The following is a 72,089-nucleotide window of genomic DNA, read 5'->3' on the forward strand; positions in this document are numbered from 1 at the left end:
ATCGCCAACAGCTACCGCGGAGGTTCGGCAAAAATATGAGCTGAGAGAAGAGAGGGCGTTTTCAATCATAGCCATGACGCTTAAGGAGCATGTAAGGTCTATCATTGACGGTATAAATGGAGCTAAGGCAGCTTGGGACACATTGAAAAATCGCTTTGAACCTGTATCCAGAGGAAGAATAGGCATGCTACTAAGAAAATTCTACTAATTGGAGTATTCACCGGCAGAGGGTATGGAAGCTTTTATACGACAACTGATAACTACACGAAGTCTGTTGAAAGACGCGGGTCGCCAAATAACAGATGAAGACCTATCATATAAGTTGATCGCTTCACTCCCAGAATCATATGAGGCACTGGTACAACAGATATATCACTCAACTGATGCAGAATTTGTGCCAGAAGTAATTAAGAAGAAATTACTTGCGGAAGAGGATCGTCAGGCGGAGAAATTGAGACAACAAGAAACGGCAACAGCCTTTTCGACACAATCCAAACGGCATGAGGAGTCTTCAGAGCCTCGCAGGGCGGATAGAGGAAGACAACAAAGATATTTCCAAGGAACATGTCACAATTGTGGGCGGAAAGGACATAAAGCGATGGAGTGTCGATCGGAGAAGAAAACGCGTAAGACACAAAAACCGAGGACTAATGTTGGATATGGAGCATTTTTTGCGTCAACATGTTGTACGACGTTATCAGCAAATGATTGGGTGATAGATTTAGCTGCGACTCATCATTTTTGCAATAGAAGAGATTGGTTTTGCTCGTACACACAATCCGACAACAACGTTATACTTGGTGAAGGGCAGTCGAAAGCTTCTGGATGGGGTGATATATGCCTGCGGATCGTACAAGGAAATAGAACGACGGAACTACTACTTAAGGGTGTTATCCATACACCTAACATGGGGAAGAATCTTATATCGGCAAGATTGATGGATGTAGCTGGTTTTAAAGGTGTAATTGAAAACGGATGTTTCATAGCATATTTTCCTACACGGTCGGTGGCGTTTGAGGCAGCACTCAAATTAAATTTCTACGTCCTTGAAGCTGAAGTTATCCAGAAGGGACGGCTACGTCAGATAGAAGCACATCAGGCTACGAAATCAAAAGATGAAGAGCAGCTAGCGCTTTGGCACAAACGTCTGGGTCATGTGAATGAAGCCGATTTAAAGTATATGGGACAACATGGAATGCTACAAGGGATGTCGGAATTTAAAGGATCACTTGAAGTATGTACACCATGACGACTGAGTAAAAGTACTGCTCAACCTCACCCAAAGATTAAGGAGATTCAAAGCAAGAAGCTCTTAGAGTTAATCCATTCGGATGTATGGGGACCGGCTCCCGCTATCTCTATTGGAGGAGCGCGATATTACGTATCTTTTGTCGACGACTACAGTCGCTATATTCGAATTTTCCCTATGGAAACGAAAAATGAAGTCCTTCATTGTTTCATGACATACAAGAATCAAGTCGAAAATATCATCGGTCAACGCATCAAAAGAATTAGGACAGATAATGGTGGAGAATATTGTTCCAGAGCCTTTGACGAATATTGCAGCAACGCTGGAATAAAACACGAGACAACTAATGTCTACTCACCATCTATGAACGGCGTGGCCGAGCGCATTAATCGTACCTTGATTGATATGACAAGAACCATCCTCTAGGAAGCTCAACTACCAATCTCGTTGTGGGCTGAAGTATTACGTACAGCAACATATCTGAAGAATCGTTTAAAACACTCTCAGCTAGCCAATAAGGTTCCTGCCGAACTCTGGACGGGTAGAATACCAAGCGCAAGACACTTAAGAACAATCGGATGTTTGGCATTTGTTCATGTACACAAGCAACAAAGAAGGCATAAGCTACAAAGAAGAGCGAAACAAGGTGTTCTTATTGGATATGCAGGAAGGACGAGAGGTTATAGAGTCTGGTACCCGGATAGGAAAACAATACAAGAGTCAAAGCACGTAACGTTCGATGAGGGACGAATGGGTATGCATGAGTTGGAAAAAACAAAAAAGGAGAAAGGAACAATAATACTTCAATGGGATAATCCAGTAGTCGAAGAGGCCACTGTAAATGAAGAACCTGAACCTGAGAACAATGGACATCAACAAATACAAGAGAAACAAGAACAGAGGCACGATGATATAATCACAGCTGAAGGAAAACAGAAGGAGGAAGATGTGCCAAGAGAAGTCAAGCCACGGAAACTACGTACTAGAAACGATGCTAAGCGTTATATGAAGGAAAATAACCTGCAGATGGACTTGTCCTTATTTGATTTTTCGCGGCACAATGTCCAGGAATCACAAGTACAACAACCACCTAACCTCGAACCCACGGAAAATGAAGACAACGACGAATATTATGAAGCTCAGTCTGCTGAAATAATTCTACCTAAGAACTATGAGGAAGCAATGAAGTCGCCGGAGCATACATACTGGAAGGCGGCAATGGACGAAGAAGTAAAGACCTTAACAGAACGAAAAGTATTCGAGTGCGTCGCCAAGCCTACAACAAAACGCATCACAGGATGTCGTTGGGTCTACGTAATGAAGAAGAATAACGAAGGACAAATCATAAGATATAAAGCGAGATTAGTGGCTCAAGGATTTAATCAATTACAAGGAGAGGATTATGACACAACGTTTTCGCCGGTTGTGAATTTCTCAGTCATACGACTATTCATCGCTATTTTTGTCGTTACTTTTGGCTGGATGCATTGCCACATGGACATAAAGAATGCATATCTTTACGGAAAGCTAGACAAGAACGTTTATATGAAGCAAATTCCTGGTTACGAAGCCGCTGATACATCCACGCATTGTTTAAAACTATTGAAGTCATTGTATGGCTTGCCACAAAGCGGACGATTATGGTTTCAAGAACTGGACAAGACATTTCAAGATCTCGGTTACCGAAAATTAATAGGAACCAACTGTGTATATTTTATACCGATGCAAGTAATTATATTGGTTTACGTTGACGACCTTGTCGTTTTGGCCTGTGATAATAAATATTTACAAGAAGTTTACAAGAATCTAACCAGCGTATATGAATTAAAGCAACTCGGACCGCTGAAACAACTCTTAGGGGTTGAATTTCAAGAAACACCGCAGGGATTGAAACTTCACCAACTCAATTACGTTAAACGGATCGCTGAAAAGTACGACATCGTATGTGAAGCACCCGTCAGTCTACCATTAGTATCAACTGTCAAGTTAACCAGAAAAGATTGTCCGACGGACTAAAATGAGCAAGAACGAATGAAGAAGTACCCTTATCAAGCTGTCATCGGATCTTTATTGTTCCTGGCACAAAGAACCCGACCTGACATTCTGTATGCAGTCGTGACGTTATCACAGTTTAACTCTAATCCCGGATTTCAACATTGGCGTTACTTATGTCAATTAACCCGCTACGTCATTTCGACCAAAGACTATGGACTACATTTCCACCGTGATCATGAATTTAAACTAACCATTTATTCAGACAGTGACTATGCCGCAGATGTAGATACCAGACGTTCAACCTGCGGTTACGTTTGCTATTTTGGATCATCACCTTTTTCATGGCGTTCGTTCAAACAGAAATCAGTAACTCTGTCAACGATGGAGGCGGAATATATGGCCATGGTCGAAGCTATCAAGGAACTTTTATGGTTGATGCCAATAACAAATGAAATCAAAACCGCGTTTAATATAAATTTTAAAACCCCCTTAGTATTATGTGATAATGAATCTGCCATGTGTTATGCTAATAATGCCATAGAAAACCATAGATCTAAGCATATAGATGTCAAATATCATTTTGTTAGGGAGCATTTAGAACAAGGCGCGTTTATACTTAAACATGTAAGCTCTAAAAATAATGTAGCAGATATTTTTACAAAAGCATTATCGAAAGGTCTATTGCAAAATTGTTGTAATTTGTTAAAACTAAATGATTAACTATTTATTAATGTTGTAAAGAAATATAAAATTATGTCAAATAGGGGGAGTATTAGAAAATAGACATATAAAAAAGGATTTGACCTAATTGTGTTAGAGCGCTCCGCTAGGGGGTATGTCAGAGGCTAGTTGTAGTCTAGAGATCGTCTGATTCTTCCTAATCAGTCTAGTGAAACCTTCCGCCGTAATAGTCACGCTTTACTTTTTGTTTTAAATAATAAACTAACTACCGTTTTCAATAGTGGCTATTATTTCACACTCGCGAACTACAATAATTCAACAATAACAGTGTTTTGCTTTTACCCCGGAGGGCGGGACGTCAATGACGGCTTTTTCAAAAACAAATATCCAACCACCTCTTTAGAGTCCTTTTTTAAGCTACTTTTCTGGGCATACTAGTTGCATTGCTTAAGTTAGCAAGATGGTCAAGCCTATCTCGGTCTATAAAATTTCACAACACGAGGAAATCAGGCCAATTCCGTCCTATATCATCTTCATTTGTGATTAAAGGCACGCGCAAATATCACAAACGTAAGTTTATTGTGGCAGTGAGAACCCTAACCACATTATTAGCGAAGCAACAACGCCACCCATCACAAGACGAAGCAAGAGATATATACTAACTAGATATACATCATCATCTAAAAACTTCACCCTAGACTAACGTGCTCCTCGTGAGTACCTTTTAGCCACATCGTATGATGGATATCTAAGATGTAGGCTTTTACATTTACTAGCGACGTCGGAAGAAATAGTTGTTGAGGAAGTTTTCGCGGTTTGGATTGTGATATGGGTTAATAGAAGAAATGGCTAGTAGGGTTAAAAAGTTTGGAAATATAAGCACTGTTAAACGTAGCGCGTCAAGGGGCTGTTCACTTAGATTTTCTGTACGTCTGTGCAAGGTTTGGTTTGAGGGTAATCATTTTATCAATGTTCAACGAAGTGAGGGACTATTCATTAAAATTTTCTGTAAGTTAATATGGGTCTTGACCATTTTGCTCTTATAGCGTGAAGCACATTTTGCCTAGAGCGCTTGTTTTACCCGATAAAGTACAAATACCATTTTAGCTTTCCATGAGCTCATTCTTTTTTAATATGGCAGCGATGCATGAGAGAACAGGGAATAATGGGGAGAAACATGAGACCGCGATTGAATAGCCAAGTTTCATCCTCGAAAGTTTTCAGGTTTTAAAAAGGTTCTTGCTTTTACACCTTCGCTTTGTAAGTGATCTTTGATGTTTTAATACCGAAAGTTAAAGAAGAAACTTTTTTACATTTAAATGCTGTGCTCAATGAAATGGAGGGAAAAAAGAAAAACTTGTAGAAAATCACAAGAAGGAAATTGACGGTATAGTATATGCTTACCGTTTATAGAGGATTTTCTTAAATGTTTTACAAATTATATAGATTTCAAAGCTATTATTGTGAAATTGAAAGAAGACATGACTGAACTGCAAGAAGATTTTGACTTTCTAAGAAACAGCATGAGAAAACGTCCAAAAAATAGGTATAGACAGAAGTAAATAATACTTCTTCCCAACATCGAAACATTTGGAGCAAGGTTACTAAACCGAATCACATACGCAATAAATAGTTCCCTCATCATTAGTCTATTCGCGTTAAACTATTTGGCAAGACTCACTTGTGGATTTTTGTCTCACCCCAAGACAAGGTTAGGGATTTGATTGCTGAGGATTTAGTACCAAACAGTTATAGAGTTATAGAATTCACCTTACGGTGCGATGCCCATCTTGTTTGATGAGCGGGAGAGCAAACAAAAATGGTGAGCCTGGGAAGAATGATATTACATAACAAATGTATTAAGATGATACAGAGTGGCATCCTTCTTCTATTATTCCCTTCTGGTATAGAGTAGTTTCAGTCCTGTACATGGCAATGCCATACCCCTCTATCTCTTATCTCAGTGTCAACCCCCTACTGGGGGCGTACTGCATCCTCTGTTACAACTTTGCCCACAAAGGAGGCTATCCAAAATTACTCTATAGACCTTTTCGACGTAAAACAGGGCTAGCCAACCCTTAGTATTGGGAAAAAAAGATACATTGTCGTCTCTGCGCACTCTCATTATACAAAAAGACTAGAGCGTAGGCGCGAAAATCGAAACGAAAGGCAAAGGTATTACCTCCATGTCTTTTCCTCTTAGTTACATCGAAATGGTCTATTGTGGCAAAATATTTTCCAATTAAAACTGTCAGTAAGTTTCTTGGTCTACATTGGAGTAACGCCGCCGACACGGCGGTTGCTAAATTTTCGGGGGCGGAACCTTACACCATTTACGGAGCTGCAATACTCTTTAAACTATGAAGTCGACGAAAGACGACGATGATCCCCTCCTTTTAAACAAAAAATCGTCTCTGTATCGGTAAACGGTGGCCGGTCATGTGACATCTGCAGCGCTCAAATGGAACCCTATATTATCCGCCACGCGCAGATAGTAGTTTTGATGTCAGATGAAAATGCATTATGATAATGTTTCTACTGTTAATATTTTAGTGTTGGAATTCAGACAGAAAAAAAGAGGAACATCAGGAAAAAGAAGACGACAAAACAGCCAAAGAAATTTATGATTCTTCAGTTGAATTTGATCAGTTTTCCATAACAGCTTTCTGAGACAGTGAAGCCCAGATTGACTTTGAATTTGACAGCCAATAAGAGATTTAAGGTGAGGTGTAATTTATAACCGAAATAAGCTAGGGAGTATGATCTCTGGTAAAAACGAATTTCTTAAACTTGCCTGTTCACTTTCCCTTTTATTTCCACAATATCTACAATAACCTTTACTTGAAGCAAAGCGCGGGTCCAGTGGATCCCTTACAAGGTCACTTTCGTTACGAACTCCAGTTCTGGCTTGTCGAAGGCAGGAGGCATTTGGGGGTGGGATTTATAAATGAACTTATAAATCCCACCCACTACCCTTCGCCAAGCTAAACCCGGAGTTCAGGGGAAAATCAACTTGTAGGGGATCCACTAGACTTGCACTCTACTTTCAACAAAATCAACAAACGATGTGGCTAAAAAGTAATTTGAGCCAACGTTCACCTAGCGCAAATAAAAACCCACATCATTTAAATATTCAATAAGAATACATCCTATTTCGCTGTAGGATTTTTAAGACAGTTAATATGCATTTGGTTTACTTTTAGATAAAAAATGCCGAAAGAAACGTTTAAATTGTTGTCCAGCATGTCTTCACGTCACAGAAGCAGGCTTATTCGTAAAAATTTCATTGAAACTGAGCAAACTTTTAAAGAATATGAATCATTTGAACAAGAAACTACCGTGAATTTTGAAAATAATAATGAAGATAGTCCAATTTGCTTGGAGAGTCAGACCCATAATACTTCAGAAAAAATTCCCGGTATATCATTGCAGGATCCACAAATAAACGCTACACACCACTCAAACGATGTAGCAAAAGACAATTTGGGGGCTTTACTTGATGAACACCATGAAATAGTCTTCGATTGTAACAATATATCTGTAGAAAATGCGTGTTTAGCTAAAAACCAGAATAATGAAGTGTTTAACCAAACAGAGACCGACAGGGACAAACTTGCTAAATGGGCTGTTCAATTTAAAATTAGTAAGAACGCGGTAAATGGTCTATTAAATATACTTCGTAGTCATGACTGTTATTTTGAACTACCTAAGGATTCAAGAACACTTTTACACACACCTAGATTTACTGATGTTCAAAACGTTTCTCCAGGGGCTTATTACCATTTTGGTATAGAAAGTGGAATTCTCCACATCATGTCAACTGTTCAAAATTTTGCTAATGTAACGGTGGATATCTTAGTAAACATTGACGGTCTCCCAATAGCAAAAAGCGCTAACAGTGAATTTTGGCCGATTTTAGGAGCTGTCACAAATTTGAAAAAATCTAAACCTTTTGTGATAGGAATATATTACGGTAAAAGTAAACCTCAGGTTGCTGACGAATATTTGTTTTACTTCATAAATGAATTTTTGGCTCTTAGAGAGAATGGAATGTTTTTAAATAATAAAAAGATTCAGGTTCGCATCCTAGGTTTTGTGTGTGACACTCCGGCTAGGATGTTCATTTGTCAAACAAAAGGGCATAGTGGCTATTTCGGGTGTGACAAATGTATGACGGCTGGGGAATACCTTAACAGACGTATCGCGTTTCCTGAACTTGATGCCACTTTGAGAACCAACGAAAACTTTCGCGGCAGAGTACAGGAGGAGCACCATTTAGGAAACACGATATTGGAAAACATACCCGATCTTGATATGGTGGATGATTTTCCACTGGACTATATGCACCTAATTTTATTAGGCGTTCAGAAAAAAATTATTAAATCTTGGCTATGTGGAAAAAGAGCCATATTCAGGTTAAACAACAGCCAGTTTGAACTACTTTCAAAACGGTTAGTGTATTTATCAAATTATACTTGCTCGGAGTTTGTTCGAAGACCAAGAAGTCTGAAAGATTTTAAACATTTCAAAGCAAGAGAATATCGACAAATCTTATTATATTTAGGACCTATAATTTTAAGAGATATATTGCCTAAAAGATACTATGAACACTTTTTGGCTTTGCATGTTGCTATTCGAATTCTTGCTATTCCCAATCAAGAAGAAACTCTCATTGACTATGCTGACAGACTATTGAAATATTTTGTACAAACGTTTTCAGTTTTATATGGAAAGTATCTTATATCTTATAATGTCCACTGTCTGATTCACATTGTAAGAGATGTAAAAAAATACGGAGATTTAGACTTTTTCAGTGCTTTTCAATTTGAAATTTTTTTACAAAGTTTAAAAAATATGCTCGCCAATTCTGGTTTGCCACTCAAACAAATTATAAACTGAATTGTACAAGAGAGAAGGTTAATATTAATCACTCCAGATCTAACTACCCCTTCTTTCCACTCTGTTCACACTTACGGTCCGTTATTGAATGAATGTGGGGACCCTCAATATAAAAAAATTGTATTCGATAACTTTGTTATCAGTATAGCAAATAACGATATTTGTGCATTAATGAGGGATAATTCCATTATAATAGTGGAGAACATCGCTTCATATAAAAATGGGAAATTCATAATAGGACGAAAATTTTTAAGCGTGGAGAGCCTTTATAAAAAACCTTGCAGTTCTTCAGCTGTTGGAGTATTTAAAGTTGAGCATTTTTCAAGGCTTCAAATGTGGCCAGTTAATGATATACTAAGTAAAATGCAAAAATATCCAATGACAAATCCAAATGAGTATGTTACTATCAAACTTTGCATAAATTTGAGTAGCGCTTCTTATGTGAAGGGATGAACCATTGCTTATCGCTAAATGTATGTTTGGGGTAAGATTTTTTTTAATGTGAAAATATAAGACTAAAATATAACTATATGTAAGATCTTACTAAAACATATGGAACAACCATAACAAAATAATAAAAAAAATTCTCTTTATAAATTTTACTTACATATTTTGCAAAATAATTTAGTAATAATTAACAAGTGAAATACTCTACCACCGAAATAAAATACTCTCACTAAATTCATTATATTGAAATAACAACTTTACTCCAGGCTTACTTTTATAATGTATTTCATAAAAATGGAATTATGTGTTTATAAAATGCAGAGAGCCCTATACTTTAAAGAAGAAACCGGAACATAAATATAAATTTGTGTTTTCAGTTCAAAATGTCGAATGAAGGATTTTACGTCGTTGAATTTGAAAAAAATGGCGTCGCAATAGTCCCGAGAAATTGGGTTGACATTCATAAGCCCGATAGACTTTGCTCATGGCCCAATAAAGATAGCAAAAAACTTGCGAAACAGTGTGCCCAAGCCTTAAGCACGTGGAAAATATACGATGTACATATTCTGTACGATTGTGGTCAGTAATGTTTTGAATAACATGCTTATTCATGTTTTACCACTCTCTTTTGATATAGAATTTCACAGACCTGTGCTAATTAGCTGACAACTAATTGAATTAGAATTATCAATTAGGGAAATATTTATGAACTAATTAATTAGCCAATTAGCAATTAGACATAGAAACTAATTCAATTCAATTAGAAATTAGACATTTATTTATCAAACTAATTAATTAGAATTACTAAATTCTAATTAATTACTTGTCTAATTAAGGTAAAAAAGAAACCATAAGTAAACATAATAGTTTAAAAGTGCCCATGGATTTAGTACTTTGGTAATGCAAAGTTTAATGTTTTAATGCCATTGAAAAACGGGTACGGAAGCCATGAATTATTCTCGAAAAATGAGACAGGTCTCGAGCCTTCCGTCGTGTTAAAATTTGTCTCATTTCTTCATTTTCTTGCCACAGTTCCTATAATGGGCTCCTGAGTAGTAAATACATGCGCACTGCTATTAATTCGAGTAGGAAAAACAGTCGAAATTTCAAAATGGGGCAGTTGCGAACTACGAAATTTACTACTAGTACTAGTATTCTCTCATATTTGAGGAGCTGAAAAATTTAGAGTAGCACTAAGGTTTCCTCATCGATATAATAGGGCTTTTTCATATTCAAATAGATGAATCAAGAGTTAATTCATCGATTTTTTACAACAAATTGGCGTAAAAGATTAATTGAAAATCTAATTGGCTAATTAGTTAATCCTAAATCTAATTAAATTTTAATTAGATAATTACCTTTCCGATTCATACTAATTAATTAGAATTACTTCTCAATTAGCACTAAGGTAATTAAAATTCAATTACAATTTTTAATTAGTAAATGTTGCTAATTAATTAGAAATTCAATTAGCTAACTAATTAATTAGCACAGCTCTGGAATTTCAATTTCAATACATGACAGTGAATTTTTAAATATTTCATTATGATAATGCTTGTACCCTGACCTCAAAATGCGCGTTAAAACAAGAAAAAAATTTACATGTTTTTGTAGCAACTTATGAAATAGCACTTAAAAAGGAGAAAAGTGCAATTCAAGGTTCGGGATCCTCTACAAGTGAGTGTGACAAAGGAAAAGGAATGAGAGCCAAGAAAAGGAATTCAAAGGTGATTTCAAGCGAAAGTAGCGCTGACGATGAAGATGACTTTATCCCAATGCCTGAATTAGTTTTTTCAAAAACGAAAATCATAAAAGGAAGTATGTATTGTGTTTACTGAAGATATTATAAGGGTTGGAAAATAGGTGTACGCGTATGAATAATTTTGGGTGACAAAAAGCATGAAGTGTGTTGGCTGCATTTTCAATGGGAAAAATATATATAGAAGAGGTCAGTTTATGTTGAAAGTCTCAGCCCTTTAAATATAGCATAATGATTTGTATTAAAGCTAATCAAAAGCGAAGAAGACCTTCAGTGTTGTCAGCGGGACCCTTCCAAAGTTCGTCTCAGACTTCAGAAAATCCGGAAAGCTCAAACCAAGAGGATTTGCTAGATTGTAATGCATTTAACTATTAACTATTTAAAGTTAAGAAACAATGGAACAATTTTAAATTTAAGGTTTAGGAAACCGAGAAAAGGACACGACCAGGATTGAAAATTTAAGCATTTGCAGTAATTAAAATAATTTTACAAGTTGACTTTCCTTACGAATTGCGGGTTTAGCTTGGCGAAGGCTAACTGGCGGGATTTATAAGTGTGCACGTATAAATCCCGTCCACAAATGCCTCCTGCCTTTGCCAAGTCTAGATTGGAGTTTGTAAGGAAAGTCATCCTGTAGGGGATAAAAATGGACCCGCGCTTTGTTTTAAAATACTGTTACTAATTTCGCTATTGTTTTCTATAAGGAACTGAAAAAAAACGTTCAAAGTATTGCTGGCTTTAACCACATTGAGTCTCTGGATTCTGGTAATATATCATTAATAGTATGCAATAAGTGATGTATTTAATCTGTAATAAATCAAGCGCTTAAAGGTAAGCGCGGGTCAGTGGATCCCCTACAAGGTGACTTTCCTTACGAAGTCCAGTTTTGCCTTGGCGAAGGCAGAGGAAATTTGTGGATGATTTATAAGTGCACTTATAAATCCGGCAAACTAGCCAAGCTAAACCCAGAGTTCGTAAGGAAAGTCAACTAGCAAGGAATCCACTGGACCCGCGCTGACAAGAGACAACAACCAGTTTTGGTGTGGGAAAGGGGTTATCAATATTTATCATTGAACTATCGGCGCTTTTCAGGGTGTTAATCTTATACAAAATTAATAATTATATAAATACTCACAAAAAACTTGATATCTTATAGAAATTGAATTCAATGTTCCGTATTCATCAACATCTGCTAATATCCAAGGTTTGTAATATATCTGCCATTCTTAATAGTAATTTTTTAAAAATAAATATTATGTTTTTTAAGACAAACACATTCCCAGTCTGGCCGCCAAGTTGTCAAGTAAAAGCACAAGCAATGCAGGTAATAAAAAGCCATATTACTATCTTAATTCTACTAAATTTTACCCCCCGCCCCACCCCAAATCTAGTTAGTCCTTCAGAATCTGGGAACTGCTCTCCAATCGAGAATTTAGGCACGGTGTTATCCCAAGGTAAGTAATACAAATTTGTTTTATTATTACTTAGGGCTCCTGCACCCCCTTGCATTTAATCCCAGAATGGAAGAAGGTCTAGTTTTTCCATGATCCCAGCTGGTCAATGTGTATTGCATTTCCCAGAATATTCGCTTTGACTGACCTGGAAATGGCGTGAACTTCAACCGAGAGATTATGCAATGGGTGCGCGAGCTCTGGAGGATTCCTTTAAATTACCTAGCTTTATAACTTTAATCGATACATTTTATAATTTTAAGGAGCGATATTGCTAGATGTAGAAAAGAATGGGACGGTCGTCGACAGTTCTTTAGAAAGTAATATTTTTTTTCATTTTGGAAATTTTCAAGTGCAAAAAGCAAAACTTTTAAGGAACGCTATCACCAAATATAGAATCGTTCAGTGTAGAACCAAACTGTGCGACTGCCACCAATTCTTTAGAAAGTAATTTTAAATGAAATTTCATTTACTGAAAGGAGTGGAAAGCAATTAGAATTGTTGAAAAACTCACAAAACAGCTTAGATTTACTAAGTATAGCACCTAATTTTCAGAATATTAATTGTGAGCGACATGAAAAGCTAATTAATTCACCTTAGAATGAACTGTTTGTACTCCCTTCAAAATTTAAAATTACCATACAACTAAGACTTAGATATTCAATTTTAAATCTTTTAAGGACTGGCATCTCGAAACGTTGAGCCATTAAGAATGGACAAAAACGGTAAGAATAACACTGCTATATAAAAGCTAATTGCTAAATATGTATGATTATAAAAAAAATAAAATTGATTATGTTTTAGAAAGGGCACAATTACGTGGAAAAGAACATTCCAAAGGTAAAGTGGTATTGCATTTCATGTAAAAATAAGAATTTTACTAAGATGTTAAACGATGAGGTTGGATAATCAAATGATTGTATTGAATGGCAATTTATTCCCAGATGGACTGGTTTCAGTTAGTCAAGGTTGGTATTTTTCATTCGAGCCATATTTATTCAAAAGAACTAAAAATTTCATCTTTTCTTCTCGTTATGTTGCTATAATCAATGTTATAATACAAAAATTATTAATTATATATATAATATATATAATAATATAATATATATTATTATTCAAGCATACCTGTATTTGAAAAAGCTGGACTGCCTATATTCAAATCTGTCGACACCCATTTTGAAAATTTTCAGAAACAGATATACAGTTTGATCGAAAGCTAATTAAGCTTGGAAATGTGTTTAATGTTAGCAGAAGGAGATAATGGAAGAAAGATGACACTGTCTTCTCTTAGTACCTTAGTACTCACCCTTTTTATTTGCTCATTTGCCCATCAAACTTCAGATGGGCATGGCACCATGCTAGGGTGAATTCTATAACTGTTTGGTACTAAATCCTCAGCGATCAACCCACAAACCTTGATTGTCTTGACGTGGGGCAAAGTCCGCAATGTTTGAAAATAATATGTTTAATGGAAAATAGGAAACGTGTTATTTGGTTTACAGTATATTCGAAACTCATTAAAATTATAACGAATCATGTTAAACCCTAAGAATAAATAATTTTATACTCAAAATTTACAGCTGCCAAAGGGAGATACGATGGCTTAACTTTTCTAGACTTCATTAACCTTGGTTATTAATGGTGAAATTGCCATTTTTAAGACTAATTTCCCAAACAATAATAGTGATAAAATAGGTTGAGTGTTATGTTTGAAGTTAGCGGTTGGAGCTACAGTTAGTAATTGCTAGTAGAACTATAATTCACGAATTTTAAATATACTTTTATATGTGTCATTAATTTCAACTTTCGGCCACGCCTTTAATTGCTAAGCTATTCCTAATTGCAGGGATGTTTCAACTTTCACTATGGAGTGGAAACCAGAAAAAACTTGAGATATGCCACATCATTGATTTTGGGTCGCTTTCATACCATAAGTTAATATCAAGAAGTGATATCTAGTTTATTAGGGAGAAGGTATAAATTCGCCACATTTCCAGCTTTATCTCCAGTCCAAACGTAGGTCCGGAGTTAATACCCGCTTCTAAATTACAACCAGCTCTCATTAGTTCTTGAAAACTCACGTCAGCGCGACGCGAATGACGAAAATTACGGATTTTTCGACTGAGGAGAGGCGAAATAGCCTGGCCTCCTTTTACCTCCCCCCTCGTATTTTGAAAGGGGGACTGGGACTATGGCGCGTGAATACATAGGCAACTTATACCTTCTCCCTAATAAACTAGATATCACTGCTTGATGAGACGTTGAAGATTGTAAAGTTTCACAAATAAATAATTCAAATCTATTTGTTTATACTTTGGAATTTTAAACAATATGGTCAGGAAAATTTATGGAATATGGCAACCCTGAAAATTCCGGAAATATTTTTTTTTGTACAAGCCATGTAATGAAGTTTTAAGGATTCGATTGAATAATGCCTAAGTGGTAAAGTTTTTCAATTATAATAACCTGCGGAAGTACAAGGGTTATTAGATTTTTCAATTTAAATTTTTATGTCTACTTCTATTTGAAATTTTCACGTAGTCGTATTATAGCGTTTCCAACTTCAAGTTAGCACCTTGGGACTTTGCGATTTGAAAAACAACATCTGAGACTCAAAATTAAACCTTTCCATGCGTGCCCACTTATGCTCAACCCACTTTGAAAACGAACAATTTTTCTATTATTTGAACGTAATATTTTATTCAGTTCCGCTAAAAGCTTAGTCGCGGAACAAATTTAATGGAAAACGTGGTAAAATATTAAACTACTTTTCATATTAACCACAGAGAACGCGCAGAATTTTGAACCAAATACTAGGGTTAATTGTCTGCCAGCGATAGCACATTAAAAAATGGATCTCTACAAATTTGTATATAAGGAGTCCAGATTCTTCAAATATCGGTATGTTTAAATGGTTTGTAGGTAAATAAGAAGTTCATAAAATGATGTGGGCCAAACTTGATCTAGCCTGACATATAATACAATAGGGATGCATACGCGAAATAAGTTTCCGACTCTATATTTAAAAGTAACGATTTTCCATATCAACTGTTTCGGTAATTAGATAATATGCCTTAACGAAACGCTATTTTCTATGAAAGTCAGTTTGGAGACGCAGCTTTTTTGAATAGAAAACACTGTTTTAACTGCTGTTTTAAGAATAGAAGACGCTGTTTTAAGAGTAGAAGATGCTGTTTTAGCTGCTGTTTTAGAATAGAAGACGCTGTTTTAACTGCGGTTTTAAGAATAGAAGACGCTATTTTAAGAATAGAAGACTCTGTTTTAAGAATAGAAGACGCGGTTAAATTTGGTTAAATTAGAAGGAACTCTTAAAAGATTTCGTAATTTTCAGATATGCTCAACCTTTTCCAGGAAATTATGGCACAATTGCTGTAATACGTTAATTTATATTCGTTCGCTACTTCTGAAACCGTAATATTTAAAGTTTTAATAAAATTTATTGCAGGAAACATGGAGTATGAAGAGTCAAGCCTTAAAATACATCTTTACCAGGGAGTTTTTGGATCGCGCCATTAATATCAAGTACAATATTAAAAACCGCAGCATCTTATCATCAAAAATATAGGGAAATTTACATTTAATTAGGATTTCTTGAAATAATTTTTTTTTCATTTCATAGACTTAATTACGAAGACCACAAAATAGATTACATGGAATTAGTCAAAATACACGAATCACCATCAGAGTTTTATGTAATATACAAATATATATAATAGTAAAAATTATAAAAATTAATTTTATCATTATTTAAAAGGATAAACACGTCATTGTGTTTCCAATTCAGCTTTCATTCTTCGAAAAAGTGATAGGTGTATTTACACCTTCCTCACCGTTTGAGTTTAGTAGCACCGTTATTGTCACTGGTCCACCTGAAAAATTGTCTCTTCAACATTATAATTTCTTTCCATGGACACGAATGTAAAAATATATTTTTATTACATTCCAAAACCTGCACTTAGCATAATAATATATATAATATAATAATATAATAATTATAAGGATGATATCCCTGTCTATAAGCCTAATCGACCAATATACTAAATTTGTATTTAAACAGGTTGTTACGTTACTGACCACGTCAGTTATTTTAATTTCCGCAATTCTGACATTTAATTGGATTCTAACGCGTCCACTCAAGATATTGTCTACTAGTCAAACTGTTAAGAAATTCGTGTATCTAATGTGGAACCACGTTTGGAATAACGCTTCATTGCTCTGCGCTGAACGTGAGTCATAAGATACTCTATGTCCTTTCCCCTTTGGCGAAAAAAAAGGAAAACCCAAGTGTTATTGCAGCCGTTCCAGAGATATCCCCGGAAGTAACTGTTCGAGTGATATCTTCAGTTTGGTTGTTAGGTGCCTCGATAATTCTGATCTTTTTGGGATGTTACTTAAAGACCGAGTTTACCACGGAGACATACGACACTCTCAACTCATTAAGAGATGTAATGGCGTCGAAATTAAAACCCAAAATAATCGAGGGAAGCATCGTCCACGAATATCTTAAGATTTTGGTAAGATTATCTTCAATGGATTTTGAAATGGTTCCCCTTTAAATGATATTGATAATTTTCACTTCCTGTGTTCATAAATTCAGTCAGTAAGGATCAATTTATCTTTCGAACCGATATTTTTTCAGGCAACCGGCGACGAAGTTGTCAATAAGTGGCTCAAAAGTCTAAAGGAGGAAAATTTTTGTGGTCTAGCGTATTTGTTAGATTTAGATGGATACATGGATGTCCTGTCTGGCGATTCGGTTCTAATCATCAGCAAAACCTATCTGACTTGGTTAATCGGAGAAGTGCTGACGAGAGGTGATGATTCAAAAGAAATAATAGCAAAGATGGGTGGATTGTACATTTCGAACGAAATTCACACCGATTATCTGCACATCCTTTACAACACGTCATTTATAACTAACGGACCTGAAATTAAAGAAATGGGTGCTGTGAGGTATGGCTACAACCAACCCTCCATCAGGGAAAGTCGTGTTACCTTCGTATTGATCCAATATTTCCTAATACTAATTACATTTTTTCCAAATTTCAGCGTGTATCCGATATTTGAGAGTAAACCATACGCTTATCTGGATTTCAACTTCATCCATCCCCTCGAATACGTAACTTGGATGAAACCTCAAGAAAGCGTAACCGAATTGAGCATATCACAAATGACAGCACCATTCAAGCTACTACTTTTCCTAATTGTTGTATCAGCCATAATCACTACACTCGAAATAATATTTTAGAAGTTCTGCAAGGAAAACTCAATTATATCAAACGGTGCTTTCTTTTTTACACAGAATTTAGCCTCTAAAAATATTCTAATGATCATAATACTTTTAGTTCACTTCCAAAATAACTGGAAAAAATATTTCAGTGCACTCACGATAAAATGAAATTTATTCCTTACAACTTCAATCATATGAATTTCTTAGAACCAATTTACAATAATCTCAAATAGTTTAATAGATTTCAAATGGATATGATTTGACTTGGGTTCATTTTGATGAAAATACTTCTCAGCATCGTGTACTTATGGCTTAAAGTGTACATTTATGTGCACTTTTCATTATAATGAAATTAGACTGTGCACGTTTGCACGGTAATTCCTCTTCACATCATCTACCTTTGATAGGATTAAATAAATCCCGGGATTACACTAACGTTTTTGAAATTTGACCTTTGGTTTACAAAGGTCGACGTGTAATCGCAACACACTATGTCAAAAACGGATTTATGGGATAAGAACGTCGGAGTTAGCGAATTCACTCCCCATCCTCGCATACTTTATTGAGAAACTTCGTCTGCTTATATTGACTCCACCCACAAATTCTGTATATAGCTACTTCTAGAGATCGAATTTGTGGGTGGAGTCTAAATATAAGCAGACGAAGTTTCTCAATAAAGTATGCGAGGATAGTACTAGAGGCTAAAGCTATGATCCGACGTACTTATCCCATAAATCCGTTTTTGACTATATTAATACACCGTGCGATCATGGATTTAATGTTATGCTTCTGTATTGTATATGTGAATTAAGTTCAACCGAGAATTTGTCTCTTCAGCAAGCAAAAATATTTTTCAATAAAAAGTTTCTATAATTTTATTTCTTCAATATTGAGAATCTCGCTCATCATGAACACGTGATAATAATTATTGAACAATTAAGACGTTAAAGATTGTAACTTTTCTCAAATAAATAATTCAATTTTATTTGTCTCTATTTTGCAAATAGGAGAAATTTGTGGTATATGGTAAGCCTGAAAATTAGGGAAATAATTTTTATTTTTACGAGCCCTACAATGCAGTTTTAACAATATCTTTACTTTTTATGTTTTTTTTTTAAATTTAAATTTACGTATCAACTTCTACAGGCCAGTTTCCAACATTAAGTTGGCGCCTTGGGACTTAACAAAAACAAAGTTCTGAGACACAAAATTAAAACGTAAACAATAAACGGTGGTTTGCTAAAAAGTCTTTGGGGTCATCTCAAAGATTTTTTTGGCATCGTGTACAAGAATGAAGTCCGTGATTAAAAAACAATGCTGACAGTCATGACGCAAACGTAAAAACTAAACGGTGGTTTGCTATAAAGTAACGCGATGTTGTTGATAACGTCACAGTATCACTTCGAACGAACGTGTGGTAGTACAGTATGGCGTATACCAATGCAGAATATGCAGACATGCATCTCATGTATGGACTGGCGCAGGGCAATTCAGTGGAAGCACAGCGGCGATACCAGGAACAATTTCCGCAACGACGCATACCAAATCGTCGTACGTTCGAGGCTGTTGACAGGCGCTTGAGGGACATCGGACAAGTACAACCCAACAACGTTCGAGAGCGAGACATTCTAGAAGACATGGAGGAAATCGAGGAAGACGTCCTTGCCATGTTCGATGAGGACCCTTCGACAAGTACCAGACAAGTTGGACGACAATTACATGTTAATCACGTTTTGGTCTGGCGAATTCTCCGCGGACATCAGTTTCACCCGTATCATATTCAAAAGGTGCAAGCTCTTAACCCGGCAGATTATCCAAGACGCATCGACTTTTGCGAGTGGTTTTTGGCCAGAGTAGAGGACAATCAATTTCCACGGGTCCTTTTAGTAACCGACGAGGCACATTTTTCCCGGGATGGAATTCTGAACTATCACAACCACCACGAATGGCGCCAATTAAACCCACACGCAACTAGTGTTAGAAGTCACCAACAGCAATTTTCTTTAAACGTATGGTGCGGCATTGTCGGTAATCATTTACTAGGTCCTCATTTTCTTCCACCCAGACTAAATGGTGAAGCATATCTCACGTTCTTAAGAGACACTTTACCTGAACTACTCGAGGACATACCGTTAGCATTACTTCGTGACATGTGGTTTATGCACGACGGGGCACCCCCACATTTCAGCCGTGCAGTTAGAGAACATCTTAATGCTACGTTTAATTTGAGGTGGATTGGGCGTGGAGGACCAGTTGCGTGGCCAGCCAGATCTCCGGATTTAAATCCGTGCGATTTCTATCTTTGGGGTCATCTCAAAGACATCGTGTACAAGAATGAAGTCCGTGATGAGGAAGACTTGCGAAGACGAATTATTGAAGGTTGTCAAACAATCAGGAACATGCCAGGAATCTTCCAACATGTCCAAGAATCTTTCGAAAGACAGGTTCATGTTTGTCTTAACGCCGTTGGTGGACATTTTGAACAATACCTGTAACGTCCATGTTAACTTGTTAAGAATAAAAGTAATACCAACCGAAAGGTACCATGATACTTTGAATTTACTTTACTAGAGTAGGCATACTTCTACTCATTTAATACACTTCTGCCAGGTGAAAGTTCAATAACGATGTTAGAGGGAAACTATTGAAATTGTCTCATATTTCTAAACAAGTTGATAAGGCTTAATTTGTTTTAGTCTACATTTTCGAATATTTTCTTGTTTTAGGGGCCAATGTTTTGGGGGCCATATCTTCGTTGCAAATTCTTGTACACCCCATGTTCTTTGACACTTTCCACTCAGTTTGACCCAAAGAACACGCCCCTTGATTTATGGCAGACTTATCAGAAACACCCTGTATATACGATGTGGCTAAAAACCGACGCAAAACCATCTTCGTCAATAACCAATTTAATTGGCTCCATTCCAAATTGAAGCATGAAATGATCCTTCCTCGTAACTTCCAAATAAACCTTGAAATATACAGTGTCAAGTACTATAGTAACGACACTGTGAGCTCCTTAACGCTGGTTTTACCTTTGAGGCTTGATATTCTGACTTTTCAATACAAGAAATCTTATTTCCGTTAAGCTCATTGTGAGAAACGAGCCATGTTTTGACTGCATCAAATATCTCCTTTGCAGTTAGACGTCTTTGGTTTTGTTGGTAACGTCAAACTTCAACCTAATTAAGTTAAATATCTACCTGCCTTGAGTCCCTTGACTATGTTTGTGTCACTTGTATTTTGATAACAGCAAAGGCTTAACTTACGTCTGCGATTTCATCCACTTTACGCTTTTTTTCCGGTAACTCCAAATCTTTCAAGTCATTGGCGATGCATCCGTGACTTCTTTTCTCTTTTTTTTTCTAATTTCAACACCGTTTGAACTGATTTATTCGCGGTATCTTTTACCGTAAAATCACACTGAGTTTGAGCATTCATCATCGTCGCCATTTTATTATCCTCCCGAATTGCGCCAAAAAAAATAGTAACCTTCCGGTTCATAAAAATACAGACTAACGATTAAGGTACAAGTTTTCAAGTCCCACAATATTATATAGTCAGCAGAAGAACCTTGTTGGCCGCGGTATTTAACATTGATAGTCTAGCCGCTTTCATACTTTCCCCCCGAAGGGGGTTTTTATGGACTTTTGATAATATTTAGAACTCACATTAATTACGATTGTCTCTTCAGCCCAGTCAAAATCTCATTCATAATGGCATATGCGCTGCACGAGATCCCTTCAAATAGACAAATTCGACTATTCCATACATGAAACAACTTCAGAGAAGAGGGCTTCTATGCTAGGAATGTTCGCTACGCGATTGAGCTTCTTTAAACGGAGCCTGAGACTGGCTATAGCCTCCCGCGTTTATCGCAAATGTGAGGCCAGGGATAGATTTAATTTTAGAAGTGGGAATAGAGAATAGAGTAATCTAAGAGCTCGTCAAATTACCGGACCTCCTTCCACGGAAAGGAGGGGTATGAAAGAAGAGGCGTGTCAAAGCGACAAAGGTAAAAAGGAATAACGTAATTTTTGCCGATCCCGTCAGCAACGTCATAAAAACCTAGTTTAAGTGAGCCAATCTGAAATTTTAAACTTTTTATTACCTGTTGGAGGGAGGGGCTCTATACAGGGCTCTGAGTCGGACTGAATTAAACGCTAACCGTTCTCTATTCCTACCTCTAAAATTAAATCTATCTCTGTTGAGTAGGGCTGTGCGAATAGTGGTTTTTCAAACCGAATCGAATACGAATCGAATAGTAAATCTCCTATTCGAAATCCGAATCGAGTACTCGTTCAAACGAATATTACTCGTTTTTCAAAAATTCTGGTTCGAGTACTCGTTTTTTTCGATTAATCGGTTTTAATAGACGAATATCCGTTTCAAAGCGATTAATCGTTTCCTAAATACACCTAGCAGTACTAGTTATTTAAAAGAGTACTCGAAAATTTTAATACTCGGTTTTATCAGACGGATATTCTTTTCAAAACGATTAATCGTTTCCTAAATACACGTCTGTAGCAGTCTAAAAACATTGTAGTTTCACATAGAATGGAATTTTTCCTAACACTGAGTAATTGGTGAGAGAAAAACAAAACATCGCGAATTGCGCAATCGCAATGAAATTCCATAAACGAAACAGCTTCATATATGTCATGTGACCACAGTCCCTCCCATTTCCAATCGAATACTCGTTTTCTATTCTAATTTAGCCCCTTGGAAGCGATTACTCGGTTTAGGGAGCTGTATTCGTATGTAAATAGGTTATTCGAATTTCTTTTCGAATAATCGTTTCTTAATTCGAATACTCGTTTTTCTCCAAATGGCAAATTCGATTCGTCGAATCGAATAATCGATTCGAATTAAACGAATAGTATTCGAAAATTCGAGTATTCGCACAGCCCTACTGTTGAGGCTTAATAATAAAGCCGACCGCAACCAAAAATGGGCATAGGCGTGATTCACAACTGACGTTCAAAGCTACCGATGGAAAAGCCTAAAAATTAAATGAAAAAAAATGAATGCCGGTAATAATGATCACAACTGAAAATAACAGCTAACAGCTAAAACGAACGGTAAACACTTGAAGTTGGTCTCTCTGCGCTGCTGGGACCCTATTCTGTAATTTTCTCGATCCCGACCGTAAACCTTACGGTTCCGGTAAAGTTTCCAGTTTTCCGTTTTTAGCATAACGGTCAACTGAAAAATCCCGAAAAATGCTTTTCTATAACTTTTCCGTTAAGTAAATACTTTTTTCCCGTTGATTTTTCAATTCCCGGTAAAATTTCACCTTAGTGTTTTCGTTAGGCTTAAGTAGAATATTATTGACAGATAGTTCACTTGGTTTTTCTTTAATTGTTTATAAATTGTCAACTTAATTCACTTTCATTTATCGCGAAAAACGCCTTGTTACGCAAAACATTACCTTTTTTTCATCTTCAGCAGAGTGAAGAATTCCCAATTTCATAAATCGGTAGGTCATTTTAAATATCACTCTCGAAACTTAATTTACATTATGACCAGAAATAAATACATTTGTAACAATTAAGTATATATCAGTTTAGTAGCGTTTTTGAAATAGGCTTAACAACTCGTTTTTAATCTGTAAAGTCCCTAACGGATGGCTTCGAGCTCACGAAAAGTTAACGTTTACCGTTACCGTTAAGTTTTCGTCCAAAAAGTTACAGAATAGACTTTTTCTCAAAACGGTTTTAGCCGACCGTAATCTTTACGGTTCACGAAAACTTTACGGCCAAAAACGCTTACAGAATAGGGTCCCAGGTCTGCTACTCCTTTCGTTTATTTTCTATGGCAAAAATGATAACTTTGGGAGGTATTGGGATATTAGGCCATTCTGTGTTATAAGACTTTTATTGTGTAGGAAAGAAAACTAGCCTTTTTAAAGAAGTTTTGGATAACTATTAATATCATTATTGATAACTAGTTAAAAGTTGAAAAATATAAAATTTGGACGAAAATTTTCAAATAACAAGACTTCCTTCGAGTTTCAAATTGAAGAATGCTCGTGTGCTTTATTGAACTATTGTATACAAACAAGACAGTCACTTTCAGCTTGAATTATGCTTGATATTTTATTAAACATCCCCTAGCCCTTAAAGGGAGGATGAAGAGGACAATAAAGTGACTTTTTTATCGATTCTTCTTCTAATTATAAGTTATTTTGCATAGTGAAACATCCAGGAAATACAGTCTGCGTTCTTGAACTATTTATTAACAACAGGACTGTCACTTTCAATTTCAATTGTAGCTTAATATTTTACTTAACCTCCCTTAGCCCTTAAACACATTTTTAATCTTTTATTAAATGACAGACATAAACGCTAAATCGGGTTCAAGTCGGGCGAGATAGCGGGCCAATCCAAAGCGTCAATTCCTTCGTTCTCCAGAAATCTTGCAACGAGTCCGGACGTATGGGCTGGGCAATTGTCCTGCTGAGCCTGAAACCATACACTAAAACAATGTTTTAAGTTAGTTATTAATATTAATACCGGTCACGACGTGGGCTGGTTACTCATACGGAGAAAAAAATACCAGCGAATAGGGCGGATCTCTATTTTTAATATTACAATGCTTTACCTTCTAATTTCATTAGAGTTTATGTCTGTCTTTTAGAATACGATTAAGAATGTGTTTAGTGGGAGGGTGAAATGAGAAATCAAATAATTTTTATCGATTCTTCTACTAATTATAAGACCATTCTGCGTAGTGAACCATCCAGGAAATATATCCGAATGATTCAAATTAGGTTCAGATTTTACGGAAAATTTGAAATAATGACCTCCGACCCATCGCGTAACGCCCTGCCTTCCTATTGACAAAATTCTCGTGGCACGCTCCACGCCGAATGAAATTTATGGCGAGATTTAATAAAAGTTGCTTGCGATGTGACTATCGTGGCACGAGAGCGTGCAACGGAAATTTTGTTAACAAGAAGGCAGGGCGTTAAGCTATTAGTCAGAGGTGCTTATTTGAAATTATCTTTAAAATATGAACCTAATTTGAAATTTAAAATCATTCGGAGACTATTTTCTGGATGTTTCACTGTGCATATAATGGTCTTATAATAAGAAAAATCGATCAAAAAATCACTCTATTTTCTTCTTCATCCTTCCTTTAACAGCTAGGGGATGTCCAACAAAAGCAACAATTGAAACTGAAAGTAACTGTCTTTATTGTAAAAAAATTTTCAATAAAGTACACGAACATTCTTCGATTTGAAACTCAAAGGAAGTCTTGTTATTTAAAAATTTTCGTCCAAATTTTATAAATAAATTTCAACTTTTAACTAAATACTAAAAATTATCCAAAGTTTCTTTAAACAGGGTCGTTTTCTTTCCTACACAATAAAAGTCTTAAAACACAAAATGGCCTAATATACCCAACACCTCCCAAAGTTAGTATTTTTGCCATAGAAAATAAACGAAAGGAGTAGCAGACCAGCAGCGCAGAGAGACCAACTTCAAGTGTTTACCGTTTGGGTTCGTTTTAGCTGTTACTTTCCGCTTCGCAATATTTCTCATTTAAAAATATAAAAATTAAACTCATAAATCTCAATTTTTTCAGATATGCAAGTATTTGAACCTTCTTAAAGACCATGTCAGTCGAAAGTAAAACCAGGGAGGAGAGACTTCAGTCTCAAGTCTCTCCTCCCTGGTAAAACGTAGTGTCAAGCTAGTATCCCTTAAAAAATTCTTGAAGAAGCCTTTTTCTAGAGCTAATATTGGAAGCTAAATACAAGGGGAAATAATGTTGAAAAATATTTTTCGTATATGAAATTTTGGTGAAAAAAACTAAGATAAGAATTTTTTAAAATGATTGATGTTTTATAATCATGTGTTCAACAAGATGGCCCCGGCCAGATTACACTTTTCGCGCCCTCTAGTGACTAGATTTAGTTTTGCTATATTCATTGACCTGGACAAATTTAAAATTTTCAGGTTTTTTTCCATTGTTTATAAAATAGCATTCCGATTATGAATAAAACCAATCTAGTAAGAATTTGGTTTACAGTTTAATTAAATAAGTAATTAACTGTAGTGTTCAAGTCTTGGTGGATTAATAAGGCGAGATATACTAATCAATAACCAAGATTTATTCTACCATATGATTATGGTCATTCGTTACATTGGGTGGCAAGGATGCCGCTTGAGTGCGGATAAAGAAGTGAGGAATGTTCTCTCCTATATCAGAGAGAATTTAGAAGGGGAGTGGAAGGCCCCCTTTGACTCTATTAAACGTGATGACGCCCAAAAAAGATGTCGCGTTGAGCTTTTTGGGGTAGGCGAGTTTCCGGTCACATGTTCTAAAATCTCTCTGTTACAAACGCATCATACCGGAAATCGACCTGCCTAGATAAACGTTTAGCAGACGACGTTGCGCTACATTCCAAACCACCCGTTCCACTCCCCTTCTAAATTCTCTCTGCCTATATCTCATGCTTAGAAAATGGGGGTTACAATCAATCGATATCTGAGGATGGGGCGCCATCTAGGTTGTGTTTGGAATAGGCGGGAATTACGAATATAGCAATACTCTCCCGTGAGATAAAAACCCAGTGACTGTATGAGTCTTAAGATAATGCGAGGCTTTAACAATAAAATTCGAAGATCATTGGCAGCTTGTAATATTGCGCTATGCATTTGTACCAGTTTGGTTGAGCTTAATGAGATAGATTGTAATTCAAATTTAACTTCGTTTAAGTCACTATTTTATACTGTCCTTTATGAGGTTATTGTTATTGTGGTGAAAAGTTTGTTTAAAGTCATTATTTATACTGTCCTTTATGAGGTTATTGTTATTATGGTGAAAACTTGGTTTAGCTGCTGTCTCATAGGTTGAGCCTTTCAGGCGCTCGTCTGTTTCGGAGTGGGCGGCGGCGAATTGGTGTCGCGGATGTGGTGGTGGTCCTTCGGACCAGTGACCCTCGCATTAATTATTATTTTTCCGGTCCCACTATAAATTAAATTTCTAAAATGGTGAGAATAAAAAGCACGTAAAGACACAAAAGTAAAGAAGCTTAAAATTCTAATTGAATTTGAATTTTTTACTGTAGGAAAAAGTAGCATATAACAATCCATAACAGTTACCTTTTATTTCTTATCACAATTTTTCAACTAGTTGCCACTAAATATCAATCAACACGTCTAATGATATTTGAAGTTCTTAATCTTTTTCTGAACTATCCTTATTCCTTATTGCATTTTACATAAATTCGGTGGCAATATCTTCTCTCGCTATCAGTAAGCCAGATCAAAATCTTGTAATGTGACCATACACTACTGAGAAATACGACTACTGACAACTAGTACTGGCTATGGTCTAGACTGTCGACTACAAGGAACCCCGAATTTATAAACTGGTCCCACCGTCTATTTTATCCAAAAACCATAATTAATAAAGTGCTCCCTGATACCACTGACCCCAACTTTTGGAATAAATAAACTGGTCCGAGCAATTAATAAACTGGTTTGGGACTTGTAAACCTGTCTTATTTCCTACCCTGTAGTGACGAGCCCAATCAGCCCATGTAAACAATAAAGATGGCCGCGAGCTACACGGACGCTCAGGAGGTTTAAGCCTCGGTCTTTAGTGTATCGGGGTCTTCAGGGAGACGGGGAGTCGGGGACTCGGGGTCCGAGTAACGGGAGTTTCTGAAGCGTTTGCAAATCTTATTTAAATTTATATTTTTATTATTATGTAACCGATTTATATTACTGAACGAATTGTACCTTATACTGTAGCAGACCACCCTAAAAGTTAGGCCAAGGTTTTTCAACTGTTGCTGATATTTAACTAGTTATGCCACCGCATGAATATTTTAAAATCCTTTCCTAACATTAGAATTAAACCTTCAATACCTTGATTTAACTTTTCATTTATAATCCTTATTTAATTTAAGGATGATGGCAGTTTGTAAGTCTCGTTAATTTAATTCCCCCTTTCCCCCAGAGAGGGTCTGAAAATTTAAATCACTTGGCTTGGCAGAGACTGGAGATCTTCAACATTCAGTGACAGACTCTGAATCTCAATGGGCATTTAAAAAACTGTATAAATTTAAATTGAAATTCCAAATTATAATTAAATACTTTTTGTTTGATACGTTTATAATTAACGTAATCAATCCTTGAATACTCTATTGGTACTATCAACACCATCGTTAAATTTATTACTTAAATAATATAATTTTTTTAAATATAATAATCAAATTAGCGACTTATTATTAGTTATCTTTAAATGAGTATGTTTCATTGATTAAAATTTTCATTTCTAAAAATTGTTAGGTTGATAGCACTTTCATGTTTCATGTAGAAATTTCATATTTCCGTGGATGGAGAGATGAACACGTTGATTCCGTTTGTCGTTGATTGAAATTAGATTTATTTTGATCCTAAATTTCATTTTATATTTTGAGTTGTTGATTTTATGAGATTGTTGATTTTATTTTTATAATTATCACTTACGTGACTGTTATTAGTAGATGAACCCAGCGAGAGTGGAAACTGCCAAAATGATTAGTTGATTCCGTTTGTCGTTGATTGAAATTAGTTTCAATTTGATCATAAATTTCATTTTATATCTTTGAGTTGTTGATTTTATTTTTATAATTATCACTTATGTAACTGTTATTAGTAGATGAACCCAGCGAGAGCGGAAACTGCCAAAATGATTAGTTAATTTTGCAAAGAATCTGCAATTTAATTCTGCAAAAATCTACCTATTATTTTATGTCAGTTCCGTTAAGTGATCATTTAATTTTAAACTTGCCAAACAAATAGTGAGCAATGGTACCTCCGTCCCAAACTAGTTATTATATAAAAACGTCTTGGTTTGGACCAAGGCCGAAAAAACAAACGATATGTGTGAGGATTATCAATTGACTGAAGTTTCAGATATTGAAATTTTTTTCTAGTTATTTTTATCCACTAAATCCTTAATAAATATTTAATTCAATCAACTGATTTTACTGTTAATCGATCTAGTCCCTCTAAATTAATTGAAAAAATTACATATCTACGCTTTTTCAAGAACAATTACATTTTCCGAAAACATTTTATCATGAAATTAATTGTTCTTGAAAAAGCGTAGATATGGAATTTTTTCAATTAATTTAGAGGTACTAGATCGATTAACTGTAAAATCAGTTGATTGAATTTAATATTTATTAAGGATTTAGTGGATAAAAATAACTAGAAAAAAATTTCAATATCTGAAACTTCAGTCAATTGATAAACCTCACACATATCGTTTGTTTTTTCGGCCTTGGTCCAAACCAAGACGTTTTTATATAATATCTGTTACTTCAGTCTTAATGTAATTAAATTTTGAATAATTATGTTTGCTTTACCGTCATACATTTGCACTCTAAAATATAATGGTGCATTCAAACACAATATATGCTGTTATTTTCCAGTGCCAAAAAAGACATCATTTAGGGTGTACTTTAACCCCATTTCTATGATCAATTCACGCCATTTACTTGTATTATTTGCAAGTATTAAGGAAATATTTGGCATTTAAGCACCATTTACAGTGGCTTTTAACATCTTTTTTAGACAATCTGTTGAACTTCTAATATTACTTAGTTTAATGGTTTTAAAAGTAGGGAAAAAGTACGCTACGTATGTCACATTATTAAACCAAGTGAAGTGAAATAATTGTTAAATATTTATTATAACCAATACACCACAGACACGTGGTAAGTCTAAGTTTTCCAAGAGATCTAACTAATTATTATGTCCAATCACGATGGTTAAAACATGTATCTACCTGGGTTCGAACCTGGGACCTTCCGCGTGTGAAGCGAACGTGATAACCACGACACTACAGATACGTAGTAACACTGAGTTTTCCAAGAGATCTAGCTAATTCTTATGTCCAATCACGATGGTCAAAGCCGTACTTCTGTAATTAACTAAAATTAACATACTTAGACTTAATTGTTTTGATCAAGCTGGCCGATAGCACACCCTGAATACTTAATTGTTAATTTAAGATAATTCCGAAAAGTACCTTCGCTGTAGTTTTTAAGTTATCGGTGGGGAAAAATCACGAAAAACCCATGTTAATCTCCATAGGAAATTACCAAAAGCGGGTGAATATTACTTTAACGTTACAAAACGGTATCAAGTCATATCTACAAGGGCCTACCGGCCCTGTAGAATAGTTTTAAAACGCTGACTCGAGTTTCATTTTGTTAATACATTTAATTTTATTAGTAAATCAACCTCCCTAACTTTTAAGCAGACGAGTCTTCAAAAACGATATCATTGGTGAAATTAGAAAACTCTCTCTGCTTAGCGCGCCTTCTGTCGGGGAGAACTTTAATTTCTTTTTTGATTAATATGATAATATTAATTGTAATGTTTAAGTTCCCGAGTAGAAATCTAATCTTGCCTAGGATTAAAAAGATATATAATAATTATAAATTGCAAAAAAAATTGCAAGCAACTGTCTCTCCTCCTCTAGCGCGATACAATATATATTCGACAGCATCCAGTGGCGCGCGTCGGGGAGGTGGGGGGGTCCATATCTAAAGCCAGACAGCTCTCTCTCTCTCTCGTCTCGTGGCGGGCGTCGGGGAGGTCGGGGGGGGGGTCCATATCGTTCTACCTTGCTCTTCTCTTGACTATAATTTATCTCGCTCTATATTACAAGCAAACGTGGCTTCGTGGTAGAGCGCGCGGCCGGGCGTCTTCACTGACGTCTCGGTTGGATTGGGTCATCGCAGGTTCGAGGCCCGGAACCGACAGAAAAATAATTTCAATTGATATTAGATACGTTACGCCACCTATGAGGTGTAACGTGAACTACGGGTGAATTTCGAATCGAAAATTCGCGGGAAATTTAAAATTCGAAATGTTCATTTATGACAAAATTCATCAGGTCACAACATTTCCAGCCAGCCGACCAGCAGAGGTTGGAACAATACTTTTCAGCTCTAAAGAGCGCGAAAAGTAAACAAGTTTGGAAACCAAAATAAACCTCTCCGAGTCGAGACGAATTTACTTTCCAAACACAGGTCCACCACAGACGAACTAATACTGAAGGACGGATGGCAGATGGAGAAAGTTGAAAAATACTTGTTGATACGCCTTCTAGCGGCAGATAGTAGCAAACCGGATAGTGGGGGAATCAACGTTCTAACGAGGGAAGCAGCTAGCTAGCGTTTTCCGGGACTTGACTCCGCATTTTCGTAACCCCCTTCATTTTGGAGCTGTAAGCTTTACATTGGTTGTTTTGTCGCTTAGTAATGGGGGCAGTAATGGGCTGCCATTGGTTTTTCAGTGTTACTTCGTCCATGGGTCCACCAGCCAATTAGAAAACCGGAAATACGTAGCTCAAATTGGCGGGATATCGCGTAGACCATTTGAAAAGGATTAATCGTTTAACATTTCCCTGCGTATTCTCATAAGTCTAATGAGGACCTAATCTATCACTTAAGTGTGTATTTAACTTTCGGCTCACTCTGAACCGTTAACACCTCTTGTAAGAGGACACGAAACAAGTTCAATTCTAGTTTAATTCTAGGGTATCTTGTTTCATAGGCTCAATCGCTTCAACATTTACAGAGAGACGAAGTATTGAAATCCTTATTATGTAGTGAAATCAAAAGTTGCGTTTACACTATATATAAATGTAGTAAAGCTGAATTAAAAAGTAAACACCAAATTTGAAATGTTAATATCAAAAGATGTTCTTGGAATATTGAGATGAAACAGAGCTTTATAGCTACACAACTACTAAAAGAATCGTAATGCCGAACATTATTTAAAATATTTCCATTTAATATTCTGCAAAAAGGAAATGTTATCGTTTTGTAAGAGATCTTATCATCCTACTCGCTTTATATTAACTTTGATATGCGTGTAGTGTTTCGATTCAGATGCAATCTTCATTACTCGTTCTATATAAACTCTCACTTGTGTCACTTCAAAGAAATAAGTTTATCTTAAATAATTAATTAAATATAAATGATATTAATTATTTTAATCGCCAGTAAATAACTTTAAAAATAGTTAAATCGTTTAAAATAAAGTTGTTCCTATTATCTTTCGAAACTTTCCTAATATTGACGTTTAAAGTGAAGGGTACCCCTCTTGCCCGCTTTCTTCAAATTTTGGGGTATATATACGATTCGTTTCCATTATAATAATAGATAAAAACGCATTCGCGTGAACCGATGGTGGAAGCCCTGCCATTGGGAGGCTAGACGTTTCTCGTAACCCTAGCCGATCGCCGCGTATATCTTGAAACCAATAATAGATAAAAACGCATTCGCGTGAACCGATGGTGGAAGCCCTGCCATTGGGAGGCTAGACGTTTCTCGTAACCCTAGCCGATCGCCGCGTATATCTTGAAACCAAACGGTGACGAAGGAAAAGAAGCCAGAATGGTCTGACTGGCGTCCATGTGGAATGGACAAAGACCTGAAGATGGTGGTGTATAGAAGCTGGTGTCAATGTGGAATTGACGAAGAACAGAAGATGCTGGTGCATAGAAGCTGGTGTCAAGGTGAAATTGACGAAGAACACAAGATGGTTGTGCTTGGAAGCTTGCAAGTACAGACTAGTGTCCATGTGGAGTGGACGAAAACCAAAGCTGGTGGTGTTGGAACTCAAGTAGAATAGCCACAGGAGACAAACCCAAATTTCCGTGAACTGTCAATGCAGTCCGGAAATTGGGAACACGTTTGCTCCGATTTGTAAACTGCGAACACGTTCACGTGGGGTCTGACAGACAGACAGACACACAGACACACATACAGACACACAGACAGACACACAGACACACAGACAGACACTCAGACAGACACACAGACAGACACCCAGACAGACACGGCCGGTGTAATACCTCTCCGTGACATACGTCACTCGGAGAGGTAAAACATGCGATTTTATCAGTACACTTTTGAATGCATTTTTTTCTGGACAAATGTTTCCCGAATTTAGCTTAAATACCAATAAAATACTCATTAAAAGTGATTTCACCTCGATTTTTTATACCACTTTCAAAATCGACGTTTCTCGACCAGAGAAGCACATTTTGGGTATTTTTTCACTATTTTCAAATATAACCACTGAAACCATTATTTTTGTATTTTTGCTTTAATTCAAGCAAATGTAGCGATATTAATTCAAAAAACTTTTTAAATTCAATTTTCAATAAGAAATCGTTGTCACGGATTTTGTATCTTGAAGAAAATAAAACATGCGATTTGGTCGTCAGGTATTGTAGGAAAATTGTGACATTTTACGCTACATCCGAGAACTCACAACACCGCTCCCTAGTGGGCTCGAACCACCAACCTTTCGGTTAACAGCCGAACGCGCTAACCATTGAGCCACGGAGGCTCAGAAATGAAATGGTCGTCGGGTAATGTGGAAAAGCTTTGACTTTTTACGTTACTTATAAAACTTATAGACTTTTAACGCTACATCTGAGACCTCATAACACCGCTCCCGGTTGGGCTCGAATCACCAACCTTTTGATTAACAGCTGAACGCGCTAACCATTGCGCCACGGAAGCACGAAAGTTAAATGGTCGTCAGATATTGTGGGAAAATTGTGACATTTTACGCTACATCTGAGACCTCACAACACCGCTCCTGGTTGGCGGCGAACCAGAATTCTTTCGGTTAACAACCGACCGCGTCAACCATTGTGCCATGGAAGCTTAGAAATTAAATGGTCATCAGGTAATGTTGTTACATCTGAGACCTCACAACACCGCTCCAGGGTGGGCTCAAACCACCAACCTTTGGCTTAACAGCCGAACGCGCTAACCATTGAGCCACGGAAGCCCGAAAAGTCAATGGTCGTCCGGTATTGTGGAAAAACTTTGACTTTTTACGCTACATCTAAGAGACCTCACAACACCGCTCCCGGGTGGCGGCAAACCACCAACCTTTCGGTTGACAACCGAACGCGCTAACCATTGCGCCACTGAAGCCCAAAAATTAAATGGTCGTCAGGCATTGTAGAAAATTTGTGACATTTTACGCTACATCTGAGACCGCACAACACCGCTCCCGGGTGGGCTCGAACCACCAACCTTTTGATTAACAGCTGAACGCGCTAACCACTGCGCCACGGAAGCACAAAAATTAAATGGTCGTCAGGTATTGTGGGAAAATTGTGACATTTTACTCTACATCTGAGACCTCACAACACCGCTCCTGGTTGGCGGCGAACCAAAAACCTTTCGGTTAACAACCGAACGCGCAAACCATTGTGCCACGGAAGCTTAGAAATTAAATGGTCATCAGGTATTGTGGTTACATCTGAGACCTCACAACACCGCTCCAGGGTGGGCTCAAACCACCAACCTTTGGGTTAACAGCCGAACGCGCTAACCATTGAGCCACGGAAGCCCAAAAAGTAAATGGTCGTCAGGTATTGTGGAAAAACTTTGACTTTTTACGTTGCATCTGAGACCCCACAACACCGCTCCCGGGTTGGCTCGAACCACCAACCTATCGGTTAACTGCCGAACGCGCTAACCATTGAGCCACGGAAGCTCAGAAATTAAATGGTCGTCAGGTATTGTGGAAAAGCTTTGACTTTTTACGTTACTTATAAAACTTCACACCAACGTTCCCGGGTGGGGTCGAACCACCAACCTTTCGGTTAACAGCCGAACGCGCTAACCATTGAGCCACGGAAGCTTAGAAATTAAATGGTCATCAGGTATAGTAGTTACATCTGAGACCTCACAACACCGCTCCAGGGTGGGCTCAAACCACCAACCTTTCGGTTAACAGCCGAACGCGCTAACCATTGCGCCACGGAAGCACAAAATTTAAATGGTCATCAGGTATTGTAGAAAAATTGTGACATTTTACGCTAAATCTGAGACCTCAACACCGCTCCCGGGAGGGCTCGTACAACCAACCTTTCGGTTAACAGCCAAACTTGCTAACAATTGCGCCACGGAAGCTTAGAAAATAAATCATCGTCAGGTATTGTGGAAAAATTATGACTTTTAACGCTACATCTGAGACCTCACAACACCGCTCCCGGGTGGCGGCGAACCACAAACCTTTCGGTTAACAACAGAACGCGCTAACCATTGGGCCACGGAAGCTTAGAAATTAAATGGTCATCAGGTATTGTGGTTACATCTGAGACCTCACAACACCGCTCCAGGGTGGGCTAAAACCACCAACCTTTGGGTTAACAGCCGAACGCGCTAACCATTGAGCTACGGAAGCCCAAAAAGTAAATGGTCGTCAGGTATTGTGGAAAAACTTTGACTTTTTACGTTGCATCTGAGACCCCACAACACCGCTCCCGGGTTGGCTCGAACCACCAACCTTTCGGTTAACTGCCGAACGCGCTAACCATTGAGCCACGGAAGCTCAGAAATTAAATGGTCGTCAGGTATTGTGGAAAAGCTTTGACTTTTTACGTTACTTATAAAACTTCACACCAACGTTCCCGGGTGGGGTCGAACCACCAACCTTTCGGTTAACAGCCGAACGCGCTAACCATTGAGCCACGGAAGCTTAGAAATTAAATGGTCATCAGGTATAGTAGTTACATCTGAGACCTCACAACACCGCTCCAGGGTGGGCTCAAACCACCAACCTTTCGGTTAACAGCCGAACGCGCTAACCATTGCGCCACGGAAGCACAAAATTTAAATGGTCATCAGGTATTGTAGAAAAATTGTGACATTTTACGCTAAATCTGAGACCTCAACACCGCTCCCGGGAGGGCTCGTACAACCAACCTTTCGGTTAACAGCCAAACTTGCTAACAATTGCGCCACGGAAGCTTAGAAAATAAATCATCGTCAGGTATTGTGGAAAAATTATGACTTTTAACGCTACATCTGAGACCTCACAACACCGCTCCCGGGTGGCGGCGAACCACAAACCTTTCGGTTAACAACAGAACGCGCTAACCATTGGGCCACGGAAGCTTAGAAATTAAATGGTCATCAGGTATTGTGGTTACATCTGAGACCTCACAACACCGCTCCAGGGTGGGCTAAAACCACCAACCTTTGGGTTAACAGCCGAACGCGCTAACCATTGAGCTACGGAAGCCCAAAAAGTAAATGGTCGTCAGGTATTGTGGAAAAACTTTGACTTTTTACGTTACTTATAAAACTTCACACCAACGTTCCCGGGTGGGGTCGAACCACCAACCTTTCGGTTAACAGCCGAACGCGCTAACCATTGAGCCACGGAAGCTTAGAAATTAAATGGTCATCAGGTATAGTAGTTACATCTGAGACCTCACAACACCGCTCCAGGGTGGGCTCAAACCACCAACCGTTCGGTTAACAGCCGAACGCGCTAACCATTGCGCCACGGAAGCACAAAATTTAAATGGTCATCAGGTATTGTAGAAAAATTGTGACATTTTACGCTAAATCTGAGACCTCAACACCGCTCCCGGGAGGGCTCGTACAACCAACCTTTCGGTTAACAGCCAAACTTGCTAACAATTGCGCCACGGAAGCTTAGAAAATAAATCATCGTCAGGTATTGTGGAAAAATTATGACTTTTAACGCTACATCTGAGACCTCACAACACCGCTCCCGGGTGGCGGCGAACCACAAACCTTTCGGTTAACAACAGAACGCGCTAACCATTGGGCCACGGAAGCTTAGAAATTAAATGGTCATCAGGTATTGTGGTTACATCTGAGACCTCACAACACCGCTCCAGGGTGGGCTAAAACCACCAACCTTTGGGTTAACAGCCGAACGCGCTAACCATTGAGCTACGGAAGCCCAAAAAGTAAATGGTCGTCAGGTATTGTGGAAAAACTTTGACTTTTTACGTTGCATCTGAGACCCCACAACACCGCTCCCGGGTTGGCTCGAACCACCAACCTTTCGGTTAACTGCCGAACGCGCTAACCATTGAGCCACGGAAGCTCAGAAATTAAATGGTCGTCAGGTATTGTGGAAAAGCTTTGACTTTTTACGTTACTTATAAAACTTCACACCAACGTTCCCGGGTGGTGTCGAACCACCAACCTTTCGGTTAACAGCCGAACGCGCTAACCATTGAGCCACGGAAGCTTAGAAATTAAATCGTCATCAGGTATTGTGGTTACATCTGAGACCGCACAACACCGCTCCAGGGTTGGCTCAAACCACCAACCTTTCGGTTAACAGCCGAACGCGCTAACCATTGCGCCACGGAAGCACAAAATTTAAATGGTCATCAGGTATTGTAGAAAAATTGTGACATTTTACGCTAAATCTGAGACTTCAACACCGCTCCCGGGAGGGCTCGTACAACCAACCTTTCGGTTAACAGCCAAACTTGCTAACAATTGCGCCACGGAAGCTTAGAAAATAAATCATCGTCGGGTATTGTGGAAAAATTATGACTTTTAACGCTACATCTGAGACCTCACAACACCGCTCCCGGGTGGCGGCGAACCACAAACCTTTCGGTTAACCATTGTACCACCGAAGCTTCGAAATTAAATGGTCATCAGGTATTTTGGTTACATCTGAGACCTCACAACACCGCTACAGGGTGGGCTCGAACCACCAACCTTTCGGTTAACAGCCGAACGCGCTAACCATTGAGCCACGGAAGCTCAGAAATGAAATGGTCGTCAGGTATTGTGGAAAAATTATGACTTTTTACGCTACATCTGAGACCGCACAACACAGCTCCCGGGTGTGCTCGAACCACCAACCTTTTGATTACCAGCTGAACGCGCTAACCACTGCGCCACGGAAGCGCAAAAATTAAATGGTCGTCAGGTATTGTGGGAAAATTGTGACATTTTACTCTACATCTGAGACCTCACAACACCGCTCCTGGTTGGCGGCGAACCAAAAACCTTTCGGTTTACAACCGAACGCGCAAACCATTGTGCCACGGAAGCTTAGAAATTAAATGGTCATCAGGTATTGTGGTTACATCTGAGACCTCACAACACCGCTCCAGGGTGGGCTCAAACCACCAACCTTTGGGTTAACAGCCGAACGCGCTAACCATTGAGCCACGGAAGCCCAAAAAGTAAATGGTCGTCAGGTATTGTGGAAAAATTGTGACATTTTACGCTAAATCTGAGGCCTCAACACCGCTCCCGGGAGGGCTCGTACAACCAACCTTTCGGTTAACAGCCAAACTTGCTAACAATTGCGCCACGGAAGCTTAGAAAATAAATCATCGTCAGGTATTGTGGAAAAATTATGACTTTTAACGCTACATCTGAGACCTCACAACACCGCTCCCGGGTGGCGGCGAACCACAAACCTTTCGGTTGACAACCGAACGCGCTAACCATTGCGCTACTGAAGCCCAAAAATTAAAAGGTCGTCAGGTATTGTGGAAAAATTGTGACATTTTACGCTACATCTGAGACCTCACAACACCGCTCCCGGGTGGCGGCGAACCACAAACCTTTCACACCAACCTTTCGGTTAACAGCCAAACGTGCTAACAATTTCGCCACGGAAGCCCAAAAACTAAATGGTCGTCAGGTATTCTGGAAAAACTTTGCTTTTTACGTTACATCTGAGACCTCACAACACCGCTCCCGGGTGGGCTCGAACCACCAACCTTTCGTTTAACAGCCGAACGCGCTAACCATTGAGACACGGAAGCTCAGAAATTAAATGGTCGTCAGGTATTGTGGAAAAGCTTTGACTTTTTACTTATAAAACTTCACAACAACGTTCCCGGGTGGGCTCGAACCACCAATCTTTTGGTTAACAGCCGAAGGCGCTAACCATTGTGTCACGGAAGCTTAGAAATGACAAAATCGTCAGGTATTGTGGAAAAATTATGACTTTTAACGCTACATCTGAGACCTCACAACACCGCTCCCGGGTGGCGGCGAACCACAAACCTTTCGGTTAACAACAGAACGCGCTAACCATTGGGCCACGGAAGCTTAGAAATTAAATGGTCATCAGGTATTGTGGTTACATCTGAGACCTCACAACACCGCTCCAGGGTGGGCTAAAACCACCAACCTTTGGGTTAACAGCCGAACGCGCTAACCATTGAGCTACGGAAGCCCAAAAAGTAAATGGTCGTCAGGTATTGTGGAAAAACTTTGACTTTTTACGTTGCATCTGAGACCCCACAACACCGCTCCCGGGTTGGCTCGAACCACCAACCTTTCGGTTAACTGCCGAACGCGCTAACCATTGAGCCACGGAAGCTCAGAAATTAAATGGTCGTCAGGTATTGTGGAAAAGCTTTGACTTTTTACGTTACTTATAAAACTTCACACCAACGTTCCCGGGTGGTGTCGAACCACCAACCTTTCGGTTAACAGCCGAACGCGCTAACCATTGAGCCACGGAAGCTTAGAAATTAAATCGTCATCAGGTATTGTGGTTACATCTGAGACCGCACAACACCGCTCCAGGGTTGGCTCAAACCACCAACCTTTCGGTTAACAGCCGAACGCGCTAACCATTGCGCCACGGAAGCACAAAATTTAAATGGTCATCAGGTATTGTAGAAAAATTGTGACATTTTACGCTAAATCTGAGACTTCAACACCGCTCCCGGGAGGGCTCGTACAACCAACCTTTCGGTTAACAGCCAAACTTGCTAACAATTGCGCCACGGAAGCTTAGAAAATAAATCATCGTCGGGTATTGTGGAAAAATTATGACTTTTAACGCTACATCTGAGACCTCACAACACCGCTCCCGGGTGGCGGCGAACCACAAACCTTTCGGTTAACCATTGTGCCACCGAAGCTTCGAAATTAAATGGTCATCAGGTATTTTGGTTATATCTGAGACCTCACAACACCGCTACAGGGTGGGCTCGAACCACCAACCTTTCGGTTAACAGCCGAACGCGCTAACCATTGAGCCACGGAAGCTCAGAAATGAAATGGTCGTCAGGTATTGTGGAAAAATTATGACTTTTTACGCTACATCTGAGACCGCACAACACAGCTCCCGGGTGTGCTCGAACCACCAACCTTTTGATTACCAGCTGAACGCGCTAACCACTGCGCCACGGAAGCACAAAAATTAAATGGTCGTCAGGTATTGTGGGAAAATTGTGACATTTTACTCTACATCTGAGACCTCACAACACCGCTCCTGGTTGGCGGCGAACCAAAAACCTTTCGGTTTACAACCGAACGCGCAAACCATTGTGCCACGGAAGCTTTGAAATTAAATGGTCATCAGGTATTGTGGTTACATCTGAGACCTCACAACACCGCTCCAGGGTGGGCTCAAACCACCAACCTTTGGGTTAACAGCCGAACGCGCTAACCATTGAGCCACGGAAGCCCAAAAAGTAAATGGTCGTCAGGTATTGTGGAAAAATTGTGACATTTTACGCTAAATCTGAGGCCTCAACACCGCTCCCGGGAGGGCTCGTACAACCAACCTTTCGGTTAACAGCCAAACTTGCTAACAATTGCGCCACGGAAGCTTAGAAAATAAATCATCGTCAGGTATTGTGGAAAAATTATGACTTTTAACGCTACATCTGAGACCTCACAACACCGCTCCCGGGTGGCGGCGAACCACGAACCTTTCGGTTAACAACCGAACGCGCTAACCATTGCGCTACTGAAGCCCAAAAATTAAAATGTCGTCAGGTATTGTGGAAAAATTGTGACATTTTACGCTACATCTGAGACCTCACAACACCGCTCCCGGGTGGCGGCGAACCACGAACCTTTCACACCAACCTTTCGGTTAACAGCCGAACGCACTAAGCATTGCGCCACGGTCGCTTATAAATGAAATAATCGTCAGGCATTGTGGAAAAATTATGACTTTTTACGCTACATCTGAGACCTCACAACACCGCTCCCGGGTGGCGGCGAACCACAAACCTTTCACACCAACCTTTCGGTTAACAGCCAAACGTGCTAACAATTTCGCCACGGAAGCCCAAAAACTAAATGGTCGTCAGGTATTCTGGAAAAACTTTGATTTTTACGTTACATCTGAGACCTCACAACACCGCTCCCGGGTGTGCTCGAACCACCAACCTTTCGTTTAACAGGCAAACGCGCTAGCCATTGAGCCACGAAGCTCAGAAATGAAATGGTCGTCAGGTAATGTGGAAAAATTATGACTTTTAACGCTACATCTGAGACCTCCCAACACCGCTCCCTGGTGGGATCGAACCACCAACCTTTTGATTAACTGCCGAACGCGCTAACCATTGAGCCACGGAAGCTCAGAAATTAAATGGTCGTCAGGTATTGTGGAAAAACTTTGACTTTTTACGCTACTTATAAAACTTCACACCAACGTTCCCGGGTGGGGTCGAACCACCAACCTTTCGGTTAACAGCCGAACGCGCTAACCATTGAGCCACGGAAGCACAAAATTTACATGGTCATCAGGTATTGTAGAAAAATTGTGACATTTTACGCTAAATCTGAGACCTCAGCACCGCTCCCGGGAGGGCTCGTACAACCAACCTTTCGGTTAACAGCCAAACGTGCTAACAATTGCGCCACGGAAGCTTAGAAAATAAATCATCGTCTGGTATTGTGGAAAAATTATGACTTTTAATGCTACATCTGAGACCTCACAACACCGCTCCCGGGTGGCGGCGAACCACAAACCTTTCGGTTGACAACCGAACGCGCTAACCATTGCGCTACTGAAGCCCAAAAATTAAAAGGTCGTCAGGTATTGTGGAAAAATTGTGACATTTTACGCTACATCTGAGACCTCACAACACCGCTCCCGGGTGGCGGCGAACCACAAACCTTTCACACCAACCTTTCGGTTAACAGCCAAACGTGCTAACAATTTCGCCACGGAAGCCCAAAAACTAAATGGTCGTCAGGTATTCTGGAAAAACTTTGCTTTTTACGTTACATCTGAGACCTCACAACACCGCTCCCGGGTGGGCTCGAACCACCAACCTTTCGTTTAACAGCCGAACGCGCTAACCATTGAGACACGGAAGCTCAGAAATTAAATGGTCGTCAGGTATTGTGGAAAAGCTTTGACTTTTTACTTTACTTATAAAACTTCACAACAACGTTCCCGGGTGGGCTCGAACCACCAATCTTTTGGTTAACAGCCGAAGGCGCTAACCATTGTGTCACGGAAGCTTAGAAATGACAAAATCGTCAGGTATTGTGGAAAAATTATGACTTTTAACGCTACATCTGAGACCTCACAACACCGCTCCCGGCTGGCGGCGAACCACAAACCTTTCGGTTAACAACAGAACGCGCTAACCATTGGGCCACGGAAGCTTAGAAATTAAATGGTCATCAGGTATTGTGGTTACATCTGAGACCTCACAACACCGCTCCAGGGTGGGCTAAAACCACCAACCTTTGGGTTAACAGCCGAACGCGCTAACCATTGAGCTACGGAAGCCCAAAAAGTAAATGGTCGTCAGGTATTGTGGAAAAACTTTGACTTTTTACGTTGCATCTGAGACCCCACAACACCGCTCCCGGGTTGGCTCGAACCACCAACCTTTCGGTTAACTGCCGAACGCGCTAACCATTGAGCCACGGAAGCTCAGAAATTAAATGGTCGTCAGGTATTGTGGAAAAGCTTTGACTTTTTACGTTACTTATAAAACTTCACACCAACGTTCCCGGGTGGTGTCGAACCACCAACCTTTCGGTTAACAGCCGAACGCGCTAACCATTGAGCCACGGAAGCTTAGAAATTAAATCGTCATCAGGTATTGTGGTTACATCTGAGACCGCACAACACCGCTCCAGGGTTGGCTCAAACCACCAACCTTTCGGTTAACAGCCGAACGCGCTAACCATTGCGCCACGGAAGCACAAAATTTAAATGGTCATCAGGTATTGTAGAAAAATTGTGACATTTTACGCTAAATCTGAGACTTCAACACCGCTCCCGGGAGGGCTCGTACAACCAACCTTTCGGTTAACAGCCAAACTTGCTAACAATTGCGCCACGGAAGCTTAGAAAATAAATCATCGTCGGGTATTGTGGAAAAATTATGACTTTTAACGCTACATCTGAGACCTCACAACACCGCTCCCGGGTGGCGGCGAACCACAAACCTTTCGGTTAACCATTGTGCCACCGAAGCTTCGAAATTAAATGGTCATCAGGTATTTTGGTTACATCTGAGACCTCACAACACCGTTACAGGGTGGGCTCGAACCACCAACCTTTCGGTTAACAGCCGAACGCGCTAACCATTGAGCCACGGAAGCTCAGAAATGAAATGGTCGTCAGGTATTGTGGAAAAATTATGACTTTTTACGCTACATCTGAGACCGCACAACACAGCTCCCGGGTGTGCTCGAACCACCAACCTTTTGATTACCAGCTGAACGCGCTAACCACTGCGCCACGGAAGCACAAAAATTAAATGGTCGTCAGGTATTGTGGGAAAATTGTGACATTTTACTCTACATCTGAGACCTCACAACACCGCTCCTGGTTGGCGGCGAACCAAAAACCTTTCGGTTTACAACCGAACGCGCAAACCATTGTGCCACGGAAGCTTAGAAATTAAATGGTCATCAGGTATTGTGGTTACATCTGAGACCTCACAACACCGCTCCAGGGTGGGCTCAAACCACCAACCTTTGGGTTAACAGCCGAACGCGCTAACCATTGAGCCACGGAAGCCCAAAAAGTAAATGGTCGTCAGGTATTGTGGAAAAATTGTGACATTTTACGCTAAATCTGAGGCCTCAACACCGCTCCCGGGAGGGCTCGTACAACCAACCTTTCGGTTAACAGCCAAACTTGCTAACAATTGCGCCACGGAAGCTTAGAAAATAAATCATCGTCAGGTATTGTGGAAAAATTATGACTTTTAACGCTACATCTGAGACCTCACAACACCGCTCCCGGGTGGCGGCGAACCACGAACCTTTCGGTTAACAACCGAACGCGCTAACCATTGCGCTACTGAAGCCCAAAAATTAAAATGTCGTCAGGTATTGTGGAAAAATTGTGACATTTTACGCTACATCTGAGACCTCACAACACCGCTCCCGGGTGGCGGCGAACCACGAACCTTTCACACCAACCTTTCGGTTAACAGCCGAACGCACTAAGCATTGCGCCACGGTCGCTTATAAATGAAATAATCGTCAGGCATTGTGGAAAAATTATGACTTTTTACGCTACATCTGAGACCTCACAACACCGCTCCCGGGTGGCGGCGAACCACAAACCTTTCACACCAACCTTTCGGTTAACAGCCAAACGTGCTAACAATTTCGCCACGGAAGCCCAAAAACTAAATGGTCGTCAGGTATTCTGGAAAAACTTTGATTTTTACGTTACATCTGAGACCTCACAACACCGCTCCCGGGTGTGCTCGAACCACCAACCTTTCGTTTAACAGGCAAACGCGCTAGCCATTGAGCCACGAAGCTCAGAAATGAAATGGTCGTCAGGTAATGTGGAAAAATTATGACTTTTAACGCTACATCTGAGACCTCCCAACACCGCTCCCTGGTGGGATCGAACCACCAACCTTTTGATTAACTGCCGAACGCGCTAACCATTGAGCCACGGAAGCTCAGAAATTAAATGGTCGTCAGGTATTGTGGAAAAACTTTGACTTTTTACGCTACTTATAAAACTTCACACCAACGTTCCCGGGTGGGGTCGAACCACCAACCTTTCGGTTAACAGCCGAACGCGCTAACCATTGAGCCACGGAAGCACAAAATTTACATGGTCATCAGGTATTGTAGAAAAATTGTGACATTTTACGCTAAATCTGAGACCTCAGCACCGCTCCCGGGAGGGCTCGTACAACCAACCTTTCGGTTAACAGCCAAACGTGCTAACAATTGCGCCACGGAAGCTTAGAAAATAAATCATCGTCTGGTATTGTGGAAAAATTATGACTTTTAATGCTACATCTGAGACCTCACAACACCGCTCCCGGGTGGCGGCGAACCACAAACCTTTCGGTTGACAACCGAACGCGCTAACCATTGCGCTACTGAAGCCCAAAAATTAAAAGGTCGTCAGGTATTGTGGAAAAATTGTGACATTTTACGCTACATCTGAGACCTCACAACACCGCTCCCGGGTGGCGGCGAACCACAAACCTTTCACACCAACCTTTCGGTTAACAGCCAAACGTGCTAACAATTTCGCCACGGAAGCCCAAAAACTAAATGGTCGTCAGGTATTCTGGAAAAACTTTGCTTTTTACGTTACATCTGAGACCTCACAACACCGCTCCCGGGTGGGCTCGAACCACCAACCTTTCGTTTAACAGCCGAACGCGCTAACCATTGAGACACGGAAGCTCAGAAATTAAATGGTCGTCAGGTATTGTGGAAAAGCTTTGACTTTTTACTTTACTTATAAAACTTCACAACAACGTTCCCGGGTGGGCTCGAACCACCAATCTTTTGGTTAACAGCCGAAGGCGCTAACCATTGTGTCACGGAAGCTTAGAAATGACAAAATCGTCAGGTATTGTGGAAAAATTATGACTTTTAACGCTACATCTGAGACCTCACAACACCGCTCCCGGCTGGCGGCGAACCACAAACCTTTCGGTTAACAACAGAACGCGCTAACCATTGGGCCACGGAAGCTTAGAAATTAAATGGTCATCAGGTATTGTGGTTACATCTGAGACCTCACAACACCGCTCCAGGGTGGGCTAAAACCACCAACCTTTGGGTTAACAGCCGAACGCGCTAACCATTGAGCTACGGAAGCCCAAAAAGTAAATGGTCGTCAGGTATTGTGGAAAAACTTTGACTTTTTACGTTGCATCTGAGACCCCACAACACCGCTCCCGGGTTGGCTCGAACCACCAACCTTTCGGTTAACTGCCGAACGCGCTAACCATTGAGCCACGGAAGCTCAGAAATTAAATGGTCGTCAGGTATTGTGGAAAAGCTTTGACTTTTTACGTTACTTATAAAACTTCACACCAACGTTCCCGGGTGGTGTCGAACCACCAACCTTTCGGTTAACAGCCGAACGCGCTAACCATTGAGCCACGGAAGCTTAGAAATTAAATCGTCATCAGGTATTGTGGTTACATCTGAGACCGCACAACACCGCTCCAGGGTTGGCTCAAACCACCAACCTTTCGGTTAACAGCCGAACGCGCTAACCATTGCGCCACGGAAGCACAAAATTTAAATGGTCATCAGGTATTGTAGAAAAATTGTGACATTTTACGCTAAATCTGAGACTTCAACACCGCTCCCGGGAGGGCTCGTACAACCAACCTTTCGGTTAACAGCCAAACTTGCTAACAATTGCGCCACGGAAGCTTAGAAAATAAATCATCGTCGGGTATTGTGGAAAAATTATGACTTTTAACGCTACATCTGAGACCTCACAACACCGCTCCCGGGTGGCGGCGAACCACAAACCTTTCGGTTAACCATTGTGCCACCGAAGCTTCGAAATTAAATGGTCATCAGGTATTTTGGTTACATCTGAGACCTCACAACACCGTTACAGGGTGGGCTCGAACCACCAACCTTTCGGTTAACAGCCGAACGCGCTAACCATTGAGCCACGGAAGCTCAGAAATGAAATGGTCGTCAGGTATTGTGGAAAAATTATGACTTTTTACGCTACATCTGAGACCGCACAACACAGCTCCCGGGTGTGCTCGAACCACCAACCTTTTGATTACCAGCTGAACGCGCTAACCACTGCGCCACGGAAGCACAAAAATTAAATGGTCGTCAGGTATTGTGGGAAAATTGTGACATTTTACTCTACATCTGAGACCTCACAACACCGCTCCTGGTTGGCGGCGAACCAAAAACCTTTCGGTTTACAACCGAACGCGCAAACCATTGTGCCACGGAAGCTTAGAAATTAAATGGTCATCAGGTATTGTGGTTACATCTGAGACCTCACAACACCGCTCCAGGGTGGGCTCAAACCACCAACCTTTGGGTTAACAGCCGAACGCGCTAACCATTGAGCCACGGAAGCCCAAAAAGTAAATGGTCGTCAGGTATTGTGGAAAAATTGTGACATTTTACGCTAAATCTGAGGCCTCAACACCGCTCCCGGGAGGGCTCGTACAACCAACCTTTCGGTTAACAGCCAAACTTGCTAACAATTGCGCCACGGAAGCTTAGAAAATAAATCATCGTCAGGTATTGTGGAAAAATTATGACTTTTAACGCTACATCTGAGACCTCACAACACCGCTCCCGGGTGGCGGCGAACCACGAACCTTTCGGTTAACAACCGAACGCGCTAACCATTGCGCTACTGAAGCCCAAAAATTAAAATGTCGTCAGGTATTGTGGAAAAATTGTGACATTTTACGCTACATCTGAGACCTCACAACACCGCTCCCGGGTGGCGGCGAACCACGAACCTTTCACACCAACCTTTCGGTTAACAGCCGAACGCACTAAGCATTGCGCCACGGTCGCTTATAAATGAAATAATCGTCAGGCATTGTGGAAAAATTATGACTTTTTACGCTACATCTGAGACCTCACAACACCGCTCCCGGGTGGCGGCGAACCACAAACCTTTCACACCAACCTTTCGGTTAACAGCCAAACGTGCTAACAATTTCGCCACGGAAGCCCAAAAACTAAATGGTCGTCAGGTATTCTGGAAAAACTTTGATTTTTACGTTACATCTGAGACCTCACAACACCGCTCCCGGGTGTGCTCGAACCACCAACCTTTCGTTAAACAGACAAACGCGCTAGCCATTGAGCCACGGAAGCTCAGAAATGAAATGGTAGTCAGGTATTGTGGAAAAATTATGACTTTTTACGCTACATCTAAGAGACCTCACAACACCGCTCCCGGGTGGCGGCAAACCACCAACCTTTCGGTTGACAACCGAACGCGCTAACCATTGAGCCACGAAGCTCAGAAATGAAATGGTCGTCAGGTAATGTGGAAAAATTATGACTTTTAACGCTACATCTGAGACCTCCCAACACCGCTCCCGGGTGGGATCGAACCACCAACCTTTTGATTAACTGCCGAACGCGCTAACCATTGAGCCACGGAAGCTCAGAAATTAAATGGTCGTCAGGTATTGTGGAAAAACTTTGACTTTTTACGCTACTTATAAAACTTCACACCAACGTTCCCGGGTGGGGTCGAACCACCAACCTTTCGGTTAACAGCCGAACGCGCTAACCATTGAGCCACGGAAGCACAAAATTTACATGGTCATCAGGTATTGTAGAAAAATTGTGACATTTTACGCTAAATCTGAGACCTCAGCACCGCTCCCGGGAGGGCTCGTACAACCAACCTTTCGGTTAACAGCCAAACTTGCTAACAATTGCGCCACGGAAGCTTAGAAAATAAATCATCGTCTGGTATTGTGGAAAAATTATGACTTTTAATGCTACATCTGAGACCTCACAACACCGCTCCCGGGTGGCGGCGAACCACAAACCTTTCGGTTGACAACCGAACGCGCTAACCATTGCGCTACTGAAGCCCAAAAATTAAAAGGTCGTCAGGTATTGTGGAAAAATTGTGACATTTTACGCTACATCTGAGACCTCACAACACCGCTCCCGGGTGGCGGCGAACCACAAACCTTTCACACCAACCTTTCGGTTAACAGCCAAACGTGCTAACAATTTCGCCACGGAAGCCCAAAAACTAAATGGTCGTCAGGTATTCTGGAAAAACTTTGCTTTTTACGTTACATCTGAGACCTCACAACACCGCTCCCGGGTGGGCTCGAACCACCAACCTTTCGTTTAACAGCCGAACGCGCTAACCATTGAGACACGGAAGCTCAGAAATTAAATGGTCGTCAGGTATTGTGGAAAAGCTTTGACTTTTTACTTTACTTATAAAACTTCACAACAACGTTCCCGGGTGGGCTCGAACCACCAATCTTTTGGTTAACAGCCGAAGGCGCTAACCATTGTGTCACGGAAGCTTAGAAATGACAAAATCGTCAGGTATTGTGGAAAAATTATGACTTTTAACGCTACATCTGAGACCTCACAACACCGCTCCCGGGTGGCGGCGAACCACCAACCTTTCGGTTAACAGCCGAACGCACTAAGCATTGCGCCACGGAAGCTTAGAAATGAAATAATCGTCAGGTATTGTGGAAAAATTATGACATTTAACGCTACATCTGAGACCTCGCAACACCGCTCCCGGGTGGGCTCGAACCACCATCCTTTGGGATAACAGCCGAACGCGCTAACCATTGAGCCACGGAAGCTCAGAAATTAAATGGTCGTCAGGTATTATGGAAAAGCTTTGACTTTTTACGTTACTTATAAAATTTCACACCAACGTTCCCGGGTGGGCTCGAACCACCAACCTTTCGGTTAACAGCCGAAGGCGCTAAGAATTGTGCCACGGAAGCTTAGAAATGAAAAAATCGTCAGGTATTGTGGAAAAATTATGACTTTTAACGCTACATCTGAGACCTCACAACACCGCTCCCGGGAGGCGGCGAACCACCAACCTTTCGGTTAACAGCCGAACGCGCTAACCATTGCGCCACGGAAGCACAAATTTAAAATGGTCATCAGGTATTGTAGAAAAATTGTGACATTTTACGCTAAATCTGAGACCTCAACACCGCTCCCGGGAGGGCTCGTACAACCAACCTTTCGGTTAACAGCCAAACTTGCTTACAATTGCGCCACGGAAGCTTAGAAAATAAATCATCGTCAGGTATTGTGGAAAAATTATGACTTTTAACGCTACATCTGAGACCTCACAACACCGCTCCCGGGTGGCGGCGAACCACAAACCTTTCTGTTAACAACCGAACGCGCTAACCATTGTGCCACCGATGCTTCGAAATTAAATGGTCATCAGGTATTTTGGTTACATCTGAGACCTCACAACACCGCTACAGGGTGGGCTCGAACCACCAACCTTTCGGTTAACAGGCAAACGCGCTACCCATTGAGCCACGGAAGCTCAGAAATGAAATGGTAGTCAGGTATTGTGGAAAAATTATGACTTTTTACGCTACATCTAAGAGACCTCACAACACCGCTCCCGGTTGGCGGCAAACCACCAACCTTTCGGTTGACAACCAAACGCGCTAACCATTGCGCCACTGAAGCCCAAAAATTAAATGGTCGTCAGGTATTGTAGAAAATTTGTGACATTTTACGCTACATCTGAGACCGCACAACACCGCTCCCGGGTGGGCTCGAACCACCAACCTTTTGATTAACAGCTGAACGCGCTAACCACTGCGCCACGGAAGCACAAAAATTAAATGGTCGTCAGGTATTGTGGGAAAATTGTGACATTTTACGCTAAATCTGAGACCTCAACACCGCTCCCGGGAGGGTTCGTACAACCAACCTTTCGGTTAGCAGCCAAACTTGCTAACAATTGCGCCACGGAAGCTTAGAAAATAAATCATCGTCAGGTATTGTGGAAAAATTATGACTTTTAGTGCCACATCTGAGACCTCACAACACCGCTCCCGGGTGGCGGCGAACCACAAACCTTTCGGTTGACAACCGAACGCGCTAACCATTGCGCTACTGAAGCCCAAAAATTAAAAGGTCGTCAGGTATTGTGGAAAAATTGTGACATTTTACGCTACATCTGAGACCTCACAACACCGCTCCCGGGTGGCGGCGAACCACAAACCTTTCACACCAACCTTTCGGTTATCAGCCGAACGCACTAAGCATTGCGCCACGGTCGCTTTTAAATGAAATAATCGTCAGGCATTGTGGAAAAATTATGACTTTTTACGCTACATCTGAGACCTCACAACACCGCTCCCGGTTGGCGGCGAACCACAAACCTTTCACACCAACCTTTCGGTTAACAGCCAAACGTGCTAACAATTTCGCCACGGAAGCCCAAAAACTAAATGGTCGTCAGGTATTCTGGAAAAACTTTGCTTTTTACGTTCCATCTGAGACCTCACAACACCGCTCCCGGGTGGACTCGAACCACCAACCTTTCGTTTAACAGCCGAACGCGCTAACCATTGAGCCACGGAAGCTCAGAAATTAAATGGTCGTCAGGTATTGTGGAAAAGCTTTGACTTTTTACTTTACTTATAAAACTTCACACCAACGTTCCCGGGTGGGCTCGAACCACCAATCTTTTGGTTAACAGCCGAAGGCGCTAACCATTGTGTCACGGAAGCTTAGAAATGACAAAATCGTCAGGTATTGTGGAAAAATTATGACTTTTAACGCTACATCAGAGACCTCACAACACCGCTCCCGGGTGGCGGCGAACCACCAACCTTTCGGTTAACATTCGAACGCACTAAGCATTGCGCCACGGAAGCTTAGAAATGAAATAATCGTCAGGTATTGTGGAAAAATTGTGACATTTTACGCTACATCTGAGACCTCTCAACACCGCTCCCGGGTTGGCTCGAACCACCAACCTTATGGTTAACAGCCGAACGCGCTAACCATTGCGCTACTGATGCCCAAAAATTAAAAGGTCGTCAGGTATTGTGGGAAAATTGTGACATTCTACGCTACATCTGAGACCTCACAACACTGCTCCTGGTTGGCGGCGAACCAGAAACCTTTCGTTTAACAGCCGAACGCGCTAACCATTGAGCCACGGAAGCTCAGAATTTAAATGGTCGTCTGGTATTGTGGAAAAATTATGACTTTTAACGCTACATCTCACAACAAAGCTCCCGGGAGGCGGCGAACCACCAACCTTTCGGTTGAAAACTGAACGCGCAAACCATTGCGCTACTGAAGCCCAAAAATTAAAAGGTCGTCAGGTATTGTAGAGAAATTGTGACATTTTACGCTACATCTGAGACCTCACAACACCGCTCCAGGGTGGAATCAAACCACCAACCTTTCGGTTAACAGCCGAACGCGCTAACCATTGTGCCTCGGAACCTTAGAAATGAAAAAATCGTCAGGTATTGTGGAAAAATTATGACTTTTAACGCTACATCTGAGACCTCACAACACCGCTCCCGGGTGGCGGCGAACCACCAACCTTTCGGTTGACAACCGAACTCGCTAACCATTGCGCTACTGAAGCCCAAAAATTAAAAGGTCGTCAGGTATTGTAGAAAAATTGTGACATTTTACGCTACATCTGAGACCTCACAACACCGCTCCCGGGTGGGCTCGAACCACCAACCTTTCGGTTAACAGCTGAATGCGCTAACCATTGAGCCACGGAAGCTCAGAAATAAAATTGTCGTCAGGTATTGCAGAAAAATTGTGACATTTTACGCTACATCTGAGACCTCACAACACCGCTCCCGGGTGGGCTCGAACCACCAACCTTTCGGTTAACAGCTGAACGCGCTAACCATTGCGCCACGGAAGCACAAAAATTAAATGGTCGTCAGGTATTGCAGAAAAATTGTGACATTTTACGCTACATCTGAGACCTCACAACACCGCACCCGGGTGGCGGCGAACCACCAACTTTTCGGTTGACAACAAACTCGCTAACCATTGCGCTACTGAAGCCCAAAACTTAAAAGGTCGTCAGGTATTGTAGAAAAAGTGTGACATTTTTACGTTACATCTGAGACCTCACAACACCGCTCCCGGGTTGTCTCGAAACACCAACCTTTTGATTAACAGCCGAACGCACTAAGCATTGCGCCACGGAAGCTTAGAAAAGAAATAATCGTCAGGTATTGTGGAAAAATTTTGACATTTAACGCTACATCTGAGACCTCGCAACACCGCTCCCGGGTGGGCTCGAACCACCATCCTTTGGGTTAACAGCCGAACGCGCTAACCATTGAGCCACGGAAGCTCAGAAATTAAATGGTCGTCAGGTATTATGGAAAAGCTTTGACTTTTTACGAAACTTATAAAACTTCACACCAACGTTCCCGGGTGGGCTCGAACCACCAACCTTTCGGTTAACAGCCGAAGGCGCTAAGAATTGTGCCACGGAAGCTTAGAAATGAAATAATCGTCTGGTATTGTGGAAAAATTATGACTTTTAACGCTACATCTGAGACCTCACAACACCGCTCCCGGGAGGCGGCGATACACCAACCTTTCGGTTAACAGCCGAACGCACTAAGCTTTGCGCCACGGAAGCTTAGAAATGAAATAATCGTCTGGTATTGTGGAAAAATTATTATTTTTACCTCTCCGAGTGACGTATGTCACGGAGAGGTATTACACCGGCCGTGTCTGTCTGTCTGTCAGACCCCACGTGACCGCGTTCGCAGTTTACAAATCGGAGCAAACAAATACCCGATTTCCGGAACGCGTTCGCGGTTCACGGAAATTTGGCCATTCATCTGCCAACACCAGTCTTTACTAACTGGCTTCTAAGGACCACAATCTGCTAGTCTTTGTCCATCCCACATGGACACTAGCCTGTACTTGCTGGCTCGTAGCCACCACCATCTTCTGCTCTTCGTCAATTCCACATTGACACCAGCTTCTATGCACCACCATCTTCAGGTCTTTGTCCACTCCGGCTTCTTCTCAATCGTTATCGTTTGGTTTTAAGATATACGCGGAGATCGGCTAGGGTTACGAGAAACGTCTAGCCTCCCAATGGCAGGGCTTCCACCATCGGTTCACGCGAATGCGTTTTTATCTATTATTATAATGGAAACGAATCGTATATATACCCCAGAATTTGAAGAAAGCGGGCAAGAGGGGTACCCTTCACTTTAAACGTCAATATTAACAAAGTTTCGAAAGATAATAGGAACCACTTTAAAAATAGTTAAATCGTTTAAAATAAAGTTATTTACTGGCGATTAAAATAATTAATATCATTTATATTTAATTAATTATTTAAGATAAACTTATTTCTATGTAATGACACAAGTGAGAGTTTATATAGAACGAGTAATGAAGATTAAATCTGAATCGAAACACTACACGCATCTCATAGTTAATATAAAGCGAGTAGGATGAAAAGATCTCTTACAAAACTATTACATTTTCTTTTTGCAGAATATTAGAAGGAAATATTTTTCGGCATTACGATTCTTTTAGTAGTTGTGTAGCTATAAAGCTCTGTTTCATCTCAATATTCCAAGAACATCTTTTGATATTAACATTTCAAATTTGGTGTTTACTTTTTAATTCAGCTTTACTACATTTATATATATTGTAAACGTAACTTTTATTTTCGTTAGATAATATGGATGTTAATATTTCATCTCTCCAAAAGTGTTGAAACGATTGGGTCTATGAAATAAAATACCCTAGATTTAAACCAGAATTGACCTTTTTTCGTGTCCGCTTATAGGAGGTCTTAACGGTTCGGAGTGAGCCGAAAGTTAAACACACATTTAAGTGACAGATATTAGGTCATCATTAGAATTATTGAGGATCCACCGGGAATTATTAAACGCTTTAACCTTTACAAATGACCTTGGCAATATGTCGCCAATTTAAACTATGTGTTTCCGGTTTTTCTCATTGGCTGGTGGAACTGTCTTTAGAAAGTAAATTCGTCTTGGCTCGGAGAGGTTTATTTTGGTTTCCCAACTTGTTTATACTATCTATTCGGTTTTATTTTAAGCTGTGTCATCGCCAAGCGAAATTGTTTTCGGACTTTTATTTTTTCACTGAATACATTTTTTCAACGGTGTATTGTTATTTTTTAATGTATGTACAGTCAGATGAAAATAGTGAGATTAGGAATTCATTTTAACAGTGGCATTCTTTTGTCCACGTTCTGCACTTTCATGTTATATTTTGTAACAGTCTACCAAAATAACTGCATTTTGATCGTTGTTCTAAGAGTCATGGATGGCTACTGTGGTGTGGCCGTTAGTTATAATGGAAATTTTGCATGATCAAGGAAAACACTAAATTGACTGTTATATTTACGGCGAAACTTGTTTCAGTCGTATATATATTTTACAGTGTTCCTACAGTATGGTTACGGTAATTTCTGAGAGTGAGAGGGTAAGAAGCATGGTTCGATTAAAAATACTTAAGGGTTTTACGGGTTTAAATTACATGAAAACCTTTTTTAAATTACGTGAAAACATTTTTATAATTACATGAAAACCTTTTTTAAATTACGTGAAAACATTTTTATAATTACATGAAAACCTTTTTTAAATTACGTGAAAACATTTTTTATAATTACATGAAAAGGTTTTTGGATTACATGAAAACCGTTTTGAGTTGCATAAAAACCTTTTAGAATTTCTTGTAAAAATTTTTGAAGTACATGAAAACCTTTTAGAATTACATGCAATCCTTTTAAAATTATATTAAAACCTTTTAGAACTAAGAACTATATGAAAACCAGTTAGATTTTTATGAGAACCTTTTCGAATTATATGAAAACCTTTTTGAATTATATGTAAACCTTTCTGAATTATAAGAAAAACTTTTTGAATTATATGAAAATCTTTTAAAATTATATGAAAACCTAGAATTATAAAAAAACCTTCTAGAATTATAAAAAAAACCATCTAGAATTATAAAAAAACCTTTAAGAATTATATAAAAGCCTTCTAGAATTATACGAAAACCATTAAGAATCATATGTAAACCTTGCAGATTTATATGAGAACCTTTTTGAATTATATGAAAACCTATTAGAATTATATGAACACCTTTACTTACGAGTTATGTCGCGAACGGTGCCATAATAAACTGACCAAATCGAGGGGTCGGACTTCGATCAAAATCCCGTACACTTACCCTGAAATCACTTTAAAAATCCTAAACTCCCGTTTAAAATCCTAAAATCCCACTGAAAATTCTAAAATCTCAAAATCCAAGTCAAAATCCTAAAATCCAAATGAAAATCCTAAAATCCAAATGAAAATCCTAAATTCCAAATGAAAATCCTAAAATTCAAATGAAAATCCTAAAATCCAAATGCAAGTCCTAAAATCCCTGGGAAAATCCTAAAATCCTTTCAAAATAAAAAACTTTAAAATCCAAAAATTTGTATTAAAATCTAAAATAGCTCCTTGCTAAAAGCTCAAAGGCGACAGAGTATGCGCGAACACGATGTTAGAAAGGGAAATCCAGCTCCTGGCAAGAATTTTACACGGATAAGGTTCCGCCTTTTTGAAGCCCCCCCCCCCATCCGCCTGTTGTTGGAGGCTAACAGCCCAAGTTGGTAGGAGTTCACCTTACCAGCGATATTAGATGTTTAATTCATCTTACAACCCTGGCCATACAAGTATCCTCCCCCATTATCCTTTTTCCCCTTAATCTTCCATGATCTACACATGCACAAAACGCTCGACACCAGCTTGAGAGCTCACAGAAAGCTATTACACTGGATGTATCTGTGTGTCTGTCACCGCTTTTGCAGTTGGCAAATCGGAGCAAAGGTATTCGCAATATACGGACCGCATTTGCAGTTCACAGAAAGCAATATTAGCATCTACTCCAGTATTATCGTTAGGATTAAGAGTTCGGCGCCGATCGTCTAGGGTTACGAGAAACGACTAACCTCTCAATGGCAGGGCTTCCACCAACTGTTCACGCAATTGCGGCAGTTTACCTGGCCGAGTGACGATGACGTCACGGAGAGGCATTACACTGGACGTGTCTGTATGACTGTCACCGCGTTCGCAGTTAGCAAATCGGAGCAAACGTGTTCGCATAAAGCAATTTTTAGCTTCTACTCCCATCGTTAGGATTAAGAATGGCACGGCTTCCACCATAGGGTAACACAATTGCGGGTTTTCTTATCATTTATTGTGAATCAATACCCTAAATTTCCAAAGTGGTTAAAGAGGCATACGCTTGAATTCAAAGATCAAAAATAGCTATGTTCAGAAGTGGATCATATTACAGCTCCCTAGAAGTACTGGACGATATAGCATCGCTGTACATCAGCATTGTCTCCCAGCACTGAAGGAAAAGGGTATATGCGAAACGTAGCGGCGAATTTTTGAACTAAACCAGAGGAATGATTTTGGAGCGAAAGAAATTTTTAACAAGCGGGGGAAGCAAGTGGTTGCCAATGAGAGAGAAGAGCGCGGAAGGAAACAAGTTGTTCCATACAAAGTGTTGGCTTGTGAATAAAATAGTAGATGTCCACTTTTTTTTCCGATTTTAAAAAATAATTGGCGGTCTATAGGTTTTTTCCAATGCTTTAACGTTTTCCGTTTGCGAAAGATGCTGGTCATTATATTTTAGTTTTACAAAATGTTTTAGTTGCTTACGGTTAAGTGTTTTTAGCCACATCGTTTGATGTACATCTAACGATGGGGGTATTAGTTTGGCTTGGTCTGAAGAAGAAGAAGAAGTATCGTTCGTCTTTTTAAAGGGAGAGTGAAAAGAGGCATTTTTGATTTTCAAAGGGTGGCGATTATGATTTCTCTATAACAATGCATTACTAATGCACTATGCACATATGAATGAACGCACTTAGAGTGAAAAGGGATATATTGTGTTTAGGTGATATTTTTCATTCACTGGTGATTTTAAAGGTGGGTTGGCTGATGATTTATCTATAACAGTACAATGCGGATGCAGTGTGAAAATAGTTATGAACAAACAGTAATATATGTATATCTTTTATGAACACCACAATTTGTCATATTGCCTTACCGTAAATGAGAGATTTCATTCTCTCTTTAAAATTTGTCACACATTAAGCCATGAATATTCTAAGAATCCGAACAACTTTCTATAGAATAAAAAGATCGGGGTTTACACAAAGAAAGAACTCAAGTTGGGTGTTTTACCGAATTCTCTCTCTTTCAAATGCTTCCGGGCATAAGTCCATGTTATAAATCTAAAAGAGTCTGACTCTATGTTGTAAACTCATCGAGTGGATAATCACTATAGCTATCTGCTTTTAAGCCACATCGTTTGATGTACAAAAAGTCATTGCCAATTTTGAAAGGGATTGGTATTATTTAGTGGTTCCAAGCAGTCATTTTAGCACGGTTAAAAACAACGCGTCGAGGGGCTATTCACTTATGAAGATTTTCTTTCATTGGTGATTTTTATTGATGATATAAAATGGATGGGGATTAAGGGTAACTAATACCTATTCCAAAGATAGAATGTTCTCGATAGATGGAGCCTTACAAACGATGGGGCTCTAATTTGGCCAGGGCCATCTTGTTAATATCACATAGATTGTGTTCAGATGTATCTTTCATTTGGGCATGCGACGATTGTAATTAGTTACATTGATCCTAGGCGTTTTTCCTAATTAGCAAAGAAACATAAGCCATTAAAATTTAAAATTGTAACGCGATAACAAGCTTCACACTAATCACGACACTGACGGCGGTCTCACAGCCATTACCATCAACCGGAACTGACGTAGGTTAACGTAACTCCAGATCCGGTTAATGGGCTAACTATACTTGTAAGACTGATGGCAGGCTTGGATGTCTTGGAAGAAAACGCTGTTTACAAAAGCATAACCTACGCCCAGTACTTATAGGGAGCTGTAATATGATTCACTTATGCTATGTTTAAAATGTTTTCAGGAATAAAGATTTCTAAAACGATTTAGCTAGAATTAAGGTAAATTAATGACGATTATTTGATTTTTTTAGAAAAACCTCATAATTGCGTCTCGACTCGGAGAGGTGTATTTATGTTTCCCAACTTGTCTCATCATTTAATTTGTACCAATTGCCTTATAAATTTACAAAATCAGTGAAAAAGATGGTCTCTAGAAATCAAACGTTCCAAATAGCTATGTTTAAAAATATTCTAGGAAAAAAGTTTCTTAAAACGACCTAACTAGAAATATGGTAGATTTCTGTCGATTCAAATAATTAATATCAATTATATTTACATAGTTATTTAAGAAAAACCTCTAATTTGGTAGTTAGCCCTCTTCTCACCTCGGAGAGCTTTATTTTGGTTTCGCAACTTGGTTTATTATTCTACAGATAACTCTCGGATAATTTTCTAGTTCTTAATTGTTTCAACATGTTACGATGAAAACTAGTAGATAGGCCGAGTGTTAAAAGTAATAAAAATCAATTTAATTTTAAGGGTTCTAAAATGGATTTGTTGTGACGGTCGGCTTATTTGTTAACATAACTAGCGCCACAAATCTGATATGCATTAAATATGGTGTCAAAATATGATGAATAGGTGATCTACTTTAAATTTCGGTTTTTACACTACGCTTAAGTGGTAGTATAGTAAATTGAATGAAAATAATATACTTGGGATTGAAATCCGACGATAATACACTAGCATAATATTCAGCACTCAGAACACTATAATAATAAGTTGAAAACTAAACTCAGGGTCAGATTCCCAAAATACCGCTCAAAATCCTTAAATAAGGATCAAAATCCCAAAATCCGGGTCAAAATTCCAAATTCCAAAATCTTGAAATCCCGTTCACAAAATCGCTCGGTACAGAAGCTTAAACTGATTTTACGCTTTCTCCTTTCGAGTTCAGTTCGGAAATTCGTTTCTGATTGTTTCCTAGAATTATCGCATAGGCGCACTTAATTATTTCCAAGGATATTAAAGTTTGCCGTCCAACGCACCATCTAGTTAAAGAACATATTTTGTAAATATGGCTATTTCAAGAGATAAGCCTCTGTTAATGTTAATGTTCCTTTTAAAAAGAAACGCACTGTAATAAAAACATTGAAAATTAGGAACAGTTCTCGTTGGTGGGTTCATCCCATTTGACGAAATAGAAAGAAAGAAAGGGATTTTCATATTATATAGAATATTCTCTGCTATGCCAGGTTTTGTAAATGCATAAATTTATGTACATTTTACTTTCGTTTAGCTGGAAGCAATGAAGAAACACGATCCTGGGTACTTTCGCAATCACACAGACACGGTCAGTGTATTACCTCTCCGTGACGTCATCGTCACTCGGAGAGGTAATATGTTTTAAGTCAATTTAAAATATTATCTAGTTTTGACACGTTTACAATAAATTGTCCGTACATGTTTTATTCTAAAAACGATATTTTTTAAGATTATGGAAATATCCTCATTCCGACTAATATTTTTCATGTCCAATCCTAATTATTTCTTGAACTTGGTGTAAAAATACACAATAAAACATTACATATCGCAATTTTCTGTCTCTGATACGTTTTTGGGCTCAAAATATCGCCGATTAATAACAATAAAAGGTTTTTTATTCAGGATATCCTTTTAAGATCATATCGTATTTACAAAAGGGTCCAAGTTAAATTAAAATTTTGAAGTTTAAAATTTCTCAATGGATTTTCTCGTTTAAAAATAAGGCCAATTCTGTTTTGAATTGTCCAACAGTGTACAATTGGCAAAGCATTCTATTGTTTAATTCCGGTGTATTTGACACACTTGTTTCTAAATTTAGATGTAAAATCCTCTTCTAAAACGTCAGTTTTATGACTTCTTGTGTTTTTAAAATAATTTTCAGCAGGGAATCTTTCACCAATGTATGGGGGTACCTTCTCATTTCTAACCTTAACATCAAAATTAGTACATTTTTAATCTAAATATGATATAGTTTATTGATTTGCGCCTAATTTCTTGCTAATGAGGCTGAAGATCTCTTTGGCATTTTCGTTATTAATCTAGCGCAATGGTTTGGCAATATCTGGGTTCATTTTAAGTTAGTACTAAAAGAATAAAATATATCACCACATTCAAAGGTAGGTCTAAGAATCGCCTTATAGACTAATTTCAATGCATAAAAATTTAGGTGTGACTGGAGCATGGTTTTAATAGCCATATACGTGTCTCAATGACAAAAGCAATGTGACAATTCAATGTTAACATTTCATCCAGCTATATTCCTACACTGTTAGAGAAACATTTTCTATATTGAACAAAGTGACGTTCATTGGACTGTTTCCATACGAGCACAGCGTTTTGTTCGATACAGAACACTAAAAGAGTGTTCAAAACAGAACACTAAACTAGTATTCAAAACTGAACGCAAAATGAGTGTTCAAAACTGAACGCAAAACGAGTGTTCAAAACTGAAAATGTTCTTAGTTCTAAGACGCACTTTAAGTTGTTCAATAAAGAAATCGTGTTTGATTAATCAAAATCAAACATCTGTTCAATGGCGCGCGGGTATTCGTTCATAAAAGAATTGGTGTTTTTTCGATGACTTACTGGGTTTCATTTTGAAAGAACTCGTGTTAAAAAAATAAGTTATTAGATAATTCGACCACGTAAGAACCCGTACAAAAATTTTAAGCTGTAATTCATCTGCATACGCGCATTTTTATCGCTACCACGCTGTAATATGTATACATTAAGGCTACATTTTCTGCAGCTCGAAAAACGCGAAAATTTCACAGCAATTCCAAAACTGCAAATTGTCTGCCGTTTCTACATTTTCTATTTATTAACTGTTAATTGTCTGTACTGGCAGAAATATGCAGCGCGATTCTGCAAAAGTGATGAAAAAGTAGAAATACCAGCTGCTAGTTTAAAACTGCAACTGGACCACATTTATAGACATGTTACAGGCCTGCAAATGTGATGGAAAAGTAGAAATCCAGCTGCCAATTTAAAACTGTAATTTGACCAGACAGGTAACAGGTCTGCAAAAGTGATGGAAAAGTAGAAATCCAGCTGCCAATTTAAAACTGTAATTTGACCATATTTATAGACATGTTACAGGTCTGCAAAACTTATGGAAAAGTAGAAATACCAGATGCTAGTTTAAAACTGTAATTTGACTACATTTATAGACATGTTTCAAGTCTGAAAAAGTGATGCAAAAGTGGAATTCCAGCTGCCAATTTAAAACTGTAATTTGACCATATTTATAGACATGTTACAAGTCTGAAAAAGTGACGGAAATGTAGAAATCCAGCTGCCAATTTAAAACTGTAATTTGAGCATTTTTATAGACATGTTACAGGTCTGCAAAAGTGATGGAAAAGTTGAAATCTAGCTTAAAATTTCAAACTGTAGCTATTCCACATTTATAAAACTATTGCAGGTATTCAATTCAAGTAAAATATCCTACTTTTGAATACCTGCAATATGGCTCTAAATGTGGTCAAATTACAGTTCTAAATTAGCAGCTGGATTTCTACATTTCCATCACCTGTAACTTGTCTATAAAAACGGACAAATTACAGTTTTAAAGTAGCAGCTGGTATTTCTACTTTTGCAGACCTGTAACTTGTCTATAAAAACGGACAAATTACAGTTTTAAAGTAGCAGCTGGTATTTCTACTTTTGCATAGCGTTTGCAGAATTGCGCTGCATATTTCTGCCAGGCTAGACAGTTAACAGTTAACAAATTGAAAATGTAAAAACGGCAGTCAATTTGCAGTTCTAGAAAAGCTGTGAATTTTTCCCGTTTTTTGAGCTGCAGAAAATATAGAATTAAATTATACATATTACAGCGTGGTAGCGATAAAAAAGCGTGTATGCAGATGATTTACAGCTTAATATTTTTGTAAGGGATGAGTACAAGTTGGAAATCCAAAATAAACCTCTCCAAGTCGAGACGTAATTTAGAGGCTATTTTTAAATATTTAAATAAATATAATTGATATTTATTAATTTAATCGTCATTAATTCACCTTGATTCTAGTTAAATCGTTTTAAGAAACTTTATTCCTAAAATAATTTTAAACATAGCTATTGTTGATGTTTGAACTCAAGCGTAAGGCTCTTTAGCAATTTTTGGAAAGTTGGTATATAAGGCGACTGATTAACAATAATAAATTAGAAAACACGCAACTGCGTGAATCTTTGGTGGAAGCCTTGCCATTTGGAAGCTATCGTTACTCGTAGCCTTAGGCGATCGTCGCATACACCTCAACCCTAACGACGATAGTGGAGTAGAAACGAATGTATCTCTCTACGAACACGCTTGCTCCGATTTGTCAACTGCGAACGCGGTGACAGGCACACAAAAAGACACGTACAGTGTTATGCCTCTCCGTGACGACATCGTCACTCGGAGTGGTAAAAATTTATTACTTTTACCAATTGAAAATCCAAAATTTCAGCACTACAAAGTATCTGAAACGTGCCTGCAATGACCCTGCAAAGTATCTGAAACGCGCCTGCAATTACCCTCCAAAGTATCTGAAACGCGCCTGCAATGACCCTGTAAAGTATCTGAAACGCGCCTGCAATGACCCTGCAATGTATCTGAAACGCACCTGCAATGACCCTGCAAAATATCTGAAACGCGCCTGCAATGACCCTGCAAAGTATCTGAAACGCGCCTGCCATGGTCCTGCAAAGTATCTGATACGAGCCTCCAATTATCCTAAAAATATCTGAAAAGCACCTGCAATTATCCTACAAAGTATCTGAAACGCGCCTGTAATTATCCTACAAAGTATATGAAAAGCGCCTGTAATTATCCTACAAAGTATATGAAAAGCGCCTGTAATTATCCTACAAAGTATCTGAAAAGCACCTGCCATTATCCTAAAAAGTATCTGAAACGCGCCTGCAATGATCCTGAAAAGTATCTGAAACGCGCCTGCAATGATCCTAAAAAGTATCTGAAAAGCACCTGCAATTTTCCTACAAAGTATATGAAAAGCGCCTGCAATTATCCTGAAAAGTATCTGAAATGCGACTGCAATAATCCTAAAAATTGTCTGAAACGCGCCAGTAATGATCCTGAAGTGTATCTGAAACGCGCCTGCAATTGCAATTTTCCTACAAAGTATATGAAACGCGCCTGCAATGATCCTAAAAATTATCTGAAAAGCACCTACCATTATCCTAAAAAGTATCTGAAACGCGCCTGCAATGATCCTAAAAAGTATCTGAAAAGCACCTGCAATTATTGTACAAATTAAAGTATCTAAAACGCGCCTGTAATGGTCCTTAAAAGTATCTGAAACGCGCCAGTAATGATCCTGAAAAGTATCTGAAACGCGCCTGCAATGACCCTGCAAAGTATATGAAACGCGCCTGCCATGGTCCTGCAAAGTATCTGATACGAGCCTGCAATTATCCTAAAAATATCTGAAAAGCACCTGCAATTATCCTACAAAGTATCTGAAACGCGCCTGTAATTATCCTACAAAGTATATGAAAAGCGCCTGCAATTATCCTACAAAGTATCTGAAAAGCGCCTGCAATGATCCTAAAAAGTATCTGAAAAGCACCTGCAATTATCGTACAAATTAAAGTATTTGAAACGCGCCAGTAATGATCCTGAAAAGTATCTGAAACGCGACTGCTATTTTCCTACAAAGTATATGAAATGCGCCTGCTATTTTCCTACAAAGTATATGAAATGCGCCTGCAATTATCCTAAAAATTATCTGAAATGTGCCTGCAATGATCAGGAAAAGTATCTGAAACACGCCTGCAATTTTCCTACAGAGTATGTGAAACGCTCCTGCAATTATCCTACAAAGTATCTGAAACGCGAATGCAATGATCCTACAAAGTATCTGAAACGCGGCTGCAATGATCCCGAAAAGTATATGAAACGCGCCTGTAATGGTCCTGAAAATTATATGAAACGCTCCTGCAATTATCCTACAAATTATCTGAAACGCGCCTGTGATGGTCCTGAAAAGTATATGAAACGCGCCTGCAATTATCCTACAAACTTAGCAATTTCCGACTGTAACATGCATACAAAATATCTGGAAGGTACCTGTAATGAGCCTACAAACATCCTGATTTCTTACGGGTGTTACTATTTCCCCTCTGTTTTCTAGCTGTAAGGTAGCTCTTTTATGACTCTAGAGTAGCTAAATTTTGTATATTGCTGTACTGAGTTTTCCAACGGAAGATATTTTTTCTGCAAAACGTCTAAAATGTTCTGCATTGCTCTCTGGAATGCATCTTGATTTTGTCTGAAATTGAACCTTTTTCAGGTTTATTCCAGTATAATTCCAGAATATTCCAGTTACAATTATTGGGTGTTTTACCGAATTCTTTCTCTTTCAAACTCTTCTGATCATAAGTTCATGTTAGAAATTTATAAGAAGCGATAAGTGTGCATCGGCATAAGTCTATGTTGTAAACTCATCGAGGGGATAATCACTTAAACTATCTGTTCTTCGATTCGCCGGAATATTACAATTACGGCATAAGTAAATTTATACGGGTAATAATTTTATCACTGTTTAGGGTAGGGCATCGAGTTGCTATTCACTCTGATTTTATGCACGGTAAATTATTTAAGCATTATAAAAGATAGCGCTATTCACTCATTAGGGTAGGGTATAGAGGCGCTATTCACTCGTACGATGTGGCTACTATTACGAGCCCTTGGGTCGCCTTGTTAAGTTAAAGTAGTTCAGTTTTAGGGCTCGCATGTAAGATCCGGTTTTTACGATGACGTCACGGAGAGATATTATTGACAAATAGGAGGAAACGTTTTCGCAGAGAGCAATTTTTGGCTTCTACTCCCACCGTTATGATTAAGATGTACGCGGCGTTCGTCTAGGGTTACGAGAAACGTCTAGCCTCCCAATGCCAGGGCTTCCACCTAACGTTCACGCTATTGCGTGAACGAAAATCTTATTCACTCTTCTTTCCGGTTTTTCCCCGGAAGCGTGTGTAGTGGAAGCTAGCCAATGATATCGGAACTATTTAAGCAGCCGAATATTTCGCTCAGTTGCTTCGGTTAAGAAAGTAGTTAAGAGATCAATGGATTATATTTAGCTCAGTTGTATAATTTTCTGGTTTCAAGTCACAATAACAACTCATATCTTTAGTATTCTTTATCAATATCGGCAAATTGCATTGAGTTCCTGCATTTTTTGTCTCAGCACTGACTCAAACGCCATGATTTAATGTTTAATTGTTAAAACATAAACATTCAAGACTAAAACACTCCCTTTGTGAAAAAGCAGCCGTCGACTCGAAGTCGAGGAGCCGTACGAGCGGGACTTTTTTTTCGACAAGAGAGCGCAACATTCGGATTTTTTTTCCAGCGTGGGCGAAACGAGAAGAAATCGCTGGATACATTACGCCTATGGAGCCTGAGTAACTTACAGTTTTTTTTTGTTTTTAAAAGGAGATCATTTAATATGTCAGTATGACAATATGATGATGATAATTACAATGTTATAAATTACAATGAGTTACAAATTAACCAATCAAAATAACCAATTTAAATTAAGCAATTAAAACTAAGGGGTTGTCGGTTGTTTAAAAAAATATAAACAAAAGAAAAGGGGTTAAAAAGTTACTAGGGGGAAGGGTACTGGCGGATCGAAAAATCCCACGCGAAATTCCATGGATGTTTAGAAATTCAGGATCGTCACCTCCAGAGCCGTAGAGCAGAAACTCTAGCAATGGTAAGGCGACGATGCCTGGAAACCAGGCGGTCAACAATTATTTCAAAGTCTAAGGGGTTCAGGGTATTGTGCGGGATGGTGCTATAGAATTCGTAAAAAACGCGTTTCAGTAAAATAAAAGCAAGGTTACAAAAGTCATGTTTCTTGCCTAGACATCAGCGTCATCGTGAGCGTGATGTCGGACCTCGTGAACCCAAAAGAGGACGCGAGAGGAGACTGTCTCATAAAGCGGGCAAGTAAGATACATGTGATCTAAAGACCCAACACATGGGCAGAACGGGCGTGAGGGCGTGACGTAATCAGTATGGACATGGTACATACGCGAAGGGCAAGGTAAACTACCATGCATTAGGCGCCATTGAAGGGAGTTTTCCATTCGAGTGGTAAACTTCGAACGACGTGACGGTTGCCATACACCAAATATGTTAAAACGTGGTAAGCGTGTTACCAAGGGAAGTGCTGCAAACGGTGTAGGGGGTCAAGGTTATGATGAACCATAGATTGGTAGATTGTTTTTGTGACGGTGAAATCTATTAGCGGGACAACATTTCGGCTAAAACGAAGGTCGGGTTTAAGATTAAAAACTGGGTCACTAGAGCCCCCAAAAATGTGTCCATGAACAATTCCGTACTCATTAAACATATGAGGTAATGATAACGTAATTGATTCTTTAATAGTGTCAAACGTTTTAAGAAGAAAACGGGAGGGTCGATCAGATTGAATAACTTCACCAAAGTTCTTCCAACGGAGTGAACGATGGTGAAGCAGGTCACCAATCGAGCTTATACCACTAAGGGTAAAACGGGAATGTAGAATTCCGCTGAGCGTTTCACCGTCCCTATCCCGAATAAAGCGATTGTCAGAAATCGGAAAAGAGAAAACCTTTTTCCCGAAGACATATGTCGAGGGAAATGGTCAATGGTGAGAGTTGCCACATAGTTAGACATGTGTTATATCCCGGGATGGAGCAGGGTGTAAGAGGTTCCATCATGAAAAGGGTACGTATCGTAGTAAAATTGGGAAAACTAAGTCGAAGTAGTGAGTGCGCAATGTCAATATGAGGGGAATCGTTGGGATTTCCTTCAAGTATATTAGCTGCTTGAGCCAACCGAAAAGCTTTCATTTTAGTGGCTACATCCACCAAACCTAGTCCACCAAAACGTTTGTCAAGAGTAAGGGTTTTAAAGGATACCCAATGAACACCATCCCACATGAACCGGGAAAGGCGACTTTGTGCATCTCGAACAAACTCAGAAGGGGGGTCAAGAACTTTTAAGCGATGCCACAAAACAGAGGAGGCCAGCTGATTAATAATAAGGACCCTGCCATAAACCGAGCATAAGTGTCTTAGACGGTACCATCGTCCTAGTGTGCGTTGAAGACGCGTCAAAAGTTCCGGCCAATTTCTATCTTCATAAGAACGTTCATTACCTAGATGAACACCCAGGAATTTTCCACCCTCGGCGCGCCAAGGGATATTAAACGGACAATCTAAGCGAGTGCGCCACGCGCCGCACCACAAACCAAAGCGAAGCGACAAAATTTTAGCTTTCTAAGGGAGCTACATTTGTCCTCACAGACAGATTTAACCAATATCCCCTCGAGCAACATTTTGGCAAGGAGCACATTATCCAAAGGAGAGTCAGAGATAGAAGAGGGAAGGTACTTTATAACGGCCGGGCACCCTGGCTCTTACGCGCATCTACCTCGGCGCACAGCCGAGGAGTAAGACGTCACGTGATCCTTTGAGAGGGAAATTCAAAAAGGGTAAACCCGAAAATACGGTTAGAGAAAGGCTAACATTACACTCTAGAGATCAGCATTCAGCGTGGTTACTGTTACGGTTAATTTACAATTTTTAATAATTTGTAAGCCTAATAATGGTTTCCTATAAGAAATGTTGTTACAAAAACTGTTACAATAATATGAAAAACTGTAGCCCCATATTATATTCATTTCATTCCGGCATTCCCCAAACATAAAACCATATTTGACCTATGTAAAAGATGGATTATTTCGTACGGTAGAGCAGTGTCCCAATGCCTCGAATTATTGCGACAGCCACGGTAATAACAATACTTTATTATAACCATATTTATTATTTTTCTTTGAATATTGAGAGGTTATAAATAAAACACTGGAAAGGGTCAGTAGATTAAAAACAAGAAACAAATTTGATAAGTACCGTCGCCGAAGCACTGTAGGCACGCAAGATTCGCGAAGCGGCTCGAGTATCGGAGTATCGCCGAGACCCCGACACCGTAAAACTCAAGCCTCGGCCGTAATAATGTATACAAACTTCTCTGACTTTTTTCTCTCTCGGTTGCGCCGATTGCGCATGTGCGCCACGCTCCTAGAGAGCCACTGGCACTGGTAACGTTTTTGAAAGGGGGGCTGACGGAGAATTCGGTCTCTCCGACTCTCCTCTATTTTCGTGCTCACTGATTTTGGCAAACACAGGAGAAAATCCAGACCTTAGTCTGGAGGATAACTGTCGATTTTCAACCAAATCGTGCACTTTTTCAAGAAAGCGTGAAACTTGGTACAAAGTTAGTTTGAAGTATATTAAGTCAATTAAACATTGGTAGTATTCCGCATCTCTGTTGTCACAGCCGTGACAAGCCGTCAAAGCGGCCGTGAAATTGTAAACTCACCTAACATCGTTTTAGGTAGCACCCCTCGAGATACGCAGCCTTTGAGCTATAGAGAAAATGTAGGGGTCGAGCATAAAGCGAAAATAACTCCTATTCATAGAAGCTCAGTAAGATGCGAGGGAATTTTTCAATAGAAAATGAAACCACGAGTTACAAAATGAAAAATATTTCAATTCTTAACTGCTATTATTGAACATTTTAAAGTAACAATTTCACAACATAATTAAAGGAATTATTTCACAACATAATTAAAGGAATAATTTCTCAACAAATTTAAGGGAATAATTTCTCAACATAATTAAAGGGATTATTTCTCAACATAATTAAAGAGATAATTTCTCAAAATAATTAAAGGGATAATTTCTCAAAATAATTAAAGGGATAATTTCTCAAAATAATTAAAGAGATAATTTCTCAAAATAATTAAAGGGAAAATTTCTCAAAATAATTAAAGGGATAATTTCTCAACATTGAAGAAAAAACAATTGTCAACATTGAAGAAAAAAACAATTGTCAACATTTAAGAGAAAAACAATTGTCAACATTTAAGAGAAAAACAATTGTCAACATTTAAGAGAAAAACAATTGTCAGCATTTAAGAGAAAAACAATTGTCAACATTTAAGAGAAAAACAATTGTCAACATTTAAGAAAAAAACAATTAAAGGCATAATTTCGAAACATTTTGGAGTAAAAATTCTCATCATTTCGAAGTAACAATTCTCAACATTTCGAAGTTACAATTTTCCACATTTTAATTACTATTTAAAAACTATTTTAAAACGGTTATTAAATTTGAAAACCCGTATGATACAAGCACTCGGTAAGAAATTCAATATCCCCAATACAGCATATTAATGCTAGTTAAGTTTTAAAGAATATACTATTCCCACCAACTGAAGTCACTTTGTAATAGCTTTGATGTGAAGCGTAAATTATTTAAAGAGCTATAGACTTCGCTATCTTTAAATATAATTTGTTTCTAAATTTCTGACACATTTACACATTCATGGCCGATCAAAAAAATTGTTTAAAGCTATTTAATAATATTTATGGTCCGATTTTAAATATTTTGATTAATAATGGTTACCACTTACCAGGTGTTAGAGTTGCGCTTAGTTCTTTACAACGTAAGAAGCATAAATTTCCAATATTGGGGATATTGAATTTCTTTCTTACGGAGTGTCAGTACCATAAGGTTTTCAAATTTATTAAATGTTTAAAAATTGTTTTCAAATAAACATTTTAATTTAAAATGTTGACAGTTGTATTTTTAAAACGTTGACATTTGTTTCTTTAAAACTTTGACATTTGTTTCTTTAAAACTTTGACATTTGTTTCTTTAAAACGTTGACATTAGTTTCTTTAAAACGTTGACATTTGTTTCTTTAAAACGTTGACATTTGTTTCTTTAAAACGTTGACATTTGCTTCTTTAAAACGTTGACATTTGCTTCTTTAAAACGTTGACATTTGTTTCTTTAAAACGTTGACATTTTTTCTTTAAAACGTTGACATTTGTTTCTTTAAAACGTTGACATTTGTTTCTTTAAAACGTTGACATTTGTTTCTTTAAAACGTTGACATTTGTTTCTTTAAAATGTTGACATTCGTTTCTTTTGTTCAACAATAGTAGTTAGGAATTGAAATATTTTTCATTATGTAACACGTGGTTTCATTTTCTATTGAAAATTTCCCTCGCTTCTTTCTGAGGTTCTATGAATAGGAGATATTTTCGCTTTATGCACGACGCCTACATTTTCTCTATAGCTCAAAGGCTGCGTATCTCGAGGGGTGCTACCTAAAACGTTGTTAGGTGAGTTTACAATTTCACGGCCGCTTTGACGGCTTGTCACAGCTGTGACAACAGAGATACGGAATGCCTCCAATCTTAAATTGACTTAATATACTTCAAACTAACTTTATACTAAAATTCATGCTTTCTTGAAAAAGTGCACGATTTTTTCAGCTATCCGCCAGACTACCTCCTTACATTTGGGTTTAGAGAACGTAAACTCAAAATTACGCGTCCATTGATTGTAAAGTCCAAGAGAGGAAATACTCAGAAATTAAAAAAAAAATTAAAACTATGTTTATTGGTCATTTTTGATTTGAAAATACATTAAAAGTATTTATTAGGAGCTTACATCAAAAATGTATGTATTAGGAACTAAGTTTATTGCTTACTTTTGATTTGGAATTAATTAATACTTTAAAAAAATTATCAGGGTTTTTCTAGTTTACAAGTGCAAGTCACCCTTCGTTTAAAACATTTTCACGGTTCTTCCTGTTAACATGTGCAAGTAACCCCTGATTTTAATAAATTATCACAGTTTTTCATGTTTACACGTGCAAGTCGCCCCTTGTTTTACAATATTATCACAGTTTTTCATGTTTACAAGTGCAAGTCATCCCTTAAACTTTTCTGCAAACCCCGTTTCTTTGCGAGTGTTGCGCGCTTCAACTGGTTTAGCTTAATTTTGAAAAATATTCTAACTGCTTTTGCCCAGGCAATTAATAAAAGTATAATACAACATCTTTTTAGCTTTCTCCCTAAACTTAAAATTTTCACCCCTAATAACGTGTCAAAAATTTACTAGCTTAAAAGAGTGTGAAAAGCGGTAGGAGTTGAATTTAGGCAAAATTTTGATTAAAATAAATAGGAAGTAGGCCGAAAAGCAACTGTCTTAATACTTCTATAACACAATTTATCTAGTAATAAACCAAATCGGACCTGACCAAATGAAACAAAACGCTCTTATCTCACCTGGAGATAAGAAGCCGCTTGTAAGATAACAATGTTATACAAAACAGAACTCTCTTAAATTCTTAAATGACGGTTGAATTTGTAAACATTTTCAATTAAATATTATTAATTCCACAGGAAATAACAAAGAGGTTTAAGAAATTTATTTTTTTTCCTTCGAAATATAGCCCGTGTACTTGCTTACGCTTTTCCTGAAATTGATTCGTTAAGATTGTACATAAGCCAATGTATACTATAACATTGTAATCTTACTCGCAAATTGACGTTAAAAAAGGTAATGATCATATTGTAAGGTTGTGTTTTTGTAACTATGGAAACGTACGAAACAACACCGAATCCATTGACGTGTTATCATAAGTTCGAAATACAAGAGTAAAATTGAGACACTCCTCTATAGACAGAGCATAAGATATTAATTTTACCCAAAATGATGAAAACGTTCTTTCATAGATCTGAGGAACTTAATTAAAAATTGTCTTGAAAAAGTAAAAGCTGTAAAGTGTAGAAAACTAACTGCATACACTGCAGATATTAACATTTTCAGTTTTAATTATTGGCATTTTTCAATATAAGGAGACGCGTCAACGAGTGAAGAAGACGTAAATCATTATGGTTTTGCTGAATAGGCGGAAAAATGGGATAAGAGATTTTACCGAAGTTACGGCAAAGGTTGATTTTAAAAAGTTTAATGTTGCCAGTATTTTTAAAGGGTTGTGTGGTATCGCGCTCTTGTTATGTTGCGCTTATCACATTTTCGAGTTCATGTCAGATTACTTTCGACATCCGACTTTGCAGAGCGTGGCTATAGATAGATCTGGAAAGGTGGCATTCCCGGCAGTTACATTATGCAATAATAACAAGTATGTCTAAATAGC

The 72,089-nt window shown here is 39.1% G+C and overlaps 1 protein-coding gene and 4 non-coding genes across 5 annotated transcripts; 1 reads left to right on the forward strand and 4 right to left on the reverse strand.

The window, feature by feature from the left end:
• The first annotated feature begins 3,280 nt into the window (after positions 1-3,280).
• Positions 3,281-6,289, forward strand: LOC149714386 (uncharacterized). The gene is made up of 4 exons (XM_089844831.1): positions 3,281-3,868; positions 4,062-4,077; positions 5,372-5,483; positions 6,205-6,289. Exons 1-4 carry the CDS (start codon positions 3,281-3,283, stop codon positions 6,287-6,289), a joined length of 801 nt encoding a protein of 266 aa, XP_089700957.1.
• A 31,111-nt stretch (positions 6,290-37,400) lies between these two features.
• Positions 37,401-37,473, reverse strand: TRNAT-GGU (transfer RNA threonine (anticodon GGU)). The gene has a single exon. It is a non-coding gene; the product is annotated as a tRNA-Thr (tRNA).
• Positions 37,474-39,659: 2,186 nt separating this feature from the next.
• On the reverse strand, positions 39,660-39,732 carry TRNAT-GGU (transfer RNA threonine (anticodon GGU)). Its single transcript has one exon. It is a non-coding gene; the product is annotated as a tRNA-Thr (tRNA).
• Positions 39,733-42,974: 3,242 nt separating this feature from the next.
• TRNAT-GGU (transfer RNA threonine (anticodon GGU)) lies at positions 42,975-43,047 on the reverse strand. The gene has a single exon. It is a non-coding gene; the product is annotated as a tRNA-Thr (tRNA).
• A 3,242-nt stretch (positions 43,048-46,289) lies between these two features.
• Positions 46,290-46,362, reverse strand: TRNAT-GGU (transfer RNA threonine (anticodon GGU)). Its single transcript has one exon. It is a non-coding gene; the product is annotated as a tRNA-Thr (tRNA).
• Between the last annotated feature and the right edge of the window lie 25,727 nt (positions 46,363-72,089).

Source organism: Phalangium opilio, unplaced genomic scaffold, assembly GCF_054372755.1.
Source record: "Phalangium opilio isolate 3A_F unplaced genomic scaffold, DU_Popi_V2 ptg000009l_1, whole genome shotgun sequence".
NCBI lineage: Eukaryota > Metazoa > Arthropoda > Arachnida > Opiliones > Phalangiidae > Phalangium > Phalangium opilio.

Excerpts from the sequence above, each read along its gene's own strand:
- LOC149714386 (XM_089844831.1), top strand. The coding sequence starts at position 3,281 with ATGAAGAAGTACCCTTATCAAGCTGTCATCGGATCTTTATTGTTCCTG. Across the intron at positions 5,484-6,204 it reads AAAAATAGGTATAGACAGAA|TAACGCCGCCGACACGGCGG; the intron begins GTAAATAATACT and ends TCTACATTGGAG.